We start from the raw sequence: 57,844 nt of genomic DNA, 5'->3' as shown, positions 1-57,844 counted from the left end.
AGCCACTATATGGTGTCCTCATGCTTCAGCCTCATCCAAGCTGTGTCATTCAGCCACTATATGGTGTCCTCAGGCTGCCAACACCTCCACACTGTGCCATTCAGCCACTATATGGTGTCCTCATGCTGCCAACACCTCCATTCTGTGTCACTGAGCCACTATATGGTGTCCTCATGCTTCAGCCTCATCCAAGCTGTGTCATTCAGCCACTATATGGTGTCCTCATGCTGCCAACACCACCACACTGTACCATTCAGCCACTATATGGTGTCCTCATGCTGCCAACACCTCCATTCTGTGTCATTGAGCCACTATATGGTGTCCTCATGCTTCAGCCTCATCCAAGCGGTGTCATTCAGCCACTATATGGTGTCCTCATGCTGCCAACACCTCAACGCTGTGCCATTAAGCCACTAAATGGTCTCCTCATGCTGCCAACACCTCCACGCTATGTCATTCAGTCACTATATGGTCTCCTGACACTGATGCCACCACCAGGCTCTGTCATTGTGCTGCTGTGCGGCAGTGATTCTAAGAGCGATGCCGGTAATCTGCATGTTATTCTGAATAACAGTATTATTTCACTAACCCAGCACACTCCATATGCGTTTTAGAACACAGCAAAGTGTTCTATACCCCTATAGAGGCTGTATGTAGGCTAGAAATAGCCTTTTTTAATATAGATTCGCCACAAAAAAATTAGGATCGAAATAAACTTTTCCAGAATATTCGGCGAATCGGCCTAATCGAATTTTTGAAAAGTTCGCTCATCTCTAATAATTACCTCTGTGTCCAGCGTTAGCACAATGCAGTATTCATATTTGTCGTTGTCAGTGATTGTACTCACACAATGATTATTCTCCCAGCATGACTCCCAGCATGCCCAGACATCATTTGGCTGCCCAGGCATGCTTGGGGTTGTAGTTATGCAACAGCTGCAGGCACATGTTTGGTAAAACCCTGTGTTACAACAGTGTTGCTGCAGGCTTTATTCCTCCTGCAGCCTTGTCAATCAGCCATCTCCAGTCCATGACTCTTGGACACTCTCATGCTGCTGTGGGACTCATCAATGTCCTATACAAAAGTATATTAGAAAAACTATTGTTTTGCCAAGATGTACAACATATAAAAAGTTTTTATATCTGACAATGCCCATTGAAGTCAGAGTTGGATATTCCCACCTTAGTTCAAACAGTGAAAAACTTGGTGGGGTTATCAATGTCCTCAGCTACAAACTCCTCCATAGGAATTATGTAACCCGCTCTAACATATAAGGGGGACTAGGATCTCTCCAATGCCTGGAAAATACTGCATTCACAGCTGCATGAACATGCAGAAAGAGACCTTTTTAACAGAGGAAATAACACTAAAGTATAGTAGGGGTGGCTTTATGATTATGTTTTTGGTCATAGGTATTAATGTAGGAGGCGAGCAAGTCATAGGTCATCCATGATAGGGGGTGTCGGTGTGCGCTGTACAAAGAGTCTCTAAAGTCAGTAAGAGCCCTTTAATATTTGATAAAATCTAGTATTCCCACTGGCTCCAACACATAAACCTGTGCATTGTCAGCCCAGGAAGAAAAGTTGGATTGCAGAAAAGAGGAGGAGAAAAAGGACAATTCCTCATGGAGAATGTACCCTTAAATACAACCACATCCAAGGTATCTAGGCATCCAGAAGAGAAAATGGAGTGATTAAGACTAGTGGGTCTACCAGTGGCTGGAAGCCAAAAAAAATATTTGAGATGAGGGTGGGCCAGAAAGGTTTCCAATTCCACTGTTTTGTCTTCAAATGGAAGTGCCAGTCGAACACCCAGAGAAGGACAAAGCCAGTATAGTACATTTTAGGGTCAGGGAGTCTCGCTCTGCCATGTACCTTTGGGCAAAATAGGACCAGAAACTTATTCTACTCCTTCCTCCTCCACCAGACTAATTAAATGAAGATCAATTTCAGTCTCCTACAGATGATAGATAAATAGGGAAGTGGTCTGACCAGAGCATGGACCCTATCAAGACACAGGTTTTCCAGGAGATAGATGTAAGTAATGCCTACAGAAGAAAAAAAAAACCTCTTACTTAAAATGGATATTTTATTGAACATAAATTAAAAAAAAACATACATTTAAAATCACAGCATGAGATGTTAAAATACAGGCACTGAAATGACAGGTACAGAAGAGAAGAGATGGTAAAGGTAGCATATATACATTGATTACAGGGTATTTGGATCCATATATGGAAAAAACTATGTCTCAAAAAAACAATAGAATAAATATTGACATCACCACAGATTGAGTATGACACAGGAATACAAAGGACATAGATGTAAGTGCATGAAGGGATCAATACTGGTGAACTCACGATAGTAAAAAGCTAGAAATTACAGAACATCCTGCTGCCCGAAACCATACCACCCCACACCTCAATGTACGTTTCGCTTGTGCTTCATCAGGGGATGAAGCACAAGCTTCGTAATAGTTTTTTGTGTTGGTGTTATAGACGTGAGTAAGTCTATAAGTATATGATGCAGTCTAGGGAAGCTGATGTAGATCGCTGTGAGCTGCGTCTCTCTCTGCTCATTCCACTGATCATGTGGGGCTCTAATTGATCAAAACGTTTGACATGTCTTTGTGATAGATAGGGACACTTTAGAAGAGAACTCAAATCTGTGCAACTTTAAATTATTAAAATTATATTGTTGGTGACAACCTGACTGGAGGACATGTGATCACTTTGCACAGAAAACATCTCGTAATCTCTGCAAAATTTACAAATGTTAACTTGTACAAAGGGAAGGATGCACTGATGTAACCTGTTCACTATTACATTACATTTAGAGGTAAATGCAAGTAATAATGTCTATCATTAGTTTTTTAAGGGGAACTCCGGTACATATGTTCTTATCCCCTATCTACAGGATAGGGCATAAGTTTTCAGTCTAATTATATGATAATGAAAACAAGAAAATTACAGCAGCAAACTTCTAGTGCTAAGATATATGTGTAATATAACACGTTTTACATTGCAATACTGCTTTAAAGAAAAATAGAGGTTCTTACCTTACCATTTGGCCAAATAGTGTGCACCATCCCACCACGATTAGGTGACCTCAGGGGCGTAGCTAGAAACCACAGGCAACCCCCCCCCCCCACCACCACCACCACCACCTGAAGACCCTCTTCCCCAATCCCGGACAACCCCTTTACTGGGCTGCACAAAGATATCAGTGACTACAGCACTGATGGGACACAGTCAGGGGAATACACAACAATATAAGTGACTAACAGGCAGGGCCAGAAAGACAAAACAAGCATTGAAGAATAAGCATCCCATTTTTCTGGTGGGGGTCCAACTGCTGGGACCCCCACCAATCACCCAATCAGCTGTTGTAAAGCTATAACTCCCATCACGTCTCAGGCATTATAGGAGTTGTAGTTTTTCAACAGCTGGAGAGCCTACATCGTCACCCATCATCACTGCGGAACTTACAAGTGACTACAGCTGATGGGACAGTCAGGAGAAAACACATTGATATCACTGACCTGAGTGACGTCTTCTCTGTTGTCTTTTCTTTTCTTCTCCATCTGGTCCAGACGTCAGGATTTCTTCCAGCTCCATCTTCTCTGCAGAGTCTGACACCCGGACATCATACGCTCTTCACTTTGTCAGTAGATCCTCATCCTCTGTATGAAGAAAATAATCATTATTATTCTGCTAAATACTTTACCCCTGAATATAATACTGCCACCCACTTTAACCCCTGAATATAAAACTACCATCCACTGTACCCCTTGAATATAATACTGCTACCCACTGCACCCCCTGAATATAAAACTACCATCCACTGTACCCCCTGAATATAATACTGTCACCCACTGCACCCCCTGAATATAAAACTACCATCTACTGTACCTCCTGCATATAATACTGCCACCCACTGTACCCCCTGAATATAATACTGCCACCTACTGTTCCCCCTGAATATAATCCTGCCACCTACTGTTCCCCCTGAATATAATCCTGCCACACACTGTACCCCTTAATATAATACTGCCACACACGTTACCCCATGAAAATAATACTGCCACACACTGTACCCCCTGAATATAATACTGCCACACACTGTGCCCCTGAATAAAATACATACACAACATACATACACAAACGCAATAATACAAACACACATAACACATGTACTCACACATAAAACATACACACATCATACACACACCTCACATAACACATACATGCAAACATCATACATACACATGATACATAATCTCCAGCCTCTAAATGTTTCGCCCTAACAATGGCATTCTCAAGAGGCACATAGTGGCAGTGATCAGATCACTGCCTCTGGAGAACGCCTTTGTTACGGTGAAACATGTATGAGGTTGGCCTGTTGTGTATGTTTTAAATAAGACACTTAGGCAGACACAACTATAAGCGGTGAACTGCAGTACTGCACTGATCATTATCAGGGGTTTCACTCCGGTCAATACATGTAATTTTCTCTTTTTCCTGCCTTAGAGCTATTTTTTTATTTTTTCATTTTGGAGATTTTTATTATATTATATTATTTAATAACTAACAAAAGTTATATTTTAGAGGTGTGCTAATAGGGGTGTTTCACCCCGGGCTTCAGCCCTGGGTCTTGTATTATTGTATTTTTGGCCCCTTACCACCCTTTTGGTGTTGCATTTGTACTTCAGTGACAGCGGCATACACCTGTATACTTATTACATCTTTAACAGTTGTGTAGGATGTGCTGACCAATTTTTTATTTTTATAATTATATGATGACACTTCCTGTACTGTAAAGATCACTTTTTAGCAGTGTGCATCGTAGACAGGATTACAGTGAAAGTTTTATTAGTGTATTTATCAAAAATGAAAATTGCTCTGTTCCAGGGAGAAAGGGTTAAAGAGAAGGTTAACAATCATAAATATTTTTTTTTATTATGCCAATGTAGCTTAAAGGGGAATTCTGGGCAAAAACATCTTATCCCCTATCAAAAGGATAGGGGATAAGATGTCTGATCCCGGGGGCCGAAACTGGAGACACAGCCCCGCATAGGTAGCGGGTGCTGCAGGGAGATCGCAGGGGGTCCCAGCATCCTTTGCATAGGGGATAAGATGTTTTTGGCCGGAATACCCCATTGAAGATAAGTAACTTTGGTCTTCATTTAGAAACAAAATACACCATCACTATCTCTCTTCCATAAACACATATACATACCGTATTTATCGGCGTATAACACGCACTTTTTAGGCTAAAATTTTTAGCCTAAAGTCTGTGTGCGTGTTATACGCCGATACACCCCCAGGAAAGGCAGGGGGAGAGAGGCCGTTGCTGCCCGCTTCTCTCCCCCTGCCTTTCCTGGGGTCTAGAGCGCTGCTGTCGGCCCTTTTCACCCCCTGGTTATCGGCGCCGATAGCCAGGGGGAGAGAAGCGGCGCCGACAGCCAGGGGGAGAGAAGGGGCAGCGGCACCCATTGCCGGCGCCGCTGCCCTGTTACCTCCCCCCATCCCCGGTGGCATAATTACCTGAGTCCGGTCCGCGCTGCTCCAGGCCTCCGTCGTGCGTCCCCGGCGTCATTGCTATGCGCTGAATGGCGCGGCGCATGACGTCAGAGCGCCGCGCCGTGCATAGCAACGACGCTGGGGACGCATGACGGAGGCCTGGAGCAGCGCGGACCGGACTCAGGTAATTATGCCACCGGGGATGGGGGGAGGCAACGGGGCAGCGGCGCCGGCAATGGGTGCCGCTGCCCCTTCTCTCCCCCTGGCTGTCGGCGCCGCTTCTCTCCCCCTGGCTATCGGCGCCGGCACCGATAGTCAGGGGGACAGAACGGGCAGCGGCGCCGATAACCAGGGGGTGAAAAGGGCCGACAGCAGCGCTCTAGACCCCAGGAAAGGCAGGGGGAGAGAAGCAGGCAGCGACGGCCTCTCTCCCCCTGCCTTTCCTGGGGGTATATCGGGGTATACATGCGCACACATGCACCCTCATTTTTTCATGGATATTTGGGTAAAAAACTTTTTTTACCCAAATATCCTTGGTAAAATGAGGGTGCGTGTTATAGGCCGGTGCGTGGTATACCCCGATAAATACGGTATTTGTATACATATACATAATGGCCTAGATTTATCAAACTGTGTGAGAGAAAAAGTGGAGTGATTTTTTCACAGTAACCAATCACAGCTCAGCTAACGAGCTCTAGTGAAAGCTGAGCTGTGATTGGTTGCTGTGGGAAATTCACTCCACTTTTTCTCTCACACAGTGTGATAAATCTGGGCCAATATCTTTATTGGGACATTTAGCCCCTTGCCGCAAATGGACATTAACGTCCATCTGCGGCTCCCGAGGTATGATGCGTGCTCAGCAGGCATATAGGCAACTAGGACCCACGGCTAATGCCGGAAATCGCCGATCGGGCTGATGTCCTGCATTAAACCTTTAGACGCAGTCTAAAACGAAAGTAAACATTGCTGGTTAGCTCAGTAGTGCTGTTCGGGACTGCCGCTGTGAAATCACGGCATCCAGAACAGCTTGCAGGACACAAGGAGGATCCCTACCAGCCTCCTCATTGTCCGATCGCCAAATGACTGCTCTGTGCCTGAGATCCAGGCAGGATCAGTCGAGCGGCGATAACCCTGAGCAATGCTATGCTATTGCATGGCAGTGATCAGTGTAGGAAATCAGTGTGTGCAATGTTATAGTCCCCATTTATAAAGTGTTAATAAATGGGATCTAACCCTTTCCCTAATGAAAGTTTGAATCACCCCCCTTTTCCCATAAAAAACACTGCATGCGTAAATGTCCAAACTATAAAAATATATAATGAGATAAACCGCACGGTCAATGGTGTACATGTAAAAAAATTCCAAAGTCCAAAATAGAGTATTTTTTGTCACTTTTTACACCATAAAAAAATAAATAAAAATGATCAAAAAATCTGATTAAAACAAAAATGATACCAATAAAAATTTCAAGTCACGGGGCAAAATTAGCCCTCATACCGCCCCTTATATGCAAAAATAAAAAAGTTATAGGGGTCAGAAAAGGACATTTTTCAACGTATTAATTTTGGTGCATGTAGTTATAATTTTTTTTTAGTAGTAAAATCAAACCAAACCTATACAAATTGGATATTCTTGCGACCGTATGGACCTACAGAATAAATATAAGGTGCAATTTTTGGCGAAAACTGCACTGCGTAGAAACGGAAGCCACTAAAAATTACAAAATGGCTTCTTTTATTTTTCAATTTTGTAGTGAAATTATGAATAGTAATACAAAGTAAAATTATTGGCGCAAAGAACATGCCCTCATATGGATTTTTAGGTGGAAAATTGAAAGTGTTATGATTTTTAGAAGGTGAGGAGGAAAAAATAAAAGTGCAATAATGAAAAATCGCCAAAGAGGGAAGGGGTTAGGGAAGAATGAGGTATGTTTACAGCATGCTGTCTTGTGCTAAATGATGCCTTATCCTGAGGAGCGGACAGGGAATGAAGAAGGTGCTGCAGTCTCACTGACTGTGTGATAGTCGGCTGTGAAATCAGATGTTTTGAATCAGCTCTGGGCAGGGGACTGGCAGGAGTGCTGTGGGAGGGGAGTAGGCAGTGTGGGAGGACAACGATAAATAAATAGCTGAGGGTATGCAATGCATTCTGGGAATTGTAGTGCTGAGCAACTGCTCAACCAGAAAGTACAGGACAAAATCAAATGGATTTTTGGTGATTTCAGAAATGGGGCAAACAGTTAAGCAATCAAATACTGGTAGAGATGTCGGCACAGCCACATAACCCTAGCTAATGTATAAGACAGACACCAAATCCCTTGAAACAGCTGCAGGTCCCCCGTGGTGCTCAGCAGAACAGGCAGCAAGTCCGTATCAAAATATGAAGACGTAGGGAAACAGCGGCAACTCACCGGAAAGATGCAATAGAAAGTCTTTATTCTTATACCTGCGGGTACAGTATCCAACCGGAGGGAAAGACGTAGTAAACTTCTTACAGGTACCTGTTTGTTTTGTGTTGTAAGTAGTTTACTGCGTCTTTCCCTCCAGTTGGATACTGTACCCGCAGGTATAAGAATAAAGACTTTCTATTGCATCTTTCCGTTGATTCGCCGCTGTTTTCCTACTTCTGCATATTTTGATACAAACACATAAGCAATGCTATATGTTTCTTCAACATTTTTATATCTGCTTTTAATGCCAGTGAGAACCAATTCTAACGTATTGGAGACAGCATAGTTACAACTATAGTATGGTATACAACACATGCAATTCTACAGATTATTTTAATTTTTTTTTTAATCTGCTTTTGACTTCTGCTCCAAATTTTTCCCATGAGCTTACTTTATCAGAATAAGAAAGCTAATAAATGTGTCTGCCCCATAGATAGGATTGAATGTCTTTTTTTTTCTAAAGAAGCTTATAAAAGAACTTCAATAAGAGTACCAAAGCATAAATTAGACTGTGATGCAATCTCCCTGAAATAGTTTTCCCTCAATTATCATAATTGTACCTTAGAAGAAGTACACTTACATAAGGCATGATTGTTTCTGTTTCTGAATCTGGGTGACCAAACCCTCTCTGCTTATCCTTCCCAGAAGTATCTATAAAATGTCATCATCGTCATACCAAAAGAGGCAAGTCAACAAAGCCTTGATACAAATTGTTAAAGCCTAGTGCATCTTCTGGAGGACAAAAACTACATGTACGAAAGGCTTTTTGCTTTGCAATTATCAGCACGGAGCTGACAGTTTCATCACTCACTTTAGTTAATAATATACTACTTTTACAGGCTTGTATTAAACGGAGTGGAAGGCATGTTTTACCTTACAATTGCACAGACATGAACAGCATTTTATCAAAGTGCAGTCCAACTTTTCATTTGGCAAATCATTTATTCTGGTATCAAACATTAAAGGGGGTCCTCTGATTTAAAAATAATAAATATAGGGAATGTAAAATAATAAAATAGAGCATACTCACCTTCTACCAGAACACACTGCCACCTCCTTGACTGGCTGCCTATTTTTTTAACACTTCCTGTGAGGAGAGCAGGGAGAGCATGCTCAGGGTAGATAAATAGAGACTCTGGGGTGGACAGAGTGCCACTGCTGGATCAGACAAGGAGAAGAACTTTACAAATTCCATAAGATGGTGCCTTTAGTTCCAGCTATACATACAATATGATATTGTCAATTCCCATATAATGAAAAGTAAATGTTTAATGGGCAGTAATGTGTGCATTAAATTAGGAATTTATTTTATTGGCGGTACTGTGTCATGGTACAGCTGCGTTATTACTGCTATTTTCTGGAATCGCTGTAAAATTTGTGGTAAAAATCGTGGTAAAATTGTGGTAAATACGCCCTATGTGAACACAGCCTTAAACAAAAACTATTTTTTTTTACCCAGGCAACCAGAGCCATATTTAACAGAGCAGTTTAAGAAATTAAAGGCATTCTCCAGGTTAGAAAAACTTCCCTATCCTAATAATAATTGCCAGATCATGAAGGGGGGGTGCAACCGCTGGGACCCCCTGTGATCTCCTCCACAACGCCTTGGCTCTCCTTCTAAATGGAGCCTGACAACCCCGCACAAAGCAATGGCCGACATGCCCCGTTCATGCTTGCAGCTCTATGGGAGAATTGGAGATTCCCAAGTGCAGTACTCCAGTTCTCCCGTAGAGATGCATTAATGGGGGCGCGTTGGCCATTGCTTTGTGCAGTGGATGGCATGCCTCATTTAGGAGGAGGGCCGGAGCCCCGTACAAAGATCGCGGGGGTCCCAGCGGTCATTTCCCCCATCATCTTACACTTATCTCCTATCTGTAGGATAGGAGATACATTTTTCTCTCACAGATAGCTTTGTTTTGTTATGATGATCTCTCCCCCCTTCCCCAATATTTTTGTAATTTCCGCATAAAAATTATTTTGTGAATATTTGATCACCATTTGATTTAATACATCAAATTCTGTTAATAAAAGTCAATTCATGTCAATATTTGTTAATTCTCAAGCAATTATGATGCTAATGATCGTAATTAATGATTCCACTGCAGATACCTTTGTGATTTGCAAACATCTCTTGTGGGCCCTTAAAAGGATGCAGTGAGGCTGCACATCAGCGTCAGGGAGTGTACTCAATGTTCACTGCATGTGGATTGCTGTATGGTAACACCAGCTGCAATTGTTCATCTAAAGCTAAACTTCTAAAGCTATTTACTTGCTGTAAAAATTCTCCCCCTTTATATGTTTCTAATGTGATTGAAAAAGCGGCCACTAGGTGGCTCTGTTCTTTTCCCTGCCGCAAGTTAAACAGTTAGTTTGGTCTCCTTCCGGCCTGACAGGAGACGAAACTCAGGAAGTGCGTGCGGGGCATGGAGAGGCACAGCTCTCGCAGGCATCAGTAATGTCGCGCCTGCTGGGAAATGCCCACTTTCTCCTGCCAGGAGCTCACACAATGTGAGCAAGTGGGAAGGTATGATATAGAGCTTTTTAAAGCTTGAAAACATTTTTTTTAAGGACAGGAGGGGTGTTAGGAGTAGTTAGGGAATATAATCTGAGTTCAGAAAATATAATTTGATGACAGGTAATCTTTAAGGCTATGTACACATGATCTCCAATGCGGAGTTTCTGCAGAAGCAAAGTTACATTGATTTCAATGGGATTCTGTTACGCTGTTCACATAGAAGCAGACTCTGCATGGAAATGCATTGCCGTCTATGAAATAACACATTTCCGAGCAGTCCTAGTGCTGGCATGGTCTGCCAGCGCTCCGCTGTCAGGGAATGTCCGCATAGAGATTTCCCATGCAGGCCATCCCCCAAGTAAACATAGTCTAACACGTACAGATTTCTATTCAGTCTAAATTGGAGTGTGTATTAATTTTGTACAAAAAATACAATGGTCCACATTTACTTAATCCTTGTGAGCATTAATGTTTAGTTTTGTTTAAATTTTTTTCTGGATTGGATGGTACAGATTTATGAAATGTTCCGTAACATTTAAATTCATTTTTGTGTGTCATTAAGATTTTGTCATATTTTATATGAATTGTTTTTTTAATGTGGGACATAATGTGCTAGAATGTGAATTGAACACCATTAAAAAAATAAAACTTTAAAACTGTGCATATTCTATACTTTTTTTTTATTTTTCCACTTATGGAGCTGTGAGCTGGGTTAAAGATAATTTTTTAAACTGTGATTTGTACTTTTTATTTATACCTTAGAAGTAGAAGTAGAAGTGATTTTTTGATCACTTTTTATTCAACCTTTTCTGGGATGGGTTGTGACCAAAAATCAATATTAAATTTGGAAAATTGGCAAAAATTTTACTAGGGGATGGATTTAAAAAAATATTTTGTACACTTTTTTAGTCCCCTATGCCAGGGACATTATCAGTAACCATTCAATAACTTACATAGATCAGTGCAATGCATATGCATTGCATGGATACATGTTATGGGCGATCTGAAAACTACATCACATTGGTTTTGATGTTTTTCTTCCTGCCTGAAAAAGAGGTAACATGTCACGTCTTTGGCGAGGTTCCCTTCTGTAACCAGCGCTAATTTCGCCCGCTGAAATCAATGGGGAAGCTTAAAAAGACACTTGTTTTATATTTGAAAATGTGTTTGTGTATATTAAAGCTGTTTTTGGTGCGTATCAAAAACTACCCCAAAAAAAGCCAAAAAGCACTTTAAAAATGCACACAATAATTGTTCTAAAGTAAAAAATACAGCTTAAATTTTTTTTTTGAAACTTAACAGTTTTTGGAGCTGTCTTTTGATGCAGATTTTACAATTATTATTTTTAACCCTGTGAACATGCCCCAAGGCTTCTTTTATATGAGGGGATGACAGTGAAAAACAGCCTATACATGGCCCAATTTTTGTAGGTAGCATATCTCCAGTTTACACATGTCCTGCTGACAAACAATCAGTTATCAGCCGACAAACAAGTTTGCTCATTCTTTAGCTCAACCCTAGACCTTTAGGAACTACCCTGGATATGGCGCATGTTCAGTAGACACAGAAAGGAGATGGAAGGTAGGAGGATAATGAGTATTCATAAGCCAGGCTGGACTGAGGACTTAGCAGGCTTGACGTCAACATGCACCCTGTGCTTTGGAACACCCTTGCGCACCAAGAATGCTATTTGCCATTATAAAAAATGTGCATAATGGATGATCGGCTGCATGGAGAGAAACACAGTAAGTATGATGTTCATCAGTGTCACCCGCACTAGTAGCCAACATCAACAGATTAATGCATGTGATACTGATGACAGATACCCTTTAATTGCAATTATTGAATACAAAGTCAGGAATGGACCTGAAAAATAAAGTCTCAGTCTTTCCTTTATAACGCTCCTAGTTCCTGATGCTCACTGAAGATTCCTGTGACATGTCAACTTTACAGATACTGTCTGATCAGCCAATCACTGACTGCAGCCGTGATCTTCCTCGGCCTGGAAACAAGATGAGATATGGTTGGGCATGGTTCCACTTGACATCCGGAAGCACATTTGCACACAGATATTTCAGTTGGGCCTGTAGATTCTGCACACTCGTAGGTAGCCAAATCAGGCATCCCAGCTGGTCCCATAAACGCTTGATTTGCGATAAATCTGGCGACTGGGCAAGCCAAGAATGTGTTGCAATCAGGTAAAGATTTCCTTCTGCCACGTCTGTCAACTGTGTGTTGCAGAAAAATGTCCAGCAGTCAAAGATCTCTCACCAAGAGGTACACTACCTAAAAGTAGCCTCCAAGACCATTTCATAAGGCAGTGGGGGAAGAACCAGTGTCAGACCCCCACCTGTATTTACATATCTGATCGATACATGCCGAGTTTTCAAGGCGACATGTGGATGCATTTTTTTTTTCAATGGGGGAAATTTATGAAAACTTGTGGAACAGGAACAGTGGAGCCTATAGCGACCAATCAGATTTCAGTTTTTTTTTTTTGTTTGTTTGTTTTTTAAAGTCTTCTGAAAAATGAAAGCTGGATTGTGATTGGTTGGTATGGGCAACTGTTCCTCTGTACCTTTGCACACAGTTTGATAAATCTACCGCAATGAGGCTAAGATTCCACTGAGGTTTTGTTCTGACATTTTTAGTGTAAAAAAAAAAAAATGCCAGAAAAAAACCGCATGAAAAACTGCCACTGATTTACCCTGGTGTTTTTTCTGACATTTTTAACTTTGTGTGGTAATTACATTTTTGGCTCCTTTGGCAGTTTCCCTGCGGGTGTTTTTAATGGATTTTATTGGGTACCAAAAAAAAAAAATGATGCAGTAGGGATCAATTTAAGTGAGCAGGCAGGGACATAAAAATTTAGCCGGCAATATTAAAAATAGATAATGAGGCCATGTAATTGTCAAAATATGTGTTTTGTTGTTTTTTTTAAATTAATTTTGTAACACTTTTTTATAAATAATGTATTTTAATAATGTTATTTATAAAATGTGATTTATATTAACTACTGTGTTGCTTTATTAACTATATGTCCGATATTCTTTCAGTATTGCCACTACTCCCAGCATGGAACAGAGTCTGTTCTATGCTGGGAGCTGTTGTACCTGCACTAAAGGACAGATTGCACTGGGTCTCACTCTTGAGTTCCATTGCGATCAGGTTTTGTAATCTAGAGAAGCGGGTGGCACTCTGCAGCACTCCGCAATCCCTGCTAAGAGCTCCGGACAGCCAGAGATGTGAATAAAAATGTATTTATTTATTTACAAAAAATTTTTATCTGAGAGTTGTGATTGGTCGGCACCATCTGGCCAATTACAGCTTCCAGTGGCAAATTTGAATCAGTGATGTGAATCAGTAATGTGAGGACAGCCACAAAAATACAGAGAATGTCAAGGAGGATTAAGAGGATTGTGTACACAACAATCTATTTCACAGAACCTTTAATGTATAGTATGTTACTCATATAATGGGAAATCTCCTGTCTACTCCAACTCTCCACCAATTAGGCTATTTTAGACCCTTAATAGGTACACTGCACACCCTTATTAGATAGAGTAGACGAGTAAATGCATACACACAAAACTGGATATTACTGTGCTAAAGACAATAATCCTAAATGGCTTTGTTCCCAGGCAGGCATGTGGTTTGTTATACAATAAAGGTGGACTCTGAAAATGAATAAGCAATGATGGTAAGAAGAGACTAGCAGAACCTATAGGTTGATGTTTAGCCGGTTCCAGTGTCCCTAAAATGTAGTAGGATAAGGTGTTTTCTGTTTGGACCTGTATTATAGGCAGTGGTGTATTTCAGTTTCTGCTGCCCTAGGCCTAGCCGAGAAAACCACTGCTAACTGAAAGTTGGGCTTAACTGATTATTTATAGGAAAGGTTGTATTTTTTTATTTATTTTTTAATAAAACCAGCTGCTGCCATATCCCCTACGGTCCTGTGCCACACCCCATTTATTTCAATGAGCCGGTCAGAGTCAGCTATGTCCCCGGTCAGCTCATTTTTGGACTGTATCAATTTTGTTACCGAAATGAAAACTGATACGATCCAAAAATGAGCCAACCTGAGTAACTTATCTGGCTCCGTCCTGCTCATTGAAATAAATGGGGTACGGCAGACGGTTTTAAAATTCTCAAGTTGGACCCGGCTGTCCTATCATCGAATTGTGATGTAAATGCAGTCTTATTTAAAGAATTAAGTCCTGATGTAGAAGATTGTGTATCCTTTACAAAACCAAATTAGAACAGTTAAAAAAGTGTGTACAATGTCCTTTAATTTGACTTAAAGTTAAAATGAATATAATGTAGGAGAGATAGTATTAATTAATAATAGCACAGTAATTTTTGTTCAAACAAAATAATTAATTAATAAATAAAATTATCTGTTGGCCAGTCAAAGAATGTAAATAGTTGTAGAGTAAAATGTATACCATGAAAAATAAGATAAAGATATATATATTTCTATTTATATAAAATAAATAGAACAATATATATATATTTAGAGCTGTATGTAATTCATTAAAGAAAATTATTCATGAAACAATAATCTATACAGTAAAAGATAAAAAAATAAATTAAAAAAACATAATTATTTTTCTCCCCTCCATGTACTGTAATGATGAATAGCATGCATTTGTACTAGCCCCTATAGCAACTTGGTTGTGAGATACAGTGCATTTATTCTTCAGACCCTTTAATCTTTTTTTCTCATTTTATTATGTGGCAGACTTTGCTAAAAGACATAATAAATAAATAAAAAAAAAAGTTTTCCCTGTCATTCTGCACTCAATACCCAATAATAACAAAGGGCAGGGGAATAGTAGCAAACCATCAAAACATACAATGTGATACATCAAGAATATCAATTCAACTGTAATTTATAGCATATTTAGACATAGACCATAGGCGCCAATGGGCATTAAATTCGGTAAATCCAAACCATGCGCTGCCCTAATTTTCGGAGCTCCGCTCACAGCGTCCGGAAGTTCATTGCTCCGAACACTGTGTGCGGGCTTTCGTGTTCGCAGTCGCCGGGCGTGAGGTCACGCCCGCCCCCTTGTGACGTCTCGCCCACCCCCTCGTGACGTCACGCCCGCCCCCTCTACCAAAGTCTATGGGAAGGGGGCGTGACAGCGGTCGCGCCCCCTTCCCATAGACTTTCGTTGAGGGGGCGGGCGAGACGTCACGAGGGGGTGGGCGAGACGTCGCGAGGGGCCGGGCGTGACGTCACGCCCGGCGGCTGCGAACACGGAAGCCTGCACACAGCGTTCGGAGTAATGAACTTCCGGACGCTGTGAGCAAAGCTCCGAAAGTCAGGGCAGTGCACAACCCCTTTAAATCTCTAGCAGCTAAATCTCTAGCCGCATTAGGAATATTATCCATATCTATAAATAACAGGTCTAGTTGGGGAGACCAGACAAGGCAGACTTAGAAGAGTACCTCTTCTAGCAATTGTTTACAGGAGGACCAGAAGTGGGAAATGAGTGGACAATCCCATAAGGTGTGATGCAGGGTGCCTTTTTGACCACATTGAGGCCAACAACTCATAGAAGTACCAGGATACATATGGGACAAACGGTCGGGGGTGTAATACCAATGCAAAGTGGATTTGATAGCAGATTCAATATGAGAAACGCAGTGGAAAGCTCTACGGGAGCAAATAAAAGCTTTCCTCCATTGCTCCTCTGATAGAATTATGCCCAACTCACTGTCCCAGGTGCAGAGGGGGTGTGATTTTTGGAAGTGGTTAGAGTGTGTAGCTAGTGGATTGCCAGACAAAGGGATGGAAATTACGTAGGTCAGTAGTTATGGACGGGTCCAAATTTAAGGGGAGTGTTTGCGTCTTGGTAGCATTAAGAAGATAATCAGAGAGGGAGCTGAAGGAGTGGATAATCTCTGTGGCAGCAGGTACGATGGAAGAGGGACTAGTAAGTGTCAAAATAATGTAGTCTGCGTATATGGATATGAGGTGTTGCTCCCCATCAATGGAGATGCCCTGTACCCGTCTATCAGCCCTCAGCATCTGAGCCAGGTGTTCCAAACACAAAATAAAAATGAGAGGGGATAACGGGCACCCCTTCCTTGTGCCATTACTGATTACAAACTCTTCTGAGAGCGTACCATTGGCGAAAACCCTGGCAGAAGGTGTCGAGTAAAGAAACTTTATTGCATTAAATATGGTGCCAGCAAAACCCAAGTGTTGGAGTGCCAAGAAAGCGTACGACTAGCGAAGCTGATCGAACACCTTCTCAACGTCAAGAGCAAGGGCCAAGGCAGGGGTACCGAGAACCTCTATATGATGGAAAATATGTAAGAGGCGCCTCGTATTATCCAAGGCTTGGCGACCAGATACGAACCCGGCCTTTTTCGAATGGATGAGGAGGGAAGGACCTTTGCAATTCTAGTAGCGATAAGCTTGGCAAATATAGGGGAGGAGTTAAATGATCTTTATTCACTTTTTTTTTCACTTTTTTTTTGCAGTGTTATAGGTCCCATAGGGACCTATAACACTACACACACTGATCTTCATCACTGATCACTGGTTTCTCACAAGAAACCAGTGATCGACGATTCTGCCGCATGACTGCTCATGCCTGGATCTCAGGCACTGAGCAGTCATTCGGCGATCGGACAGCGAGGAGGCAAGTAGGGGCCCTCCCGCTGTCCTGTAAGCTGTTCAGGATGCCGCTATTAGCCGCGGCTATCCCGAACAGCCCGACTGAGCTAGCCGGCAACTTTCACTTTCACTTTCAACTTTCACTTTTAGCGCTGCGCGCTATTAGAGGCGGGTCCCGGCTTCACTATGACGCTGGGCCCGCCGTGATATGACGCGGGGTTACTGTGTAACCCCGCGTTATATCAGGAGAGCAGGACCAAGGACGTACCGGTACGTCCTTGGTTCTTAAGGGGATAAACATATGGGGGGAGATTTATCAAAACCTGTTCAAAGGTGAAGTTGCTGAGTTGCCCATAGCAACCAATCAGATCAATTCTTTCACTTCTCAGAGGCCTCTTCAAAAATGAAAAAAGCGGTCCGATTGGTTGCTATGGGCAACTCAGCAACTTTTCCTCTGGGCAGGTTTTGATACATCTCCCGCATGTGGTATATCCAAACTATAAAAATATATAATTAATTAAACCGCACCGTCAATGGCGTACATTTAAAAAAATTCCAAAGTCCAAAATAGCGTATTTTTGGTCACTTTTTATACAATAAAAAAATGCATAAAAAAGCTATCAAAAAGTCTGATCAAAACAAAAATGGTACCGATAAAAACTTCAGATCACGGAGCAAAAAAAATTAGCCCTCATACATCTCTGTATGTAAAAATAAAAAAGTTATAGGGGTCAGAATAGGACATTTTTAAACATACTAATTTTCGTGCATGTAGTTATGATTTTTTCCAGAAGTAAGACAAAATCATTTTAATTGTATGGACATACAGAATAAAAAGAAGGTGTAATTTTTACTGAAAAATGCACTGCGTAGAAACAGAAGCCCCCAAAATTTTTTGTTTGTTTTTTTCAAATTCTGTCACACAATGATTTTTATTTATTTTTTGTTTCGTTGTAGATTTTTGGCTAAAATGTCATTACAAAGTAGAATTGGTGGCGCAAAAAAAAAAAAAAAAAAGCCATCATATGAGTCTGTAGGTGCAAAATTTCAAGGGTTTTGAGCAGCAGGCACGACGTCACTTATGCCTGCTGGGGCCGACACTACCGCCCTTAGTTCATCTACAGTAAGGGCTTGTTTTTTTGTGACCAATTGTACTTTTTAACAACATCACTTATTTTATACCAAAATCTGCAGCAAAACAGAAAAAAAAAACATTATTTGTGGGGTGAAATTAAAAAAAGCTATTTTGTAACTTGGGGGGGGGGGGGGTCCATTTCAACGCAGTGCACTTTTCGGTAAAAATGACACCTTATCTTTATTCTTTATTCAGTAGGTCCATATGGTTACAAGGATATCAAATTTATATAGGTTTAATTGTATTTTACTACTTTAAATTATAACTACATGCACCAAAATCAGAATGTTTACAATTGTCATCTTCTGACTCCTATAACTTTTTTATTTTTCCGCATTTGGGGCTAGATAAGGGTTAATTTTTTGCAGCGTGATCTGTTGTTTTTATATCCACCATTTTTATTTTGATGCAACTTTTTGGTAGCTTTTTATTAATTTTTTTTATGGTATATAAAGTGACCAAAAATTCAGTCAGGCTGTTTAACTAAACTATACATTTATGCAGCGGTACCATATATGATTATTTTTATCTATTATTAAATTATTTTATTTTAAAAAATGGGAAAAGGGGAGATTCAAACTTCAATTAGAAAAGGGTTAATTCTCTTTTATTAACTCAGTTTTATCAGTGCTCTGCTGCTCCAGCCTGCTGAGGCTTCCTGGAGCAGCAGAGGACCGATCGGACAGCGAGGAGGCATGTAAGGGCCCACCTGCTGTCCCCTCAGCTAATCAAGACATCACGATTTAACCACCATGGTCCTGATCAGCTCCACTGAGCTGCTGGGATAATTAACCCCCGTATTTTAGACACCCCAATCAACTTTGATCGCGGAGTCTAAATGGTTCATGACGGGCATCGGCCCAATTGGTGATGCCCGGTGAAGTGAAGAAAACTGTGACCCGTAGCCGAATGTGACCTGAGCAGCACCACGCTGATCAGCTCAACAGCTCAGCGCCAATCACTGTGGCCACTATATGGCCATAGAAACATTCCTCTAGGGTTAGGGGTTTAGGGCTTAGGGTTTGGTTAGGTTTAGGGTTAGCAGTGGTTTAGGGTTAGTTAGGGTTTGAAGTTAGAGTTTGGGGTTAGGGATATGTGCGGGTGGGAGAAACTTTGTCACCGTCCCCCTGAGTGAAGGTAGTGGGTACAAAGTGAGAGGGAGCGGGCTTTAAAGCAGAAAACTGCATCCCTGTGCAGAGGGTCACATTCCGCTACAGAGACACTGTTTTCTTCATTACATGCATACCAAAGGTCAAGTAATCTGGTTAAAGCTTTAATTAAAGGAAAACTGTCACCCAAGTTCACCCACACTAAACCCAATGTTATAGTGTGGGTGAACAGGAGTCCATACACAGGTCACTTGCTTTTTTAGGTTTTCTGTAATTTTGCGCTTTGAAGGCAGCAACCTTGCTTTGGGTTTCGGAGGAAGGGGCCTTAGCATTGTTCGCATATTCATTTTCCCCCTGAGCGCAGCGCTGTGTCTGCAGAGCGCATGCGCTGAAGATTTTACCCAGCTCTCGTGTCCTGACGAGGTGAGAGCTGTGCATCGGGAGAGCACTCTGCACAGTTTAACTGCGCATGCACCGGTCCCTCGCTACACCCGGAGGTCGAGAGTAGCGAGACTTTAGAAAGAGGTACTTTCCTGTGTAGCGTGGGACCGGCACATGCGCAGTTACACTGTGCAGAGCCCTCTCCCAACGCACAGCTCTCACGTCATCAGCACATGCGCTCTGCAGACAGAGTGCTGTGCACAGGGGGAAAATGAATATGCAAACAAGGGGGGGGGGGGCAGATTAAGGATCCCTCCTCCGGAACCCAAAGAAAGGCTGTCGGCGGGGGACCCGCCTTCAGAGCGCAAATGAAGGCCAAAATTACGGAACTTTAGCGGATGACAACTTTAGCGGCAAGAAAACCTAAAAAGTAAGTGACCCGTGTATGGACTCCTGTTCACCCACACTCCTGTTCACCCACATTCCTGTTCACTGGTTTGAACAGGATGTAAAGAGAATCAATCTCCTTCCACCTCTGGTAGCTGACAATATGGTCCCTTCTTTTTTCCTTTGCAGAAGGAGTCTTTTGGCAATATTACCATGCTACAGTAGAGGCCTGGTCTGTGGGGAGGGTAGCTAAACTATATGCCCACCAGCACTAAGCTCAGTAGGTGGACATATTGCTATACCTTTTAAACAATGTCATAATGCCATCTGGAAATGCATCTGGAAATCCCCAGCATGGACGACCCCCGCAACCCTGAGCATGCCGCTACCTCCGAAAATCATCAGCTCAGCAGAGGCAGGTGCGTCAACAAAGCAAAGTGTATGGTCAGGGTACAGAGTTTAGGGCTCTGACTATTGGGGGATTGGAGTCCATATAATATCCAACAGTGCCCTGTGCACACATATATAGTACCTGAGAGAGCATATATACCATTCAGGAGGATAGAAAAGTTAGGTGAGAATTTCATCAAGCTTTTCCAGGCTCCTGAATGGTATATCTGCTTAGTACAGCAACCACATGGCCACCATTATTTGGTGACCCAGTACAGAATACCGTAACCTGCCCATCCTGTCAGGCAGATGTTGCCTTCAGTGTCTGTCTTGGGCCCACTACTCATTATAATGTATTGTTTTGCCATTGTTGTCATTCTAGAATTTTCCATGTTACTGTTTCTTTAAGACATGTTAGCAGAGAAGGTGCAGAGTGAATCAGGTGACTGGTCTGCCCTAATGGGAATCCTCCAAATTGCCCTGTATATAGTGTAGGGGGGAGGAGTTGCCCCAGTTCAGTACAATCCATTGAGTCCCGTTAAGTACAGTAAAGTGCAGTGGAGTCTAGTTTGAGCCCAGAGTGAGTCTGGTCTAGTCTCAGATTGCATTGCTGAGGTACAGTGTGGAGAAGTCGGAGAGAAGTGTGAGGTGATCTGAGGAGGCCTCAGCAAATCAGAAGTCTAAACCTGCAGCCACGCATATCCTAAGGAAAATCCCTTATGCTCAGGTGAAAAGTCAAAGCCTAGCAGTAAGCACAAAATTCTTGAGAAGAAAAGCAATAGTCTTCTGTCAGTCAGTTTGCAGCACCAAAGTCAGTGTGGGTTGCCATTCATCACAAGTCAGTCACCATACAGCACAGCACAAGCAACTACAAGTCCCAGCAGGGCGATAGGCTTCCAAAGTTTACTCTGCACTTCCCTTTGCATCTATATTGTAAAGGAATCACCATTTATCTTTCCTCAGTAAAGACAGTTATCCGTAACCTTGTATCTGAGTATTTATTGCCCTGCGCTTGACACAGGAGAAGCTGTCTCAACCTCAGACTGTTTATAGTCTAAGTCTGCCTTGGTGTTACAAAGTGTCAATTTCATGTTATACACCCCGTAGACACCACAATTACTAGCCCAGAATATTTGCGGGAGCTGGCTGGATTGGACACACATGGGAGCGGGCGGAAATTCCGCTGTACACAAAGTGCAGCAGAATTCCAATAAAAACAATGGGAGTCTGCTACAACAAATTTTCAAGCTGAATTTTTCAGCCAGATTCCACTTGACCATTTTAACAAGACCTTTGGCAATGTTCACATTACATTTCTTTAGCCTTAAAAAGGAACTGTCATTATGAAAAACTTTTTATACTTTGTAGTACTACTGATAAGATTACTTTTTTAAATATACATTTATTTTAAAAAAAATGTCAATTTTAGGCTGGAATTCCACCTGTTTTTTTGGGGGAAAAACGCCAAGAAAATTCTGCCGCATGGCGTTTTTTCGGCCATAAAACGCTGTGGCCAGATGTTAGCTGTAAATCAATGAGAAATCGCAAAATTCTTTTTCCAACTTGCCGTTTTTCAGTTTGGCTTTTTAAAATCCTTTTGGCGTTTTTTCACTCTTTTTTTGGCATTTTTCAGCTCCTTGGCGATTTTTCAAAATGGCAGCATGTTGAGCCTATGGCGTTTTTTTCACCTGAAATGGTGGCGTTTTTCTCCCATAGAAGTCATGTGGGTTTTAACTTTGGCGTTTTTGCAGGCGATTTTTATTCTTTTTTTGGACTTTATCGATCCAAAAAGTGATGGAGATACCTTTTTAATAAAATTTTGTAGAGTACCATTAAAAAAAATAATAATAACAAAAATACAGTAGTGAAGGAAAAAATTGTATTTAATGAAATATCTTTTTTATAACAACATTTTTATACATTTTTAAACGGATCAATTTATGTGGGCAGGCAGGGCACTAAAAATGTAGCAGACAATAATAAAAATGTAGTGTGTGTGTGTGTGTGTGTTTTTTACTTTTTTCTTTATTTTTTTAGGTGCTACTATTACTCCCAGCATGGAACACACTGTTCCATGATGGGAGTAGTAGTACCTGTACTTCTCACACCCATTGCAATCCTCCTGTATAATGTATAGATGCGGCCGGACGCTCTTCTATGGTCCCCTACACTGCCGTATATATATACACCTATTCATATTTCCCGCAGAGAACTGTGATTGGCCACATGGTTCCAGCCAATCACAACTCTCTGTGGGAAATATGAATAGGTGTATATATATATATATATATATATATATATATATATATGGTAGTTCAGGGCCGCATCTATACATTATACAGGGGTGACATCCGCTGTGGTCTTTCCTTAACTGCAGGTACTACAGCTCCCAAGCAGAGTGTGCTCCATGTTGGGAGAAGTAATACCTGCAGTTAAGAACAGATCACAGCAAGTGTCACTCCTGACACCCGCTGCGATCATCCTATCTATTGATGAGATGCGGAGTGGCTTGCTCTGTACTCCAGCCAGTGATATGAATAGAACATCACTCGTTCATATTTCCCTCTGAGAGCTGTGATTGGCTGCAACCATCCGGCCAATCCCCACTCTGGAGGGAAAATATTAATGAGTGATGTTCTATTCACATCACTGGCCGGCCGGAGTACAGAGCAGAGATGCGAACAACTGGGGTGATATGTCTATTAGTATAGGTACTACTTCCCATCAGGGAACAGTCTAGATAAAACAACAGAGAGAAAAAAGTGAAACACACATACACACTTTATTAAAAATGTATTAAAAGTTCATTATAAAAAAATAAAAATTTCCTTAAATAAATGTTTTCCCATCCCTACTGCATCCTTTTTTTTTTTTTTTTTTGGTACCCAACACATTTTGAAAAAAACACCAAAGGGGCCAAAAATGCGATTTCAACTCAAATGCAAAAACATAAAAAAAAATTAGTGTAGCTCACTCAGTGGATAGATATACCTGAGGTGAACTGATGTTACCTTCACCCAAAGGTCTATTGGAATAAGAATAAATATAGTTGAAAATCAACCAAAAAATCAGTCCTCAAGGCATATATAAAAAATGGAGATGATATAGAATAGAGAGTGATCCAGGTATATATTAATTAAAAATATTTATTCAATAGTAAATGTATTGTTCACTGATGCTCACTGTCCCTGCAGGGCTCTTGCATGGGACATAGAACACAGTGCATAGATGATGAGATGAAATAAAATAAAGTTAAATGAATCAATAAAATATGACTCAATCAAATATATTAGTAACTTGCATCTAAAAAGTCATTGTCCCGTTAGTAGATCATAAGATCAATGGGTAACACTGTTCAATTGTAAAGGAAACAGTATCTTTCAGTAGCCAGAGAAATTCCAATGTCTGTGCGCGATATAGCAGCAGTAGAGTGATATAAGTCTTTCTGCACAGTGGCACTCTGAGTATACAGTAACAGTCTTTGCATACAGTGTATCAAATGTTAATGGTACAATCCTTGTGTACAATGTAGCAAATTATATCGCAAAGTTCAGTTAATATGGAAAGAACGGGGTCCGGTGCACAGCACCAGTCACCACTCCTGAGATCGCTGTTGTGACTGACTCGGCGGGATGGCACGGAGGTGTCAGGCCTCCGGCAGTGACCGGTCTCTGTCCCCTACACTTGGTAGCGCTGTGGGTGAAGCTGCAAAGATCTTCCTTCAGAGGTCCGCAGCTGTATTCCTTCAGAGATCCGCGGCAAGCACGGATGGCACCGGCCTAGCAGGTTTGCCGTGGGTCCTCGGTGGTATAGGGAGACAGCAGGATCGTAGCGGTGTGGTTTAACAGCGGTGGGAGTGGGTGTTGGCGTGCCTCGTGTGAATTGGGCGCTTGTGCGCGCGTAGAGCAGCAGAGTAGTAACAGTGGTCCCGAAGCTGGGGACTTCCAGCAGTTGCAAATAAGGTTCTGTATTTCGCTGGATTTTTGGGAAATTCAGGTAAGTATAGGTAGATGCAAGAAATATATATATCTAGACACGTTTCAAGGCCCTGGGAAAATCTGGAAAATCCAGGTTGGAGATAACATCAGGTAAGATCCAGTACCTGATCTTATCTCCAACCTGGATTTTCCAGATTTTCCAAATTTTCCCATAACCACCATTCACACTATAAAAAACGCCTCTGATACACACCATACATTCATAATCCTACTGAGGAAAAGGCCAGCGGCCTTGAAACGCATCTAAAGATATATATATATATATATATATATATATATATATATATATATATATATTACTTGAATCTACCTATACTGAATTTCCCAAAAATCCAGCGAAATACAGAACCTTATTTGCAAATGCTGGAAGTCCCCAGCTTCGGGACCACTGTTACTACTCTGCTGCTCTACGCGCGCACAAGCGCCCAATTGACACGAGGCACGCCAACACCCACTCCCACCACTGCTACAACCACACCGCTACAATCCTGCTGTCTCCCTATACCACCGAGGACCCACGGCATACCTGCTAGGCCGGTGCCCTCCGTGCCAGCCGAGGATCTCTGAAGGAATACAGCTGCGGACCTCTGAAGGAAGATCTTTGCAGCTTCACCCACAGCGCTACCAAGTGCAGGGGACAGAGACCGGTCACTGCCGGAGGCCTGACACCTCCGTGCCATCCCGTCGAGTCAGTCACAACAGCGATCTCAGGAGTGGTGAGTGGTGCTGTGCACCGGACCTCGTTCTTTCCATATTAACTGAACTTTGCGATATAATTTGCTACATTGTACACAAGGATTGTACCATTAACATTTGATACACTGTATGCAAAGACTGTCACTGTATACTCAGAGTGCCACTGTGCAGAAAGACTTATATCACTCTACTGCTGCTATATCGCGCACAGACATTGGAATTTCTCTGTCTACTGAAAGATACTGTTTCCTTTACAATTGAACAGCGTTACCCATTGATCTTATGATCTACTAACGGGACAATGACTTTTTAGATGCAAGTTACTAATATATTTGATTGACTCATATTTTATTGATTCATTTTACTTTATTTTATTTCATCTCATCATCTATGCACTGTGTTCTATGTCCCATGCAAGTGCCCTGCAGGGACAGTGAGCATCAGTGAACAATACATTTACTATTGAATAAATATTTTTAATTAATATATACCTGGATCACTCTCTATTCTATATCATCTCCATCTTTTATATATACCTTGAGGACTTATTTTTTGGTTGATTTTCAACTATATTTATTCAAATGCAAAAACGCCAGAAAAAAAATCAGAAGCAGGAAATTGCACTGGCGTTTTTTCTGGCGTTTTTTTTCAGTGAAGAAAACACTGGAAAAAAACAAGGGGAATCCTAGCCTTATTTAAAAATCTAAAATGAAAATAGCCGCCACTAGGGGTCATCTGTCTTTATGCAGACAGACTACTCTGTATTTTGCAGAATACTGGATACCAGTCATAAAGTGTGTTGTAATCCAGTATAGGAGATCACCATTGCACCACTACAGCCTTCAGCTGTTCCTAAACTACAACTTCCATGATGGGAGTTGTAGTTTTGCAACAGCTGGGGGTACAATCTTTGTAAAACTAAGTTTTAGAGCTGTGTATTCCCCAGCTGTGTGCCTCCAGCTCTTGCAAAATTACAAAGGATGTGTGGGCATGCTGGGAGTTGTAGTTTTGCAACAGCTGAAGGCAACACTGCTCTAACACAGTGCTTTACAAACACTGCAGCTCCAGCTGTTGCAATGCAAAGCTACAACTCCCAGCATGCTTGAACAGCCAAAGCTTTCTCTGACTCCTGAATGACAAAGAAGCTGATCAGACATTCAGGAGTCTGTGAAAGCTGAATGACAACCATAGTGACAGCTATGTTGATTAGCATCCAGCTTTACTAGGAACAGATAGAAAATGTATGCATAGAAAATGTATGCATAAAAACTACTGTGGTGTCCCGGTACCGTATTGCATACTGTACCTTGGTAGAGGTCCCCAAAGTCAGAGTTCCTAGGAACGTCGGGGTCCCTCTTTTCTAGTTAGCCCTTCATCACCCCTCAGTTAGTTAATATTCATCTAAATATAAATGTAAATATGTATACTTAAATGCATACCTGTTAGTGTTGCAGGACCTTAGGTCATGTGACTCGATATTCAGAACTCTATGGTTTGTTGAAGGACCTTTGGTGGTTCTTGTGTCAGGTGTTCACCCACAATGCAATGTAACGGTGAGTGACAGCTGTATGGACCAATCCAAAACCGCTCAGCCCCTGCCCATATAAGGGAGCTGCAGCCATTAATCTCTCTCTTGGGTTGCTGACATTGGTTGAGGTAGGACCTCCGCAACTTACAAAGACAATTACTAGTCCTAATCCTTGCGCCCACAGCCTACGCTTAAGACTGTGAGTTCTTATCATTCCCCACTATCTCCGCAAGATCACTGGACCTAAACCTACCCCTAAATCCAGCGGATCTGTGCTACAAAAATCCTCCTAAACTAAAGAGAACTTACAAGGTCCCAACCACCTGTCAATCGCTGCTTCAGCTGTATATAGACTCTGTTATTTGGACTGTTACTGCTGCATGTTACAGAAAATCTCCAATAAAGTTTCTACAAGTTTTCTGCTAAGCACTGGTGGTGGACAATCCATTATTCTGCACTCACATATAGCTCTGCGTTACCTCAGCATTTAACCCTCACCCTGGCATCACGAGTGACAAGGGTTAATAAACCCCTGATACCTGATCAGCAACACCCCAGCTACCCTACACCCCCCAAGGCTTACCACACTACTGTGCAGTGATTTGCAGACTGCCCAGTGAAGAAAGGGTTACAGAGTGCAGTGATTTGCAGACTGCCAAGCTGCTCCCAGATGAGTCATCCACAGTGAGGGAGAGAGATGGACCAGCCCCCTGCAGAAGGCAAGAACACAAAGCAAGTGAGCAACATATAAATGCTATTTTTTAGGTATATATAGGTCCTAGACACATAAAAATGATTAGGTTTAGGAACTGAGTAACATATCCTTATTTTTTTTGCACTATGACAGGTATGCTTTAACCCCTAAACGACCAAGGACGTATATCTACGGCCTTGGCTGGCTCCCGTGATATAATGCGGGGTCACCCCGCATCATATCAGGTCGGTCTTGGCATGTACCTGAAGCCGGGACCCAGGGCTAAAAGCGCACAGCAGCGATCGCGGTGCCACTCGCTATTAACCCTTTAGACGCGAAGTTCAAAGATGAACGCCGTGTCTAAAACGAAAGTGAAAGCTGCTCGGCTGCTCAGTGGGGCTGATCGGGAACACCGCAGTGAAAATGCGGTGTCCCAATCAGCTGGGACATGAGCGGAGGTCCTCTTACCTTCCTTCGGTGTGTCCCTTTGGCGACTGATTGGCTTTGCAGTGAACTGGGTATAAGATCAGTGTGTGCAGTGTTATAGTCCCCAATGGGAGCTATAACACTGCAAAAAAAAAAAAAAAGTGTAAAAAAAAAAAGTTCTTAAATGTCATTTAACCCTTTCCCTATTAAAAGTTTGAATCACCCCCTTTTCCCATAAAAATAAATATAAACATATGTGGTATCGCCTTGTGCGTAAATGTCCGAACTATAAAAATATATCATTAATTAAACCGCACGGTCAATGGCATATGTGCCAAAAAATTCCAAAGTCCAAAATAACGTATTTTTGGTCACTTTTTATATCATGAAAAAATTAATAAAAAGCGATCAAAAAGTCAGATCAATAGAAAAATGGTACCGTTAAAAACTTCAGATCATGGCGCAAAAAATTAGCCCTCATACCGCCCCATAAGCGGTAAAATAAAAAAGTTATAGGGGTCAGAAGATGACAATTTTAAACTTATAAATTTTTCTGCATGTAGATATGATTTTTTACAGAAGTACGACAAAATCAAACCTATATAAGTTGGGTATCATTTTACTTGTATGGACCTACAGAATAAAGATAAGGTGTCATTTTTACCGAAAAATGTACTGCGTAGAAACGGAAGCCCCCAAAATTTACAAAATGGCGTTTTTTCTTCAATTTCGTCGCACAATGATTTTTTTTCCGTTTCGCCATAGATTTTTGGGTAAAATGACGGATATCACTGTAAAGTAGAATTGGTGGCGCAAAAAACAAGCCAGCATATGGATTTTTAGGTGCAAAATTTAAAGGGTTCTGATTTTTAAAAGGTGAGGAGGAAAAAACGAAAGTGCAAAAACGGAAAAACCTGTGGTCCTTAAGGCGTTAAATGGGAACTGTCAGATACAAAAACTTTTGATATGTTGTAAAGTATGCAAAATGCAATTGCTTTCATTGGAAAATTTTCAGTATTTCAAATAACTGCCCCCCTGCCTGCTTGGGCACATACTAGTCCTGCTGTGTCCATGCATCATCACCTATGTCATGGACACACTTCCTTGATTGACAGCTGTGAGTGCAGGGCTCACACCTGGAGGAAAAATCCTCCCATTGTCAGCTTGTGTCCCGCTACTGTCAGTGAGGACAAGCTGGGAGTTGTAGTTTTGCTAATGCTAGGGGAGATGTGAGCAGACAGCATACTGAGGTAGGGGCGGAGACCTGCACAGTGAGACCACGCCCCCTCCCTTTGAGAGAATTCAGACTAGTGAGCTAAATTAAAAGTGTAATAAAAAAATAAATAAAGGTGCTAGACACATAAAAATAGGTACTGAGCGATATATTAAAAAAAACGTTTTTTGTTGGATCTGACGGGTACGCTTTAACTTAAGCTGTTTTTCTGTTCACAGTTTAGTTTTTTTTGCCATTTTGTTTACTTTTGGTCCAATTTTCAGCCATTTACAACTCGAAAACAGTGAGTGGTCACAGATATTAGGCTAGAATTCTTGGTTTAAAAACGCCAGAAAAAATGCCAGAAAAACTGCCACAGTTTTTCCATGTCTTTTGGCGTTGTTTTTTTTGTGTTCTTACCTTTGTGTGGAATTTGCCTTTTTTGGCCCCTTTGGCGTTTTTTTTTTTTCCAAAATAGTTGGGTACCAAAAAAAAAAAATAAGGATGCAGTAAATGTAAAAAAAAATTATTTAACTAAATGTTTATTTTTTATAACTAAATTTACATTTTTTTTATAAAGTGTGTGTGTTTAACTTTTTTTTCTCTTTTTTTTAAGCATTTTTTATGTAGTACTACTACTCCCAGCATGAAACAGGTAGTAGTACCTGTACTATAGACACCTGATACTATCGGCCATAATATAGTAGAGATGTGGCTGTATACAGCGCTCTCATCTCTGCTCTGTACTCCGGCCAGTGATGTGAATAGAACATCATTCATATTTTCTGCCAGAGTGGTGATTGGCCGGATAGTTGCAGCCAATCACAGCTCTCAGAGGGAAATATGAATGAGTGAGTGGCCGGAGTATAGCAGGAGAAAGCCGCTCCATCTCTGCTATAGACAGGACGATTGCAGCGGATGTCAGTAGTGATACCCGCTGTGATCTGTTCTTAACTGCAGATACTACTACTCCCAACATGGAGCACACTCTGCTCCATGCTGGAAGCTGTAGTACCTGCATTAATCGCAGCGAGTGTAATTTCTGACACATGGTGTGGTCTGTCTATTAATGCAGGTACTACAGCTCCCAGCATTGATCAGAGTGTGCTCCATGTTGGGAGTAGTAGTACTTGTAGTTAAGGAAAGATCACAGCGGGTATACCTCCTGACACCCACTGTGATCCTCCTGTATAATGTATCGATGCGGCGGCTGCTCTTCTATGGTCCCCTGCACTGTCGTATATATACATGTTCCTATTTCCCACAGAGAGCTGTGATTGGCTGGAACTGACGTGTATATATATGTCAGTGCAGGGGAGCGGCCGGCTGCATCTATAAATTATACAGAAGGATCGCAACAGGTACTACTACTCCCATCATGGAACAGTGTGTTAAATGCTGGGAGTAATAGTACTATCTAAAAAATGTTTTAAAAAAAAGTGAAAAACACACACACACACACACACACACACACTACATTTTTATTATTGTCGGTTACATTTTTAGTGCTTTACCCGCCCACATAAATTGATCCTTTTTTAAAAATTAATAAACATTTCGTAATAAAAAAGATAAATTTCGTTAGATACAATTTTTTCCATCACTACTGTATCTTTTTATTATTTTTTTATGGTACCCTATGAAATTTTAATTTAAAAAAAGGTATCTCCATCACTTTTTTGGATCGCTAAAGTTCAAAAAAGAATAAAAACCGCCTGCAAAAATGCAAAATTTAAAACCAACATGGCGTTTTTCTTGGCGTTCTTGCTTTAACATAGACTTCTATGGGAGGAAAATACCACTATTTCAGGGCAAAAAACGCCAAACTAGGTTTTGTCTGGCGTTTTGAAAATCCAGCCTCTGAGCCCGAAATTGCTGAAAAACGCCAAAAGGATAAAAAAAAATGCCAACCTGAAAAACCCCAAGTGAATCTGGCATTTTGCAGTTTACTATTGACTTGCAGCTAACATCTGGACACGCATAAGCGTGCGCAGCCTATTGCATTAGGGTGTGCACCCTAAAGCACAAACTCACTCCGCGCACGCGTGCGTTTATGTGTATATATATATATATATATATATATATATACACACACATACATATACACACACACACTCTTGCTTGCATAGTGTAGGAGGATTGGATCCAGGGCCGGTTTTAGGCTTAGCATGGCCCTGGGCAAAATCAGATGTGGGGTCCCAAAAGTTGTAATAGTGCACTAATCAGATTAGCGCATTTTTAGTCACTTCAAATACCATAAAAAATATCTAAAAAGCAAAAAAAAATAAAAAATGGTACTGATAAAAACTACAAATCACAGTGCTAAAAATGACCCTCATACATCCCCATATACAGAAAAATAAAAGTGCTATAGGGATCAGAATAGTACAATTTTATATTTTTCTATTCACATTAGGTTAGTAGTAGAGTTCCCCCACATTAGGTTGGCAGTATAAATCTCCCACATTAGGATGGAAATATATTTCCCCCACATTAGGTTGGCAGTATAGTTACCCCACATTAGGTTAGTAGTACAGTTCCCCCACATTAGGTTGGCAGTATAGTTTGCCCACATTAGGTGCAGTACAGTTCCCCTACATTAGGTGCAGTATAGTTCCCCCACATTAGGTGCAGTACAGTTCCCCCACATTAGGTGCAGTACAGTTCCCCCACATTAGGTGCAGTACAGTTCCCCCACATTAGGTGCAGTACAGTTCCCCCATATTAGGTGCAATATAGTTCCCCCACATTAGGTACAGTATAGTTATAATTGTAGGGAGGAGGGCAAGTCTAGAATTTACCATGAGGCTTATGGGACTAATTCTACCCCTGATCTTATATTTGCCAAGGGGTTCAATGGGCGGAGCCAAAGGGTTGTCAAAATTAGGTTTTGCCTAGAGTGTCAAAAATCCATGCACCAGCCCTGACTAGACCTCCCACTTGTGTGTATGTTTGTTGGTGTTTATAGGGATGCATTTGATGTGGATTTGAAAAAGAATTCTAAGTTGAATGGTAAAACTCATGTTTTTCTTTACTTGGCAAACAGAAGAACGCTTTTACTATAAGACGGTGGCACAGAGGGGGGAATATTCCAAATTGAATTTTTTTTTGCACCAGAATGGTTGAAAAAGTGATGCGGCACCCAGCAAGCTTGGAGCAGCGAGCACGTTTTAGTTTTGGGTCTGCAGCTGACCCAAAACTAGGACCCCCAGCATGTTGCACCATAATCTAAATTGTACTCCTATATAGTGCAAGATGTGTGGAGTTGTAGTTTTGGTCATCATAGATTGTATCAGGGCATGCTGGGAATTGTAGTTGGTAACTGCACCTCCCAGCATTGCATTCCTTCAAGGAATTCAATGCTGGGATTTGCAGTTATCAACTACATTTCCCAGCATGCCCTGATACAATATATGGTGACCAAAACTACAACTCCCATTATGTTGCACTATACTATAGTATAGGTTATATGGTGCTACATGCTGGGGGGAGCTGTAGTTTTGGGTCAGCTGCAGAGATATAGGCTGGAATCTGGATCAAGGAAATTTCTTGATCCAGATTCCAGCCTATATCTCTGCAGCTGAACCGAAACTACAGCTCCCCCCAGCATGTAGCACCATATAACCTATATGATAGTATAGTGCAACATAATGGGAGTTGTAGTTTTGGGTCAGCTGCAAAACCATAAGCTGTATCAGGGCATGCTGGGCATTACAAATAGTAACTGCAACTCCCAGCATGCCCTGATACAATCTTGGTCTGCTCTGCAGCTGTCCCAAAATTAATGCATTGCTTCCCCAGGACTCAGGAGTATAGTGCAACATAATGGGAGTTGTAGTTTTGGGTCAGCTGCAGAGCAGTCCAAGATTGTATCAGGGCATGCTGGGAGTTGCAGTTAATACTAACTGTAATGCCAAACATACCCTGATACTATCAGGGCATGCTGGGCGTTACAGTAGTAACTGCAACTCCCAGTATGCCTTGACCACACCACACATGCCCAGGCTCACAGCTCAGGACTACATTCCCATCATGTATGATTGTGACTGTCTATTATATGTAGCCCACTCTGGGCAGAAAATATTTGTAGTGAATACTGTAAGGAAATAAAAGCCACTATACACAGGCCAGTATCACTAATAACACCACAATACAAGGGACATAATTCCGCCACACCATGACCACTACCATTACCACTGACTAATACTCCTATATTGTTATTGAATAAAAACCACTATACAAATACCAATATCCGCCATACAGTGACCATACAGAAATAGATACCGGCTGTACACAGGGGCTGCAGACCATATAAGTCATTATAGTTATATACTCACAGGGACATCTTCTCTGATCAGAGTCGTTCACTTTTCTCTTTCTTCTCCATCTGTCTTGGGTCACCATGAAGATTCCTCCCGATCACAACTCATCTCCACCGAATCTGCCAGACAAACATTTTAGGCTCCTCGCTTCAGCAAAATCCTCAACTCTATACAAATCCCCTATATATATATTACACTGCCCCATATTGTATTAGATCCCTCTGTGCAGCTGTATAGTATTAGGCCCTAACATTGTCCCTATAGATTAGCAGGCCCAAACATTGCCCCCATAGGGTATTATGCCCCTCATATTGCCCCCATAGTATTTTATGCCCCTCACATTGCCCTTCACTGTACATTATGCCCCTCATTTTGCCCCCATTGTATATTATCCCCCTCATATTGCCCCATTGTATATTATCCCCTCTCATTTTGCCCCCATTGTATATTATCCCCCTCATATTGCCCCATTGTATATTATCCCCTCTCATTTTGTCCCCATTGTATATTATGCTGCTCATAATGCTCCACCTTTCTATATTACCCCTTGATATTGCTCCTCTTTCTATATTACCCTCCTCATATTGCTCCCCAGGGGGGTAGCTTGAAACCACAGGGCTTCGATGCAAAACATTTCCCTGGATAGTGTGGTAGGTAGCTAACCAGTTAGATAGGTAGGAAGGAAGACAGCCAGGTAGGTATGCAGTTAAGTTGCCAGGTAGTTAGGCGTTGGTGATGTCGGGCTGGTGATGTCGGGGATGTCCGGTGGGGCTGGGGTTTAGTATTGAGAAGAAAAAAAAAGTCCTGCAGCAGCAGCGGGCCGCGGTGATTAGGGTGTGCCTGTGCACACCCTGCACACCCTATGCTCACGCCTATGTAGACACTGCGTTTTTTTTGCTGAAAAAACGCCGGGTGGGAAAATTGGCATTTTAGCAAAAAAAAAATCTCAGTGGAATTCCAGCCTTAGGCTAAATTTCCACTTGTTTTTTTTTTTCTGGCAGTTTTTGGATATCGGCCACTGCAGTTTTTGAGCCAAAGTCAGAAGTGGATCCATAAGGGAGAAGAAGTGTAAGTCCTTCCTTTATATGTCCTATTCCTTTTGAATACACTTGGACAGCCAACAACTTTCCGAGCATGCTGGCAGTTGACGCTTTAAAACAGCTTGGCTGTTCAGGCATGCTGGAAGTTGTAGTTTTGCAACAGCTGGAGGCACTTTGCTTGGGAAACACTAGGCTAAATGAAAAGACAAATATATTGCTAGGTAGAATAAGTGGGCTCCTCAATACCAGAACCTAGTATGACATATTTTGTGCTGGATGACATCGCACTGACAATCTGTGCAGCTTACATGCTCGTTTTCTAGTTCTCGTATTGTCCTATTGCAAAGAACGCCACAGAAAGTAGTTCTCTTCTTCACAAATCACAATTCAGCTGAAGTTGCTAAACCATCCGCGGAGTAACACACGACGTGAGTCGTGCTCGGTCCTGACGTGCTCTGGCCTCAGCTTTAAACAGTTCCTCTCACAGTAGGGAGATCCGTGCGCGGGCCGGCAGAGGAGGCGGAGGGGATAGCGCCATTTTGTGCTGTTCTCGGAGACTGTAACGGAAGCGGGGGAAGAGGCTTCAGACGAGCCGCACAGTCGCCAGCGTCTTCCGCTGTATTTGACCGCTTGACTCTCTCGCTAGTGTCACCACTTTACTTGGTTACCGGTCTTAGGTTTCTGGGCTCAGTATTCCGAGGCCATGGCGGATGTCGACAAACTGAATATCGACAGCATCATCCAGCGGCTACTAGAAGGTGAGGCTTCCCGGGAAGGCCCGTTTCTGTGTGACAGAAGAGACACCCCCTGCAGCCCTATGGTACATGCCCAGTGTTAGACGGGAAGGTGACGGTATGTAGTGGTATAGCTGGGGCCCGGGGGTGTCTTATTCTCCATCGCCCTGTTTTCTCTTGCCTGCCGAAATGCTGGAAATTGTAGTTTCTACACCGCTGTACCGCGGCCGTCATAACATAGATGTTATTACTAGTTGTGTCCTGTTCAGACGGATGAGGAGGCGCTGCGGTTATGACCCTGCGCCACATTCTGGTCACCGGGGGAATTATCAGCCAGTAAGTTTCTGCGACGTCCAAGTTCATTGCCGGGATCAGGAGCTCAGGCCCCGGGGGGAGAGTATGGAGCTTGTGGGGAACAACCAGGCGGGTTTTGTGACCAATGTGGAATTCGCGTTTATTATTGTGCAGGCGATTTAGTTGATACTGGTCATGTATGATTTGTATGGTCTGTAAGACTGTTCTCGTTCTTTATTTTAGGGCTTAAATACAATGCATTTCCAAGCAAATACATAATTCAAATTATATTTTTTTTTGTCCATAATATACCCTAAATATGTGATGTTTTACACCCGCAATGGTTAAAACTGAGACAAATCTGATCTGTGCAGTGTCTGAATTCAATGGTAAAACACCTACATGTGAACATAGCCTGATTGCTGTTACCTCCACAGTCATGGTAGGAATCAGTTTATTTCTCTGCCTCTTATACCTCTTATCCATTGCCAGCAGTAATCAGTGATCTAAAATCTTAATAGATGGAAGGGTGTTTTCACACTAGTGAGCAGTGTCTAGGAGGCTCAATTTTAATTCATGGTTTCCCAACCAGCTGGCTCTCAACTACAACTCCCACCATGCTCAGTCACCCAAAGGCTATTGCAGAATGCTGGGAGTTGTAGCTTTGCATTAGGGTGGGTTCACACCACGTTTTTGCAATAGTTTTTTTTTTTTCAGGTTTTTGATAAAAAACAGGATTCCTCAACCGGACTAAACTGTATCAAAATGTGTACAAATTTTAATCTGTATACGGTTTGAAAAGTGATGTCCAGTTGAATCAGTTTTAAGAAAACCGCATACATTTTGAACTTTTCACTCCATTATGAATAAAGTTTCACTTGTTTGATTGAAATTCCAAGAAAAAAACTGTGCAGTTAAAAACTGGATGGAACTGTACACACATACAGTTCCCATTGACTCCCATGTTAAAAAAAATAAATGTATACGGGTCAATACGGTTTTTCACCTGGACCAAAAACCGTGGTAGGCCACGGTTTTCTGTCCAGAAAAAAAGTGAAAAAACGTGTGGTGTGAAAAACGGACACAACCGTATGCAATATGGTGCAAATGGTTTTGACTGGAAAGTCTATGGGCACGGTTTTCTGTACAGTTGCATATGTTTTTTTTTTTTTGTTTTTTTTTAAACCGTATCCAAAAACTGTATAGAAAATCGTGGTGTGAACCCACCCTTAGCAGGAGAAACCAAATTTCAGAAGGAAGAGGAAGTCTGACACTCAAGGAAACTGAGCTTAAAAACACAACTGTATTCATTACAAAAAGTAAAATACACGTCAGTGTTTCCCAACCTGTGTGCCTTGAGCTGGTGCGAAACAAGAATTCTCATCATACCCAGGCAGTGTTGGAGATGTAGCCTTGCAACAGCTGAAGGCACACTGGTTGGGAAACATTGACATAGGGTTTGTCCACACGTACAGAATCTACTGCATGTTTTCTGCAGCAGATTTTGCTACCCATTGAAGTTAAGAGCAAAATCAGCTGCACAAAATATGCAGGAGATCCTGTACATGTGAACATGCTCTTATAGTATCAAACCTTTTGATGCGTTACAGATCTAGAAAATCCTTTATCAAGGTATGGCGAGTGGTTCTGTCTCTTTATTTTATTTTTTTCTTAAATTTTTTTCTTCTTACAACAGCACTGTAGTTGGAAAGCACAGATTTTAACCCCTTAAGGACCCGGGGTTTTTCCGTTTTAGCATTTTCGTTTTTTCTTCCTTGCCTTTAAAAAAAAAATCATAATTCTTTCAATTTTGCACCAAAAAATCCATATGATGGCTTATTTTTTGCGCCACCAAATCTACTTTGTAATGACGTCAGTCATTTTACCCAAAAATCTATGGCAAAACGGGAAAAAAATCAGAGACAAAATTGAAGAAAAAAACGCCATTTTGTAACTTTTGGGCACTTCAGTTTCTACACAGTACATTTTTCTCTTTATTCTGTAGGTCCATACGATTAAAATGATCCCCTACTTATATAGGTTTGATTTTGTCGCACTTCTGGGAAAAATCATAACTACATGCAGAAAAATTTATACGTTTAAAAGTGTCATCTTCTGACCCCTATAACTTTATTTTTTTTTTATTTTTATTTTTTTTTTGGGTTTGGGGCGGTATGAGGGCTAATTATTTTTTTGCGCCGTGATCTGAAGTTTTTAGCGGTAACATTTTTGCATTGATAGGACTTATTGATCACTTATTTTTTTCAAGATATAAAGTGGCCAAAAATGCACTATTTTGGACTTTGGAATTTTGACCGTGCGGTTTAATTAACGATATATTTTTATAATTCGGACATGCGGCGACACCATATATGTTTGTTTTTATTTACAGGTTTTTTTTTGGGGGGGGGGGGGAGAAGGGTGGTGATTCAAACTTTTATTAGGGGAGGTGTTAAATGATCTTAATTCACTTTTTTATTTTTTTGGCAATGTTATAGCTCCCATAGGGGCCATAACACTGCACACACTGATCTTTTACATTGATCACTCGTTTCTCATAAGAAACCAGTGATCGATGATTCTGCCGCTTGACTGCTCATGCCTGCATCTCAGGCACTGAGCAGTCATTCGCCGATCTGACAGCGACGAGGCAGGTAGGGATCCTCCGGCTGTTTGGGATGTTGGGCGATCCCAAACAGCTCCCTGAGCTAACCGGCATGGTTTTTGTTTCACTTTAGACACGGCGTTCAACTTTGAATGCCACGTCTAAAGGGTTAATAGCGCGTGGCACCGCGATCAATGCTGCGCGCTATTAGCCACCGGTCCTGGCTGTTGTTAGAGGCCAGGCCTGACCTGCTTTGACGCGGGGCCATGCCGTGGCCCTGCATTATAAATCGGGAGCAGACTCGTGACGTACCGGTACGTCATGGGTCCTTAAGAGGTTAAAGGGGTACTCCGGTGGATTATTATTATTTTTTTTTTTTTTAAGTGGTGCCAGAAAGTTAAACAGATTTGTAAATTACTTCTGTTAAAAAATCTTAATTCCTCCAGTACTTATTAGCTGCTGAATACTACATAGGAAATTTTTTTGGGACCACAGTGCTCTTTGCTGACATCTGTCCATTTTAAGAACTGTCCAGAGAGTAGGAGAAAATCCCCATAGAAAACATATGCTGCTCTGGACAGTTCCTAAAATGGACAGATGTCAGCAGAGAGCACTGTGGTCATGATGTCAGCAGAGAGCACTGTGTTCCAAAAAGAAAAGCATTTCCTATGTAGTAGTCAGCAGCTAAGTAGTACTGGAAGGATTAAGATTTTTTTTCATAGAAGTAATTTACAAATCTGTTTAACTTTCTGGCACCAGTTGATTTAAAAAAAAAAAAAAAATTCCACCCGAGTACCCCTTTAACTCCTTGGGGACGGCGCACATTATAACCCTAAAGATGGGAGCATTTTTTCCAATTCTGACCACTGTCATTTTAACCCCTTAAGGACTCAGTGTTTTTTCGTTTTTGCACTTTCGTTTTTTCCTCCTTACCTTTTTAAAAATCAAGCCTTTCAATTTTCCACCTAAAAATCCATATTATGGCTTATTTTTTGCGTCGCCAATTCTACTTTGCACTGACATTAGTCATTTTACCCCAAAATGCACGGCGAAACGGGAAAAAAAAATCATTGTGCGACAAAATCGAAGAAAAAATGCCATTTTGTAACTTTTGGGGGCTTCCGTTTCTACGCAGTACATTTTTCGGTAAAAATGACACCTTATCTTTATTCTGTAGGTCCATACGATTAAAATACCCTACTTATATAGGTTTGATTTTGTCGCACTTCTGGAAAAAATCATAACTACATGCAGGAAAATTTATACGTTTAAAAATGTCCTCTTCTGACCCCTATAACTTTTTTATTTTTCCACGTATGGGGTGGTATGAGGGCTCATTTTTTGCGCCGTGATCTGAAGTTTTTATCGGTATGATTTTTGTTTTGATTGGACTTTTTGATCACTTTTTATTCATTTTTTAATGGTATAAAAAGTGACCAAAATACGCTTTTTTGGACGTTGGAATTTTTTTGCGCGTACGCCACTGACCGAGCGGTTTAATTAATGATATATTTTTATAGTTCGGACATTTACGCATGCGGCGATACCACATATGTTTATTTATTTATTTTTTTTTTTACAGTTTTATTTTTTTATGGGAAAAGGGGGGTGATTCAAACTTTTATTAGGGAAGGGGTTAAATGACCTTTATTAACACTATTTTTTTATTTTTTTTACATTTTTTCTGCGGTGTTATAGGTCCCATAGGGACCTATAACACTGCACACACTGATCTCTCATCCTGATCACAGGCGTGTATTAACACGCCTGTGATCAGTGTTATCGGCGCTTGACTGCTCCTGCCTGGATCTCGGGCACGGAGCAGTCATTTGCCGATCGGACACCGAGGAGGCAGGTAAGGGCCCTCCCGGTGTCCTGTCAGCTGTTCGGGACGCCGCGATTTCACCGCGGCGGTCCCGAACAGCCCGACTGAGCAGCCGGGTCACTTTCGCTTTAGAAGCGGCGGTCAGCTTTGACCGCTGCTTCTAAAGGGTTAATACCGCACATCGCCGCGATCGGGACCGATGCGATATGATGCGGGATCGCGGCGCGATCCCGCTTCATATCGCGGGAGCCGGCACAGGACGTAAATTATACGTCCTGCGTCGTTAAGGGGTTAAACATTAATAACTCTGGGATACTTTTACTTTTCATTCTGATTCCGAGATTGTTTTTTCGTGACATATTCTACTTTATGTTAGTGGTAAATTTTTGTCGATACTTGCATCATTTCTTGGTGAAAAATTCCAAAATTTGATGAAAAAATTGAAAATTTTGCATTTTTCTAACTATGAAGCTCTCTGCTTATAAGGAAAACAGACATTCCAAATAAATTATATGTTGATTCACATATACAATATGTCTACCTTTGTGTTGGCATCATAAAGTTGACATGTTTTTACTTTTGGAAGACATCAGAGGGCTTAAAAGTTCAGAAGCAATTTTTCACAAAATTTTCAAATTCGGAATTTTTCAGGAACCAGTTCAGTTTTGAAGTGGATTTGAAGGGCCTTCATATTAGAAATACCCCATAAGTTACCCCATTATAAAAACTGCACCCCTCAAAGTATTCAAAATTACATTCAATAAGTTTGTTAACCCTTTAGGTGTTTCACAGGAATAGCAAAGTGAAGGAGAAAATTCTAAATCTTCATTTTTTTTTAGACTTGCATGTTCTTGTAGAGCCAGTTTTTGAAATTTTACAAGGGGTAATAGGAGAAAAAGCCCCCCAAAATTTGTAACCCAATTTCTCTCGAGTATGGAAATACCTCATGTGTATGTCAAGTGTTCGGCGGGCGCAGTAGAGGGCTCAGAAGGGAAGGAGCGACAATGGAATTTTGGGGAGTGAATTTTGCTGAAATGGTTTTTGGGGGCATGTCACATTTAGGAAGCCCCTATGGTGTCAGAACAGCCAAAAAAAAAAAAACATGGCATACTATTTTGGAAACACCCCTTAAGGCAGGTAACAAGGGGTCCGGTGAGCCTTAACACCCCACAGATGTTTGACGACTTTTCGTTAAATTCGGATGTGTAAATGGGGGGGGGGGGGGGGGGGAATAATTTGTAACGCAATTTCTCCCGAGTACGGAGATACCCCATATGTGGCCCTAAACTGTTGCCTTGAAATACGACAGGGCTCTGAAGTGAGAGCGCCATGCGCTTTTGAGGCCTGAATAAGGAATTTGCAATAGTGGTGGACCCGATTACAAGGATGGGGCTTGTCTCCACCAAAACCCTACAGCAGTGTTTCCCAAACAGGGTGCCTCCAGCTGTTGCAAGACTCCCAACCTGCCAGCACAGTCTATGGCTGTCCGGCAAAACACTGGGAGTTGTGGTTTTGCAACAGCTGGAGGCGCCGTTTAGGAAACACTGCAGTATGAAACGTTTTTACATTTTTTTTCGGGGGGTGGCGGGCGACCTGTAAGGGGGTGTATATGTAGTGTTTTACTTTTTTCATTTGTTAGTGTAGTGTTTTTGGGTACATTCACACAGGCAGGGGTTCACAGTAAGTTTCCTTGAAGGAAACCCACTGTAAACCCGCCTGTGTGAATGTACCCTGTACATTCACATGGGGGGGGGGCGCCCCAAACCTTCAGCTGTGGCAAAATGAAAACTCCCACAATGCACTGACAGACCGTACATGCTGGGAGTTGTAGTTTTACAACATCTGTAGGCACACTGGTAGGGAACCACTGAGTTAGAAAAAAGACTCCTAGCTCAGTGATTCCAACCCATGTGCCTCCAGCTGTTGCAAGACTACAACTCCCAGCATGTACGGTCTGTCAGTGCACTCTGGGAGTTGTAGTTTTGCTGAAGGCACACGGGTTGGAATCACTGAGTTAGGAAACAGACTTTAGCTCAGTGTTTCCCAACTAGTGTGCCTACAGCTGTTGCAAAACTACAATTCCCAGCACGGCCAGACAGTCGGGGATGCTGGGCGTGTAGTTCTGCAATATCTGGCCCTTCAGATGTTGCAGAACTACAACTCCCAGCATGCCTGGACAGTCTGGGCATGCTAGGAGTTGTAGTTATGCAACAACTGGGGAAGAACAGTGGCCTCCAAACTGTAGCCCTCCAGATGTTGCAAAACTACAACTCCAAGCATGCCCAGACAGCCTTTGGCTGTGTGGGCATGCTGGGAGTTGTAGTTTTGTAGCTTTTAGAAGGCCATAGTGAAGATCACTTATCGCGATCTTCACTGCAGCCTTCTCAGCTGCAATTTCTGGCCGCCGCTCTTCCTGCATCAGCTGCTGCTCCGGGATGCCGCCGCCTCCTCCGAAGGTCCAGGTAAGCCGGGCCATGCTCCCCCCTCTCCACCCATGTTCCCCCGTTCTGTACAGACTTCCGATCGGTGGCCAGAGCAGGGGAAATGAACTCTAACCCCCCCTCGCCCCCCTCTTGCCATTGGTGGTCAGCCTGACCGACCAATGGCAGGGGAAAGGAGGGGGTGGCAACCCTGCCACCTCGCTTCTATCTTTTAGGCTGGTCGGAGCGGTCTCTGACAGCTCCGATCAGTCTTATTTTCTGGGAGATCGGGTCACGGCAAATCGCAGGTCTGAATTGACCTGTGATTTGTTGCGATCGCCGATATGGGGGGGGGGGGTGTCTCATGACCCCCCTAGGCATTGCCACGGGATGCCTGCTGATAGATATCAGCAGTCATCCCGGTCCGATCACCGCCCAGCGAGCGGCAGTGATCGGAAATGCAGAGGGCATATGGATACGCCCTCCGTCCTTAAGTGACGGGATGCGAGGGCATATGCCCTTCGTCCCCAAGGAGTTAAGCAAATCCAGGGATAAGTCCCATCACATGCCATGTTGACTTCTGTCATTTTAGCCTGGGATGAATGCATCTTGGTTTTCTGGATGGAGTAGTGGTCATCCATGCTATTTTGAGCTGGTTCCTGTCAAAGAAAAAAAAAATCTTTGTAATTTCAGGGCCCTCTGTATGACATGAAGTTATATACATAAGGGATTCCTCCATGGTGTATACATCTGACGCACTCCTGATGCAGTGTAAAACTTTTAAATGTACACAGTTCCTGGAATGGTATCTTGTCCTGGATCAGAGACGTAACCTGCAGGCATCTTGTCAATAACCTGTACCTTGAACCTTTTTGAGAGGATTCACTTTCACTAAATGTTGCTCCTGGAAGTGGTTTCTCTGAACTGTGTTCAGGCAGGGAATTAAACTTCAGACTTTGACCTATGGTACATAGTCTGTTTTTCCACACAGTATGTATTGACTTACATATCTAGAATTTGTGCCATATAACTTGCTTATTTTTTGCAAAAACAAACTTCATCCTGTTAGGTTTATAAAGTAATTGAGCATACTTGCCTTGCCCTCACTGTTGCTTATGCTTATTTGCCCTGATGTGCTCTGCTGACATTCTGGGCCCATTGTAGCCAATCACTGAGGCTGTAATGGACCGACAGCAGGGAGAGCGCCCCATCAGTAGAATTAAAGGCACTGGACAGGTGAGGGAAATATGCTAATTTTTTCTTCTCAAGCCTAAGAGGCTGTAGTTTAATAATTGTAATAACACTTTTTAACCATTATGTAAAGCTGCATTACATAGAAATAACAATTTTTACAGAGAATTGCAGTTTACATGTTTTTAGTAGCAGAACCCTAAAGCTGTCCATACACGTATCTAATGTATGCTGGATCTGCAAATGTATAGTCATTGTCGGCTGTGTAAGCTTCAGTACTAAAACTTTGAGAGAGTTTTCACATGGATAAGTCATCATAACATTAGCCCATTTACAACCAGTCCCTTTTTAGTAAAAAGAAAAATTGACAAATAGCCCTGCAGCTGCACTTTCATCCTGTGAACTTGCTCGTTTGCAACATTGTTGCTGCTTTTCTCCACCCTCCATAGCTACTAACTGCCACATCTGTTACTATACTGTACAAATAGCAGGACATAGTTATATGTACTGGGAGATGTTCTTTTGGGGACATTTCTTGAGAAATATGAAGTTTGTCTTCTACCACCAGTATGCTGCATATTTCTCAACACAGCACCAAGAAGGTATATTTTTTAATAGTTTTTTTGTGACTAAAGGAAAAATCTATAAATTTTGTGGAATACCATTCAAATTTCTGACATAACTTTGTTACCCACTTGCACAATACGCCTGTAGATGAATACATTTTAGGGAGTATGTCTTTTAACCCCTTAACGACCAAGGATGTATATTTGTCTTTGGCCGGCTCCCGCATCATATCGGGTCAGTCCCAGCATGTATCTGAAGCTGGGACCCGGGGCTAATAGCGCGTGGCAGCGATCGCGGTGCCGCATGCTACTAACCCTTTAGACACGGCGTTCAAAGTTGAACACCGCGTCTCAAACTAAAGTGAAAGCTGCCCGGCTGCTCAATGAGGCTGATCGGTACCACCGCAGTGAAAATGCGGTGTCCCGATCAGCTGGGATATGAGCGGAGTTTCTCTTGCCTTCCTCCGGCATGTCCCTTTGGTGATTGATTGCTCAATCTTGGAGCAATCGACCACCGATAACACTGATCAATGCAAAGCTATGGCTTTGCAGTGAACAGTGTATAAGATCAGTGTGTGCAGTGTTATAGCTCCCTATGGGGGCTATAACACTGCAAAAAAAACGTGTAGAGAGGGAAAAAAGTTAATGAGATTTAACCCTTTCCCTAATAAAAGACCAAATCGCCCCCTTTTCCCATAAAAAATGTAAATATATGTGGTATCGCCGCGTGCGTATATGTCCGAACTATAAAACTATATCATTAATTAATCCGCGCGGTCAATGGCGTACGCATCAAAAATTCTAAAGACCAAAATGAATAAAAAGCAATCCGAAGCTCCGATCAATACAATAATTTTTCCCCCTCTTTAGCTATAATTTAGCTATAGTTTGTCTACAAAAGGTTTTGTTTAACGTGAAGGATATTTGGACTGTGAAAATGGGTGAGATCAGTGATAATAGTGCATCTTGCATACATCTGGTCTTGTCTTTATTAAAGGGGTACTCCAACCCTAGATATCTTATCCCCTATTTAAAGGATAGGGATTAAGATGTCTGATTGTGGGGGTCCTGCAGCTGGGGGACCCCCACGGTAAGACATCTTATCCCCTATCCTTTGGATAGGGGGATAAGATGTCTAGGGGTGGAGTACACCTTTAAACTTCAGTGTGGCAAAAAATGCTGCAAATCAGTACTATAATAGGCCTAATGGGCTTGACAGCTGATCATTTACGTATTTGGATGACACGTAGTGGTTTCATGAGTGACATGACTTTCTCTGATTTTAAATCTACTGTATCAATGCTTGTGCTGTGTATAAATGCTTGTCAGCCATCTGTTTCTACTCTCAGATGTTGGGGAAATTGCTATGTATAGTTATCTCTATTTTAATCTGTACTGTTTTTTACCAAACACAAACTATTTTTTTAGAATTGTGTGCACAGTTGTATCTTATACGTAATTATAGAATTCACCATTAGGTTTTATTTGTCATACAATTCCATTTTCCCAGTTTTATGACAACCATACATAGATGAAATGTTAACCTTTTCATTGGATGGTCCGTAAAGTTAAAGGTATTAAAGTGCAGCTGTTGCCTAGAACAGGCTTGTGAAGCTGCACACGCAGTGCACAAGGTCTTCACAATCTTAGGTATATTGACAGCCAGCGTGCTCTAGGGCTGGGCAGTATGACCTAATGTGTATCACTGTAGTTTTGTAACTTATCACGGTTCCACTGTATATAATGGTATTTCCCTCCCCTGGGCCTGATAATTCATTCATTCCTTAGGGGGAGGGGCCAAACCGATATTGCAGTATGGGGAAAAATTTATATCGTGCAGGACAAAAATTTTAGTATTCGGTATGAACCGGTATACCGCCCAGCCCTAGCATGCACACAAAAGAACTGCACAGTGCAGGCAAGCAGTGTGTCAATCAACTGTGTGGTGTAGCTGGAAAGAGGCGGTGTGACCTGGAGAACAGCAGACCCTGGGACATGCCTCTTGGTTTGCCTGATTCCAGGAGGACTAACAGGCTTTTTCTGAGTATACAGTAGGGCTGGGCGGTATGGCTAAATGTGTATTGCGGTATTTTTGTAACTTATGGCGGTTCCACAGTATATAACTGTATTCTCTCCACCCCACCCCCCCAAAAAAAAAATTAGCCCAGCACTGTCTCCATCGGGGTACTGCTCATGTCACCCGCAAGCGCTACCTCCTCGTCCTCCTGTTTGTTGCTGCCGCCGGCGCTGACACTCTGTAGCTGTATCCCTATGCCTGGGATGCAAAAGGTAAACAAAACAAAAAACTTTAAAGGGTAACTCCCACCATCCTATTTTTATTTTTTGCTAGCCTGTTGCCCTTTGAAGCAGCAATCTGCTTACTATGGGCAGATGGTCAACTTGTCCTTTAGCAAAGGTTTTGATAAAACTACCCACCTTCCTGAATGTATGTTACGGTAAACAACCCATAAGGGTAGTAAGTAGAGATGAGCGAACTTACAGTAAATTCGATTCGTCAAGAACTTCTCGGCTCGGCGGTTGCTGACTTTTCCTTCATAAATTAGTTCAGCTTTCCGGTGCTCCGGTGGGCTGGAAAAGGTGGATACAGTCCTAGGAAAGAGTCTCCTAGGACTGTATCCACCTTTTCCAGCCCACCGGAAAGCTGAACTAATCAACTGCCGAGCCGAGAAGTTTGTGACAAATTGAATTTACTGTAAGTACGCTCATCTCTAGTAGTAAGCTGTTGCACTGGCTCATTGGCTAACTGTATATTTTGCATAGGTTTGAGGCTTTAAAAACAAAAAAAAACATAGTTTCGTACTGCAGAATGAAATTGTTCAGCCTATCAAGTGTTTTCATTGGTTAAGTAGGGTTTAATGGTTTTCCAGCAAAGTTGGTAAAATGAGATATTTACACATAAATTTGACTTTTAAATGTGCTGAGATGCGCCCAATAGGAAAAATTTGAGCTAAAGCTGCTGGCAAAATGCCAGAAGCACCATTTTTGGCTGATCATTTTCAGTTGCTGAAACTTTGCATCGCTAAGGTGCTTAGTCACTCACAAAAATAGACTTATAGGGGGATATTTATCAAAGGATTTAGACTGGTTTTTCTATCTTAATTTGTCGCACAGAAAGTCGCAGTCTATGTGCGACTTTTTTGCGACTTTTGCTCTAGAGGATTTTTAGAACATAATGCATGCTAGTCTATTTTAGACTGAAATGCATTGGTGCTGAATTTATCAAAAGCGTCTTTTCAGCGACAAGTCGCCTCAGCTGAAAGTACGCCGAAATGTCAGACCATGTTGGAGTAGGTTAAAATATAGACTAAACCATAGATCATGCAGTCTGTGCACAGAATTTATCAAGAGCCGTGCGCCTTTTGATAAATCAGGCGCACAATAGACCAGCCTAACTTTCTGTAGTTTGGTCTATATTGATGCGGGACATAGACAACTTTGATAAATATCCCCCATAGTCTCTGGGACTGAGTGGCCGCTGCCTTTCATACCCAATGGTTTCCATTAGGCACAGGGCAGTAAGACAGCCTGGGTTGGTAATGACTTCAATATGACCGGATGAACATAGCATATAGGATGGTTGACAGAATCTGCTCCAGTATGTCTTAGTTACCATTAAAACTGAATAAATCTAAAATGCCACTTTGGCACATGGATGTACCCATTTCCCAAAAAGAAACTAATCTTTATCTGTGATTATGCTGGAAATAACCTGTTAGTCTTTCTTGTCGTCCTCATGATTTTGACATTGACTGACTGATTCTTGAATGCTGTCACTTATATATATTTTTTAAACTTTTTTTATTTGTAGTAAGAGGATCAAAACCTGGTAAAAATGTCCAACTTCAAGAAAACGAAATTAGAGGGTTGTGCTTGAAATCTCGAGAAATCTTCCTCAGTCAACCTATTTTACTTGAACTTGAAGCACCTCTTAAAATCTGTGGTAAGTACAGGTTTCATTTTTATGTAGTACAATTCCAGTAGTTCTGTTTTTGTCTGAGGTTAGGATTGTTTTAAGACCATTATCTCTTTAAAGCTCTAGTGCACTTACTTACCTTATCAATATTCTGTATGCCTGTACGGTTTATTACTTTTGATGTTCTTATAATTGCAAGATTTAGCAAGATTACATTGCAAGTAGAACCAAAACCTTTCAAATAGCTGGCTTCAGAAATCCTTCCTCGGCTAATTGTCTGAATGGCAATATGATGTGTTGAGCCCATGGACCAGTCTTCCACTTCCAGGGTTACTCCTCCTTAAAGAGGATCTGACACCCTTTTCACTCGCATTAAACCCAATATACTGGGTTAAAGTGCGGTTGAACAGCTTTACATAAAGTACACACTTACAGCATGTGTTTTGTAGGTTAGTCTTCCAGCTGCATTGCGCAATGGAGGTGGGGAGCCGGCTTGCCCAGCTCCCCGGTCTTCTCCATATTTTCCGTCTGGCCATATTATTCAAGAAAGTGAGCACTCTTTGTAGAATTGTTCATCCATGCTGTACCCAGTAGTGTGTGTGTGTCACACGCCACCCAGGAACTAAGACTTTCCCTTCTTGTTTGTTCTGTTTAACCACTACAATCTCATGTACCTAATGTGCAATTGCTTTAGTGTAATGTATACCAGGAATGTCAGGAGGATGACACTGGCTTGGGAGCCAGATGCCACTTGTTGGCCACCACATGTTGCTGGCCTACTGCTAAAACTGTTGACTGCAGATATCCTGACAGTTAGCCCTTTAGATGCTCTGCTCAGTAGCAACCCCAGAATCTAACAGGGCAACAGAGGGAGAAACAATTCGTTAGACTGATTTGGCTCTGCCAAGTCTGTGTTCTCATTTTTGTGGCTTATGAGTGATACTGCAACTAATTACAGCATGCGTTTTTGCAGCTTGGTAAAAATCTTGCGTTTTACTCTGCTTGGCATAACTTGCATAATCGTGGTAAAACGTATATGTACCACGATTGCAGTCGCTTGTGGCAAAACTTGGGAAAATTATATAACTCTACTGCGAATTCGCAACAGCGTGTGAACTAGGGATCGACCGATTATCGGTTTGGCCGATAATCACGATTTTGGGCATTATCGGTATCGGCAATTACCTCGACGATTATCCGATAATGCGCCACCCCGACCGACCCACCGCACCGTGTCGCACCCCCCACCACACCAGCCCGGCCCCATTGCCTCCCCCATCCCCGGTTTTATAATTACCTGTTCCCGGGGCCAACGCTACTTCTGGCTCCTGCTGCATCCTTCGTTACGCTGTGCGCAATGACGAGTGACGTGACCGCACAGTGACAGCTCTGGAGGACTCCACCGGGGCCAGATGTAGAGTGGACCCTGGGAACAGGTAATTATAAAACCTGGGATGGGGGAGGCAATGGGGCCGGGGCGGTGCGGTAGGGGGCACGGAGTGGAGCGGTGTGGTGGCGGTGGGGGGGCGCGCTGTGGTGACAATAGGACTCAGGACCCCCGGACTGGCAGGGGGAGAGAAGCAGGTCGCGGTCTATGGCACCGCAAAAGCCGCTGCAGTTCATTGATTTAAAGCGCCTGCTTTAAATAAATGATCTGCAGCGGTGTCGCAGGGGGATAAATAGCCGATAATGTATACCGGAATATTGGTATAAGTTATCGGCCCTAACCTCCACAGATTATCGGTATCGGCCCTAAAAACGATATCGGTCGATCCCTAGTGTGAACCCTGCTGCCTTGTGAACATAACACAAACGGGCATAATACGCTGCACTACTGCAGCATACTATTACAGGCTCCTTTGTGTGATAGAGGCAGGAGGTTTCACGCAGCATTTGCAGATAGGGATGTATTTGCATACTAGCAATGTAGCCTATTAGTCAGAAGCAGATGGAACAATTTTTGGGAAGCCTATCAGGCTGAATTTGTGTGAGGGGGCGGGAATTCCCACTCCCCTCGCACCTCTAGGTGGAGTTATGTTAGGGGAGGGAGTATAAAATGTCCCTGTATCATGTAGGCGGGGCGTATGTGACGTTTGCGGAACCCTCCCAACCCTCCCTTATCAATTCATCATAGGGCATGCCCTCTTCAGGCGTGCCCTCATACGCGGTTATGGGCACAATTCAACCGCTGAGTTAGTCATTCTCATTGGTGTGTGTGTGTGTTTGTCATTCTGAGCCTATGAAAGATTCTTGCTGTACAACCTTTTTATTTTTTTTTATATATAATTGCTCACTTGTGCACGGACAGACTTGTTTATACAAATTAATCTTTGTAGGTGATATTCATGGGCAGTACTACGATTTGCTGCGGCTCTTTGAATATGGTGGATTTCCTCCTGAAAGCAACTACCTATTTCTTGGTGACTATGTGGATCGAGGGAAACAGTCCTTGGAAACTATTTGTCTCCTTTTGGCATATAAGATAAAATATCCAGAGAATTTTTTCCTCCTTCGAGGAAATCACGAGTGTGCCAGCATTAACAGAATCTATGGATTTTATGATGAATGTAAGTATGTGTGCATGCTGTGGACATATGTAAAAGGTATGTGATGCTATTAGTCTGGATTTCTGCAGTTCTTTCGAAACAGATGGCTAAATTAGAGTTTGCCTCATGCTTTTTCAGTATGAAATGGTAAGAGAAATGCTGCTGAATGATCAGTTGGGCTCTCTGAAATTGCCACCTGTTGCTATATGAAAATAATCTTTTAAAATTTCTCTGTAGGTAAACGAAGGTATAATATTAAATTATGGAAAACCTTTACAGACTGCTTTAATTGCTTGCCAATAGCGGCAATAGTAGATGAGAAGATTTTTTGCTGTCATGGAGGTAAGTTATGCAAAATGTAAAGCCCACTCGTAGGCATTGTTCACATATAGGAACTTCTGAGTATAATCTGGCACAATAAAAATTTAAGCTCTGAATTGCCATTGCAGCAGAATTCCTTTGCTTTTGTTCTGCTGCACCATGCATTCGGCAGAATTTCTGCAGGGGAAGAATCTTCCACAGAAATTCTGATTCTGGCCTTTGAAATATCCATTCTTTCCGCAGAATACACTCAGAAATGCATTGCAATTAGAGATGAGCGTAGTTACAGTAATTTGATTTGTCTCGAACCTCGCGGCTCTGTAGTTGCTGACTTTATCCTGCATAAATGAGCTCAGCTTTCAGTTGCTCCGGTGGGCTGGAGACTCTCTCCTAGGACTGTATCTACCTTTTCCAGCCCACCGGTGCACCTGAAAGCTTAAATAATTTATGCAGGCTAAAGTCAGCAACCACAGAGCCACGAGGTTCCTGACAAATCAATTGCAATCTATGGATTTGGTGCATTTTCTAGCACTTGCATGTTATGCTTGGGCCCACAGTGTTCTGCTGTTTGAACGTAGCCTGAGGCTGTATAACTGTGCATCACCTGGAGTCTGTTCTATATCAACCTTATAGGACCAGCCTATTGTTTCGACCTTCAGTACAAAGCAGTTTTGTGTTTCTTGCCTTTTTTTCATTAAGAGGCTTAATGAACCAACGTTTTGTCCCATGTTTATCTGCCTGAAACAAAAACTGGTGTGATTTGCCCATAATCAATACGACTCTTCATAACTAATGAATAGTATAGTTGAATATAAATTTTCCTGGTGTACCCCTATTGAGTACCAACACACCAGGGTGTACACTTCCTCCCTGTGTCCTTAAGGCGTTAAGCTTCAGCCAACGAACTTTTAAGTTGACCACTTTTAATATGGGAAGTAGCTGCATCAAAACTGTAGAAAAGCCTTTCTGGGGGCATATGAAAAGCAAAGAACATGCCCCCTTGTCGGCTTTCTGAGCTGCTTGTCGGTCAGTGCAACATCGTGAAAAAAAACTAAATCCACTTGTGTGTACACGCCCTAAAGGCTTATTCTTTAAACAGATTTTCAGATTTTCTAATGGCAAGTCTATGAAAATCTGCAGCACAATACGCATGTGTGAACATAACCTTTTTTTTTTTTTATAGCAAAAAACTACAACAATTTTAGTTTACTGGATTGTAAACCTGTCTTTCACAACTTGCTGGCATTATAATTATGATTTATCATATTTTTTTTTTTTTTTTTTTTACTTCCAGCTATGCTGAAGTGCAGCTTGTTACTGTTCAGTACAGCAAAACTGTGTACAAGGCCTCTAATTGTCATGCAGATAGTGTATTAACATGGTGAGTCCTGGACTAACAAATTGCTCTTTGAACAGGTTTATCTCCAGATCTTCAATCAATGGAGCAAATTAGGAGAATTATGCGCCCTACTGATGTTCCGGATCAGGGCCTGTTGTGTGATTTGCTTTGGTCTGATCCTGATAAAGATGTGTTAGGTTGGGGTGAAAATGATAGAGGTGTATCCTTCACATTTGGAGCTGAAGTTGTGGCAAAATTTCTTCACAAACATGATTTGGATCTCATTTGTCGAGCTCATCAGGTATGTAGTGTTTGTATCTGCTTTTATTGGCCCAGATGTAAAAAAATTTTTTTTTCTTAAGCCAAAAGTTTGTTTTACCTATAAACTACTACTCACAGCTCAAGTTTTGTTAACTAGCTTTGGTAAAAAAAAAGCTGATGTTTGCTATGGGCAAAACCATAGCAATCTTTTTTTTTTTTTTTTTTTTTTTGTGTGAACAGGATTTTAATCAAACTAGAAAAGGTATTTTATGTTTACATGGTGGTCTCTGCACAGGCTAGTTGTTAGTGACTTTGCTCTGTAGTCCTGTACAACACTTTAAACAGTCCCTGTCATTTCAGTTAAACTTTTTTGACATGTCTTGTGAAAAGTTATGATTAGTGGGGAGCATGAGCTATGATTAGAGAACTAGCAGGAAGATGCACTCAATAGCACGCTTGACTCCTCAACATTCGTACTCCTACGGCCCCATTAAAGGAGAACAGTGGGGACATTTTCATTTACCCAGTGCCCAGGCTGCAAAAAAAGTTTAACTCCCCTTCCTTTGTTCCCCTGTTGTGCTGATATCTATGTCTCTGTCCTCTGCTGCTGGTCTGCTTCCTGGGGATGGTGACTCATACTGCGCTCAGCGTATTACCGGCCGCAGCAATCCCCTGCCTCGGCTGGTGATGTAAGGAGCCCAGGCAGAAGGGGGGACCCAGGCTAGTGGGTGAAATGTGCTTCTCCCATTCATTCTCCTGATCAGTGGGCACTGAGCCAATAAACTCTTGATATGCCAAATGTTTTTTAGTATTGATATGGAAACTTAAAGGACCTCTTTAAGTTTCCACATCAGCACTAAAATATCCCAGTGCTTCCTGCCTCAATTTGCACTCAACCATTGTCTGCAGTAGGACAAGAATATTCCAACCCTGCCCCCCTTGGCTAGGCCAGTGAGCTGTTCCACTTTTGGAAATGGAACACTTCTAGGATTCTGTGTTAACTTTATATGAACTAATGTGGTTTATTTGTTTTTTGGGTAACCAGGTTGTTGAAGATGGATATGAGTTTTTTGCAAAAAGACAATTGGTGACACTTTTCTCTGCACCAAACTATTGTGGAGAATTCGACAATGCCGGGGCAATGATGAGTGTAGATGAAACCTTAATGTGCTCCTTCCAGGTACGTAAACACCTTTTTGCACCTGAAAACAAGCCAAGTACAACATTTCCAATTTGAGTTAAAGTTGCACTCTTTTTACGTGGGAGAAACTTGTGCTACAAATTGGTTGTCAAAGACCTGTACCTGTGTCTATAGCAAGGGCCACCTCGACCTGTTTGGCCTTCTTGCAATGGCTGTGATAATATGTAATAGCAGAGAAGCTTTTTTTAATGCAGTGCACATAAATCCCGCAAATGTTAATGGGGGTTAATGTTAGTGGCGTGAATAGGATAGAACCTCAGGTTCCAAGACGGCATAGCTCTTGGATCTGCTGTTTATGCAACTCCTATTAAAGGAAATCTGCAGGATAGGGGATAAGTGTTTGATCGCAAGGGGGTCCCAGCCGTTGGACCTCCTGCGATCTCCTCTACAGGGCCCTGGCTCTGCTGCGGCTCTCCCCATTACACCGTGGCAGACATGCTCCCTCCATATATCTCTCTGGGAGAGGTGGAGATGCAATGTTAGTGCAGCATTGCCTCTCCCATAGAGCTGAATGGAGGGGGCGTGTCTGTCGACCTTAGTGAAGTTGACACGGGTGCTAGCTGTGCAGTGCCGGGTCCCCGTGTGTCTGCAGTTGGACCCCTGCGATCAAACACTTATCCCCTATCCTGTGGATAGGGCATAAGTTATTTACCACTTCAGATCTCCTTTAGGGTACATTCACACGTACGCAGATTTGATGTGCAGGATTTTCTGCTGCAGGTTTCAATGTAAACTAAATGGCTGAGTACAGCTTTAAATCGGCAGTTAAAAATCCTGCGCTTCAAATCTGCGCAGGATCCTGTATGTGTGAATGTCCTCTTAATGGGAGTTGCGTAAACTGTAAAACAGCTCTGGTTTTCTGTCCCTGCTGTGGTGTGTGTGTGTGTGTGTGTGTGTGTGTGTGTGTATATATATATATATATATATGTGTGTGTGTGTGTATATGTGTGTGTATATATGTATATGTGTGTGTATATGTGTGTGTATATATGTATATGTGTGTGTATATATGTATATATATATATGTATATGTGTGTGTGTATGTGTGTATATATTTCTCCTTAAGGACTCAGCGTTTTCTGTTTTTTGCATTTTCATTTTTCCCTCATCACCTTCTTCTAAAAATCATAACTTTAAATTTTGCACCTAAAAATCCATATGATGGCTTATTTTTTGTGCCATTATTACTTATGCAGTGACATGGCTTATTACTTTGCAGTGACATTAGTCATTTTACCAAAAAATCCACGGCGAAACGGAAAAAATCATTGCAAAAAAATTTCATTTTGTAAATTTTGGGGACTTCCGTTTCTACACAGTGCATTTTTTGGTCCAAATTACACCTTATCATTATTCTGTAGGTCCATACGATTAAAATGATACCCTACTTATATAGGTTTGATTTTGTCCCGCTTCTGAAAAAAATCCTAACTACATGCAGGAAAATGTATATGTTTAAAAGTAATCTTCTAACCCCTATAACTTTATTTTTCCGCATACGGGCCGTTATGAGGACTCATTTTTTGCGCCGTGTTCTAAAGTTTTTATCGGTACCATTTTTGTGTTGATCGGACTTTTTGATCGCTTTTAATTTATTTTTTTTGATATATAAAGTGACCAAAATACACTATTTTGGACTTTGGAATTTTATAGTTTGGACATTTACGCACTCGGCGATACTGCATATGTTAATTTTTATTAGTTTTTTTATGGGAAAAGGGGGGGTGACTAAAACTTTTATTAGTGAAGGGGTTAAATGACCTTAAAGGAAATCTGTCATCAGAATCACCCGCACTAAACCTGTTACACAGGCTTGTAGTGCGGGTGATCCTGATTAAAACGCTCCTTACCTGGTTAAAAATGGTTCAGCGCTTCTTAAGATCTTTATTTTTAGCTTTCTGTTATTCCCTGGCTTGGGACTCAGTGGGAGGTGTTATAATCTGGGACTCGGCCACACATCATTCTAGCTGGGCGGAGCTGCCGCCCGGCTCATGAATATTCATGAACTTATCCTCGCGGCCCTCCCCACCAGACCTAGAAAAAGGAGTTAGATTACGAGGATAAGTTCATGAATATTCATGAGCCGGGCGGCAGCTCCGCCCAGCTAGAATGATGTGTGGCCGAGTCCCAGATGATAACACCTCCCACTGAGTCCCAAGCCAGGGAATAACAGAAAGCTAAAAATAAAGATCTTAAGAAGCGCTGAACCATTTTTAACCAGGTAAGGAGCGTTTTAATCAGGATCACCCGCACTACAAGCCTGTGTAACAGGTTTAGTGCGGGTGATTCTGATGACAGATTTCCTTTAACTTTTAAAAAAAAAAACTTTCAGTGAACACCTATGCACACACTGAACTCCTATGCTGATCCCTGCAAAGCCATAGCTTTGCAAGGATCAGCGAGATAGGGGCTCGATTGCTCAAGCCTGTAGCAATCAAACCCCGATCGGACACTGCGGAGAGAGGTAAGGAGACCTCCGCCTGCGTCCCAGCTGATCGGAACATCGCGATTTTATCGCGATGTCCCGATCAGTCCGACTGAGCTGCCGGGAAGCGTTTACTTTAGTTTTCAGACGTGGCGATCGCCGCGTCTGAAAGGTTAACAGTGCACGGCACAACGATCTGTGCCCTGCGCTGTTAGCCTAGGGTCCCAGCTATTGTTAGCAGCCGGGACCGTTGCAGGGTCAAGGCGTGACCCAGTTTTTCACACCAGGACCGGGCTCAGGGCATATAGGTACACCCTGAGTCCTTAAGAGGTTAAATAAAAATATATATTCTTATAGCATCAGAATTCAGTATTAAAATTTTGTATTTGAATTTTGCTGTTTTTACCTTCTTGGGTTAACGTTTGTTCCTATTATATATTGTCAGATTCTAAAACCTGCAGAGAAAAAGAAGCCCAATGCAAGCAGACCTGTAACGCCACCTCGAGGCATGATCACAAAGCAGGCAAAGAAATGAGTGTCCTTCTCTCCTTGGACTTGTATTATAGTATATAATCACTTTTTTATTTCAAATTGTGTAATGTGTACTGGTCCGCTCCATCCATCTAGATGTTGGTGGCTCCTTTTCACAACTTTATTTGTTTTGCTTCCCTTTTTAATTGTATTTGCTACAGCGCTCACTATTTTTCTTTTCAGTCTGAAAGCACCTACTGTTTTGCTCCCAAATTGGTTTACTTTATGCCAGTGTTACTGTACACTCCTGTTCTCTTTAATCCATGTAGCTTTGTACAATTCATATTAACTGTAAATGCTTGTTTACTACTTTAGTACAGAGGGCACGCAATGGCTGGTGAGAGAAGGAATGTCACTGCTAGAATTTGCCTATTGTTTATACAAACCACTGTGAAGAATTTTTTTTTTTTACTTGTTTTAAAGGGATATTCTTTTAAAGTCATGTCCACAATTGTATAGCCATTTTCAATGAAATATCTCCTAAACTCCCAAACTTTGCCAACATCACTGGTTTGATGTATATTTAATTGAAGCACATTTTCCCGTACTGTATTCTTTAACTGAAATTAAAGCCATTATTTTAACTGTTGTGTTCAATTTCCTACAACTATAATCTGTACCAGTGTATTGCTCATGTCTTCCACAGCAGTGAAGTTTGACTTGCATCTGTAGTGTTTGCATGGTTACTGAAAAATAGAGAGAATGGTTAATAAGACATTTAATGCACTTCCTAATGGCATTAGAAAATGTGACTGGATTTAAAATGGCCCTAAAGATATAGTTACCACTTATTGAGCTATCTGAATTACGATATGCCAAAGTTGTCACTTTAATGTTTACCAGCCTTTTTTTATTTCTTAATAAAATAAAAAAAAAAACTGAGCGAATGTACAGTATATTTAGTAGATTTTTTTTTTATGATCCAATAAATCTCTCATAAATCGCCTGTCACAGACGGGTGCTAAGATAAACCTAACTTCCACATAATACAGATGCATTGCCTTCTGGTGGCTGGATAAACTATCAGTGAACACTAGTAATTGTTGGCAATGTGCTCCCTGGTGTTACATATAGAATATTAATTTTTGGTCTTTGATGTGACAGATGAAAAAGCTTAAGTCCTTGACTTTGTTACAAATGTTAATAATGTTCTTGGTGTACCAGGAGTTTCATGTATCAAGCATGCATGAGGTTTTTAAGGGTGCGTTCCAACCTG

At 41.9% G+C, this 57,844-nt stretch overlaps 1 protein-coding gene and 1 long non-coding RNA gene across 3 annotated transcripts; one reads left to right on the top strand and one right to left on the bottom strand.

Moving 5' to 3' along the window:
* Window positions 1-1,505: 1,505 nt before the first annotated feature.
* LOC130285035 (uncharacterized) lies at window positions 1,506-34,876 on the bottom strand. Of its 2 annotated transcripts, XR_008847225.1 has the most exons (5): window positions 34,744-34,876; window positions 33,411-33,514; window positions 27,324-27,450; window positions 3,541-3,681; window positions 1,506-2,047 (listed from the first exon to the last, which is right to left on the bottom strand). It is a non-coding gene; the product is annotated as an uncharacterized LOC130285035 (long non-coding RNA). The 2 variants fall into 2 exon arrangements; XR_008847226.1 differs by lacking the exon at window positions 27,324-27,450.
* An 84-nt stretch (window positions 34,877-34,960) lies between these two features.
* On the top strand, window positions 34,961-57,514 carry PPP1CC (protein phosphatase 1 catalytic subunit gamma). Its single transcript, XM_056536124.1, has 7 exons — window positions 34,961-35,193; window positions 47,900-48,031; window positions 50,341-50,571; window positions 50,788-50,892; window positions 52,288-52,511; window positions 53,517-53,651; window positions 56,543-57,514. The coding sequence occupies exons 1-7, from the start codon at window positions 35,139-35,141 to the stop codon at window positions 56,630-56,632; spliced, it is 972 nt and encodes a 323-aa protein (XP_056392099.1). The 5' UTR covers window positions 34,961-35,138; the 3' UTR covers window positions 56,633-57,514.
* The last annotated feature ends 330 nt before the right edge of the window (window positions 57,515-57,844 follow it).

This window comes from Hyla sarda, chromosome 1 (assembly GCF_029499605.1).
Source record: "Hyla sarda isolate aHylSar1 chromosome 1, aHylSar1.hap1, whole genome shotgun sequence".
Taxonomy (NCBI): Eukaryota; Metazoa; Chordata; class Amphibia; order Anura; family Hylidae; genus Hyla; species Hyla sarda.
The sequence above is the reverse complement of the archived record's forward strand: the minus strand, read 5'-3'. Positions and strand labels throughout refer to the sequence as shown.

Bases quoted from the DNA above. Each gene is read 5' to 3' on its own strand.
- PPP1CC (XM_056536124.1), top strand. From the start codon at position 35,139: ATGGCGGATGTCGACAAACTGAATATCGACAGCATCATCCAGCGGCTA. The intron at 48,032-50,340 runs GTAAGTACAGGT...TAATCTTTGTAG, and splicing joins AGCACCTCTTAAAATCTGTG to GTGATATTCATGGGCAGTAC. The intron at 50,893-52,287 runs GTAAGTTATGCA...CTCTTTGAACAG, and splicing joins GATTTTTTGCTGTCATGGAG to GTTTATCTCCAGATCTTCAA.